The sequence below is a fragment of the Oncorhynchus tshawytscha genome, unplaced genomic scaffold, assembly GCF_018296145.1.
Source record: "Oncorhynchus tshawytscha isolate Ot180627B unplaced genomic scaffold, Otsh_v2.0 Un_contig_3683_pilon_pilon, whole genome shotgun sequence".
NCBI lineage: Eukaryota > Metazoa > Chordata > Actinopteri > Salmoniformes > Salmonidae > Oncorhynchus > Oncorhynchus tshawytscha.
This window is the reverse complement of record NW_024608932.1, coordinates 18,570-90,658: the sequence shown is the minus strand read 5'-3', so window position 1 is coordinate 90,658 and position 72,089 is coordinate 18,570. Positions and strand designations below refer to the sequence as shown.

Sequence of the window (72,089 nt, the reverse complement as noted above, 5' to 3'; positions counted from 1 at the left end):
TAATAACACTACTAGTTACTACAGGTTAGTAACACTACTACAGGGTAATAACACTACTACAGGGTAATAACACTACTACAGGTTAGTAACACTACTACTGGGTAATAACACTACTACTGGGTAATAACACTACTACAGGTTAGTAACACTACTACTGGGTAATAACACTACTACAGGGTAATAACACTACTACTGGGTAATAACACTACTACAGGTTAGTAACACTACTACAGGGTAATAACACTACTAGCAGGTTAGTAACACTACTACAGGGTAATAACACTACTAGCTACTACAGGTTAGTAACACTACTACAGGGTAATAACACTACTACAGGGTAATAACACTACTACAGGGTTAGTAACACTACTACAGGGTAATAACACTACTAGGGTAATAACACTACTAGTTACTACAGGTTAGTAACACTACTACAGGGTAATAACACTACTACAGGGTAATAACACTACTAGTTACTACAGGTTAGTAACACTACTACAGGGTAATAACACTACTACTGGGTAATAACACTACTACAGGTTAGTAACACTACTACAGGTAATAGCACTACACTACTACAGGTAATAACACTACTACAGGTTAGTAACACTACTGCTGGGTAATAACACTACTAGGTACTACAGGTTAGTAACACTACTACAGGTTAGTAACACTACTACAGGTAATAACACTACTACAGGGTAATAACACTACTAGTTACTACAGGTTAGTAACACTACTACAGGGTAATAGCACTACTACAGGGTAATAACACTACTAGTTACTACAGGTTAGTAACACTACTACAGGGTAATACACTACTAGGGTTACTACAGGTTAGTAACACTACTACAGGGTAATAACACTACTACAGGTTAGTAACACTACTACTGGGTAATAACACTACTAGCTACTACAGGTTAGTAACACTACTACAGGGTAATAACACTACTACAGGGTAATAACACTACTACTACTACAGGTTAGTAACACTACTACAGGGTAATAACACTGCTAGTAACACACTACTAGTTACTACAGGTTAGTAACACTACTACAGGGTAATAACACTACTACAGGTTAGTAACACTACTACTGGGTAATAGCACTACTAGCTACTACAGGTTAGTAACACTACTACAGGGTAATAACACTACTACAGGGTAATAACACTACTAGCTACTACAGGTTAGTAACACTACTACAGGGTAATAACACTACTACAGGGTAATAACACTACTAGTTTAGTAACTACAGGGTAATAACACTACTAGTTACTACAGGTTAGTAACACTACTACAGGGTAATAACACTACTACAGGTTAAACACTAACACTACTTAGTAACACTACTACTGGTTAACACTAACACTACTACAGGTTAATAACACTACTACAGGGTAATAACACTACTACAGGTTAGTAACACTACTACAGGGTAATAACACTACTAGGTACTACAGGTTAGTAACACTACAGGTAGTAACACTACTACATAGGTTAGTAACACTACTACAGGGTAATAACACTACTACAGGGTAATAACACTACTACAGGTAGTACACAACTACAGGTTAGTAACACTACTACAGGTTAGTAACACTACTACAGGTAATAACACTACTACAGGGTAATAACACTACTACAGGGTAATAACACTACTACAGGGTAATAACACTACTACAGGTTAGTAACACTACTACTGGGTAATAACACTACTAGTTACTACAGGTTAGTAACACTACTACTGGGTAATAACACTACTAGTTACTACAGGTTAGTAACACTACTACTGGTTAGTAACACTACTACAGGTTAGTAACACTACTACTGGGTAATAACACTACTAGCTACTACAGGTTAGTAACACTACTACAGGTTAGTAACACTACTACAGGTTAGTAACACTACTACAGGTTAGTAACACTACTACAGGGCAGTAACACTACTACAGGGTAGTAACACTACTACAGGGTAGTAACAACACTACTACAGGTTAGTAACACTACTACAGGTTAGTAACACTACTACAGGTTAATAACACTACTAGCTACTACAGGTTAGTAACACTACTACAGGGTAATAACACTACTACAGGGTAATAACACTACTACAGGTTAGTAACACTACTACAGGGTAATAACACTACTAGTTACTACAGGTTAGTAACACTACTACAGGGTAGTAACACTACTAGGTTAGTAACACTACAGGTTAGTAACACTACTAGTAACTACTACAGGTAATAACACTACTAGGTTACTACTAGGTTAGTAACACTACTACAGGTTATAACACTACTACAGGGTAATAACACTACTACAGGTTAGTAACACTACTACAGGTTAGTAACACTACTACAGGGTAATAGTACTACAGGTTAGTAACACTACTACAGGTTAATAACACTACTACAGGTTAGTAACACTACTACAGGTTAGTAACACTACTACAGGGTAATAACACTACTACAGGTTAGTAACACTACTACTGGGTAATAACACTACTACAGGTTAACACTACTACAGGTTAGTAACACTACTACAGGTAATAACACTACTACAGGGTGATAACACCACTAGCTACTACAGGTTAGTAACACTACTACAGGTTAGTAACACTACTACAGGGTAATGACACTACTACAGGGTAATGACACTACTACAGGGTAATGACACTACTACAGGGTAATGACATTACCACAGGGTAATGACACTACTACAGGTTAGTAACACTACTACAGGGTAATAACACTACTACAGGTTAGGAACACTACTACTGGGTAATAACACTACTACAGGTTAGTAACACTACTACAGGTTAGTAACACTACTACAATGTAATAACACTACTACAGGTTAGTAACACTACTACAGGTTAGTAACACTACTACAGGGTAATAACACTACTAGCTACTACAGGTTAGTAACACTACTACAGGTAATAACACTAACTACTTACTACTAGGGTAATAACACTACTAGCTACTACAGGTTAGTAACACTACTACAGGGTAATAACACTACTACCGGTTAGTAACTACAGGTTAGTAACACTACTACAGGGTAATAACACTACTACAGGTTAGTAACACTACTACTGGGTAATAACACTACTACAGGTTAGTAACACTACTACAGGGTAATAACACTACTAGTTACTACAGGTTAGTAACACTACTACAGGTTAGTAACACTACTACAGGTTAGTAACACTACTACAGGTTAATAACACTACTACACTACTACAGGGTAATAACACTACTAGCTACTACAGGTTAGTAACACTACTACAGGGTAATAACACTACTAGTTACTACAGGTTAGTAACACTACTACTGGGTAATAACACTACTACAGGGTAATAACACTACTACTGGGTAATACACTACAGGTTAGTAACACTACTACTGGGTAATAACACTACTAGTTACTACAGGTTAGTAACACTACTACAGGGTAATAACACTACTAGGGTACTACTAGGTTAGTAACACTACTACAGGTTAGTAACACTACTACAGGTTAGTAACACTACTAGTAACACTACAGGTTAGTAACACTACTACAGGGTAATAACACTACTAGCTACTACAGGTTAGTAACACTACTACAGGGTAATAACACTACTACAGGGTAATAACACTACTACAGGTTAGTAACACTACTACACTACTACAGGTTACTACAGGGTAATAACACTACTAGTTACTACAGGTTAGTAACACTACTACAGGGTAATAACACTACTACAGGTTAGTAACACTACTACAGGTTACACTACTAGGTTAGTAACACTACTACAGGGTAATAACACTACTACAGGTTAGTAACACTACTACTGGGTAATAACACTACTACAGGTTAGTAACACTACTACTGGGTAATAACACTACTAGTACTACAGGTTAGTAACACTACTACAGGGTAATAACACTACTACAGGGTAACACTACTACAGGGTAATAACACTACTACTACTACTAGGTTAGTAACACTACTACAGGTTAGTAACACTACTACAGGTTGTAATAACACTACTACAGGTTAGTAACACTACTACAGGGTAGTAACACTACTACAGGTTAGTAACACTACTAGTTACTACAGGTTAGTAACACTACTACTACAGGTTAATAACACTACTACAGGGTAATAACACTACTACTACTACAGGTTAGTAACACTACTACAGGGTAATAACACTACAGGGTAATAACACTACTAGTTACAGGTTAGTAACACTACTACAGGGTAATAACACTACTACAGGTTAGTAACACTACTACTGGGTAATAGCACTACTAGCTACTACAGGTTAGTAACACTACTACAGGGTAATAACACTACTAGCTACTACAGGTTAGTAACACTACTACAGGGTAATAACACTACTACAGGGTAATAACACTACTAGCTACTACAGGTTAGTAACACTACTAAGGTTAATAACACTACTACAGGGTAATAACACTACTAGTTACTACAGGGTAATAACACTACTAGTTACTACAGGTTAGTAACACTACTACAGGGTAATAACACTACTACAGGTTAATAACACTACTACAGGTTAGTAACACTACTACAGGGTAATAACACTACTACAGGGTAATAACACTACTACTTAGTACACTACTACTGGGTAATAACACTACTAGTTACTACAGGTTAGTAACACTACTACTGGGTAATAACACTACTAGCTACTACAGGTTAGTAACACTACTACAGGGGTAATAACACTACTAGGTTTACTACAGGTTAGTAACACTACTACAGGTTAGTAACACTACTACAGGGTAATAACACTACTACTACTACAGGTTAGTAACACTACTACAGGTTAGTAACACTACTACAGGTAGTAACACTACTACAGGGTAAACACTACTACAGGTTAGTAACTACTACACTACTACAGGTTAGTAACACTACTACAGGTTAGTAACACTACTACAGGTTAGTAACACTACTACAGGGTAATAACACTACTACAGGTTAGTAACACTACTACAGGGTAATAACACTACTACAGGTAATAACACTACTACTTAGGGTTAGTAACACTACTACTGGGTAATAACACTACTACAGGTTAGTTACTACAGGTTAGTAACACTACTACAGGTTAATAACACTACTACAGGTTAGTAACACTACTACTAACACTAGCTACTACAGGTTAGTAACACTACTACAGGTTAGTAACACTACTACTACTACAGGTTAGTAACACTACTACAGGTAATAACACTACTACAGGGTAATAACACTACTAGCTACTACAGGTTAGTAACACTACTACAGGGTAATAACACTACTACAGGTTAGTAACACTACTACAGGGTAATAACACTACTAGTTACTACAGGTTAGTAACACTACTACAGGGTAATAACACTACTACAGGTAGTAACACTACTACTGGGTAATAACACTACTACAGGGTAATAACACTACTACAGGTTAGTAACACTACTACTGGGTAATAACACTACTAGTTACTACAGGTTAGTAACACTACTACTGGGTAATAACACTACTAGTTACTACAGGTTAGTAACACTACTACTGGGTAATAACACTACTAGTTACTACAGGTTAGTAACACTACTACAGGGTAATAACACTACTACAGGTTAGTAACACTACTACTGGGTAATAACACTACTAGCTACTACAGGTTAGTAACACTACTACAGGTTAGTAACACTACTACAGGTTAGTAACACTACTACAGGGTAATAACACTACTAGCTACTACAGGTTAGTAACACTACTACAGGGTAATAACACTACTACTACAGGTTAGTAACACTACTACTACAGGGTAATAACACTACTAGCTACTACAGGTTAGTAACACTACTACAGGGTAATAACACTACTACAGGGTAATAACACTACTACAGGTTAGTAACACTACTACAGGGTAATAACACTACTAGGGTTAGTAACACTACTACAGGTTAGTAACACTACTACAGGTTAATAACACTACTACAGGTTAGTAACACTACTACAGGTTAATAACACTACTACAGGTTAGTAACACTACTACAGGTTAGTAACACTACTAGCTACTACAGGTTAGTAACACTACTACAGGGTAATAACACTACTACAGGTTAATAACACTACTACTAGTAATAACACTACTACAGGTTAGTAACACTACTACAGGTTAATAACACTACTAGCTACTACAGGTTAGTAACACTACTACAGGTAATAACACTACTACAGGTTAGTAACACTACTACAGGTAATAACTACTACAGGTTAGTAACACTACTACAGGTTAGTAACACTACTACAGGGTAGTAACACTACAGTTAGTACAGGTTAGTAACACTACTACAGGTTAATAACACTACTACAGGTTAGTAACACTACTACACTACTACAGGTAATAACACTACTACAGGTTAGTAACACTACTAGGTTAGTAACACTACTACAGGTTAATAACACTACTACAGGGTAGTAACACTACTACTAGGGTAGTAACACTACTACAGGTTAGTAACACTACTACAGGTAATAACACTACTACTAGGTTACTACAGGTTACTACAGTAAACACTACTACAGGGTAATAACACTACTAGCTACTACAGGTTAGTAACACTACTACAGGGTAATAACACTACTACTACTACAGGTTAGTAACACTACTACTGGGTAACACTACTACAGGTTAGGGTAACACTACTACAGGTTAGTAACACTACTACAGGGTAATAACACTACTAGCTACTACAGGTTAGTAACACTACTACAGGTTAGTAACACTACTACAGGTTAGTAACAACACTACTACAGGGTAATAACACTACTAGCTACTACAGGTAAACACTACTACAGGGTAATAACACTACTAGTTACTACAGGTTAGTAACACTACTACAGGGTAATAACACTACTAGTTAGTAACTACTACAGGGTAATAACACTACTACAGGTTAGTAACACTACTACAGGGTAATAACACTACTAGTTACTACAGGGTAGTAACACTACTACAGGTTAGTAACACTACTACAGGGTAATAACACTACTACAGGTTAGTAACACTACTACAGGGTAATAACACTACTACAGGGTAATAACACTACTACAGGTTAGTAACACTACTACAGGTTAGTAACACTACTACAGGGTAATAACACTACTAGTTACTACAGGTTAGTAACACTACTACTGGGTAATAACACTACTACAGGTAATAACACTACTAGCTACTAGGGTAATAACACTACTACAGGTTAGTAACACTACTACTGGGTAATAACACTACTAGCTACTACAGGTTAGTAACACTACTACAGGGTAATAACACTACTACACTACAGGTTAGTAACACTACTACAGGGTAATAACACTACTACAGGTTAGTAACACTACTACAGGGTAATAACACTACTAGGGTAATAACACTACTACAGGTTAGTAACACTACTACAGGGTAATAACACTACTACAGGGTAATAACACTACTACAGGTTAGTAACACTACTACAGGTTAGTAACACTACTACTGGGTAATAACACTACTACAGGTTAGTAACACACTACTACAGGTTAGTAACACTACTACAGGTTAGTAACACTACTACAGGTTAGTAACACTACTACAGGTTAGTAACACTACTACAGGTTAGTAACACTACTACTGGGTACACTACTACAGGTTAGTAACACTACTACAGGTTAATAACACTACTACTGGGTTAATAACACTACTACAGGTTAGTAACACTACTACAGGTTAGTAACACTACTACAGGTTAGTAACACTACTAATAGGGTTAGTAACACTACTACAGGTTAGTAACACTACTACAGGGTAATACTACAGGTTAGTAACACTACTACAGGTTAGTAACTACTACAGGTTAGTAACACTACTACAGGTTAGTAACACTACTACAGGGTAATAACACTACTAGCTACTACAGGTTAGTAACACTACTACAGGTTAGTAACACTACTACTACAGGTTAGTAACACTACTACAGGTAATAACACTACTACAGGTTAGTAACACTACTACTGGGTAATAACACTACTACAGGTTAGTAACACTACTACAGGTTAGTAACACTACTACAGGTTAGTAACACTACTACAGGGTAACACTACTACAGGGTAATAACACTACTAGCTACTACAGGTTAGTAACACTACTACAGGTTAATAACACTACTACAGGGTAATAACACTACTAGTTACTAGGTTAGTAACACTACTACAGGTTAGTAACACTACTACAGGGTAATAACACTACTACAGGTTAATAACACTACTACAGGTTAGTAACACTACTACTGGGTAATAACACTACTACAGGGTAACACTACTACAGGTTAGTAACACTACTACTGGGTAATAACACTACTAGTTACTACAGGTTAGTAACACTACTACTGGGTAATAACACTACTAGTTACTACAGGTTAGTAACACTACTACAGGGTAATAACACTACTACTACTACAGGTTAGTAACACTACTACAGGGTAATAACACTACTACAGGTTAGTAACACTACTACTGGGTAATAACACTAGTTACTAGGGTTAGTAACACTACTACAGGTTAGTAACACTACTACAGGTTAGTAACACTACTACAGGTTAGTAACACTACTACAGGTTAGTAACACTACTACAGGTTAGTAACACTACTACAGGGTAGTAACACTACTAGCTACTACAGGTTAGTAACACTACTACAGGGTAATAACACTACTAGTTACTACAGGTTAGTAACACTACTACAGGGTAATAACACTACTAGTTACTACAGGGTAATAACACTACTACTAGGTAATAACACTACTAGGGCTACTACAGGTTAGTAACACTACTACAGGGTAATAACACTACTACTACTACAGGGTAATAACACTACTACTAGGTTAGTAACACTACTACAGGTTAACACTACTACTACTACAGGTTAGTAACACTACTACAGGTTAATAACACTACTACAGGGTAATAACACTACTAGCTACTACAGGTTATAACACTACTACAGGGTAATAACACTACTACAGGGTAATAACACTACTAGTTACTACAGGGTAATAACACTACTAGTTACTACAGGTTAGTAACACTACTACAGGGTAATAACACTACTACAGGTTAGTAAACACTACTACAGGTTAGTAACACTACTACTGGTTAATAACACTACTACTGGGTAATAACACTACTACAGGTTAACACTACTACAGGTTAGTAACACTACTACTGGGTAATAACACTACTACTAGGTTAGTAACACTACTACTGGGTAATAACACTACTAGTTACTACAGGTTAGTAACACTACTACTGGGTAATAACACTACTAGTTACTACAGGTTAGTAACACTACTACAGGGTAATAACACTACTACAGGTTAGTAACACTACTACTAATAACTACTACAGGTTAGTAACACTACTACAGGGTAATAACACTACTAGCTACTACAGGTTAGTAACACTACTACAGGTTAATAACACTACTACAGGGTAATAACACTACTACAGGTTAATAACAACTACTACAGGTTAGTAACACTACTACAGGTTAGTAACACTCTACTACAGGTTAGTAACACTACTACAGGTTAGTAACACTACTACAGGTTAGTAACACTACTACTGGGTAATAACACTACTACAGGTTAGTAACACTACTACTGGGTAATAACACTACAGGTTAGTAACACTACTACAGGTTATAACACTACTACAGGTTAGTAACACTAACACACTACTACAGGTTAGTAACACTACAGGGTTAGTAACACTACTACAGGGTAGGAACACTAGTAACACTACTACAGGGTAATAACACTACTACAGGTTAGTAACACTACTAGGTTAGTAACACTACTACAGGGTAATAACACTACTACTACAGGTTAGTAACACTACTACAGGGTAATAACACTACTAGGTTAGTAACACTACTACAGGTTAGTAACACTACTACAGGTTAGTAACACTACTACAGGGTAATAACACTACTACAGGTTATAACACTAGTAACACTACTACAGGTTAGTAACACTACTACAGGGTATAACACTACTAGCTACTACAGGTTAGTAACACTACTACAGGTTAGTAACACTACTACTGGGTAATAACACTACTACAGGTTAGTAACACTACTACAGGGTAATAGTAACACTACTACTGGGTAATAACACTACTACAGGTAATAACACTACTACAGGTTAGTAACACTACTACAGGTTAGTAACACTACTACACACTACTGCTACTACAGGTTAGTAACACTACTACAGGATAATAACACTACTAGTACTACAGGTTAGTAACACTACTACTGGGTAATAACACTACTACAGGGTAATAACACTACTACAGGTTAGTAACACTACTACAGGGTAATAACACTACTAGTTACTACAGGTTAGTAACACTACTACTGGGTAATAACACTACTACAGGGTAATAACACTCTACTACTGGGTAATAACACTACTAGGTTAGTAACACTACTACAGGGTAATAACACTACTAGTTACTAGGTTAGTAACACTACTACAGGTTAATAACACTACTACAGGGTAGTAGTACTACAGGTTAGTAACACTACTACAGGTTAGTAACACTACTACAGGTTAGTAACACTACTACAGGGTAGTAACACTACTACAGGTTAGTAACACTACTACAGGGTAATAACACTACTACAGGTTAGTAACACTACTACTAGTAACACTACTACAGGTTAGTAACACTACTACTGGGTAATAACACTACTAGTTACTACAGGTTAGTAACACTACTACAGGTTAATAACACTACTAGTTACTACAGGTTAGTAACACTACTACTGGGTAATAACACTACTAGGTTACTACAGGTTAGTAACACTACTACAGGTTAATAACACTACTACAGGTTAGTAACACTACTAGTACTCAGGGTAATAACACTACTAGTTACTACAGGTTAGTAACACTACTACAGGGTAATAACACTACACTACTACAGGGTAATAACAACACTACTACAGGTTAGTAACACTACTACAGGGTAATAACACTACTACTAGGTTAATAACACTACTACAGGGTAATAACACTACTAGCTACTACAGGTTAGTAACACTACTACAGGGTAATAACACTACTACAGGGTAATAACACTACTACAGGGTAATAACATAGGGTAATAACACTACTACAGGTTAGTAACACTACTACAGGGTAATAACACTACTAGTTACTAGGGTTAGTAACACTACTACAGGTTAGTAACACTACTACAGGGTAGTAACACTACTACAGGTTAGTAACACTACTACAGGTTAGTAACACTACTACAGGTTAGGGTAGTAACACTACTACAGGTTAGTAACACTACTAGGGGTAGTAACACTACTACAGGGTAGTAACACTACTACAGGGTAATAACACTACTAGCTACTACAGGTTAGTAACACTACTACAGGGTAATAACACTACTAGTTACTACAGGTTAGTAACACTACTACAATAACACTACTACAGGTTAGTAACACTACTACTGGGTAATAACACTACTAGCTACTACAGGTTAGTAACACTACTACTACAGGTAATAACACTACTAGTTACTACAGGTTAGTAACACTACTACTGGGTAATAACACTACTAGTTACTACAGGTTAGTAACACTACTACTGGGTAATAACACTACTACAGTAACTACTACTGGTAATAACACTACTAGTTACTACAGGTTAGTAACACTACTACAGGTTAGTAACACTACTACAGGTTAGTAACACTACTACAGGGTAATAACTACTACAGGTTAGTAACACTACTACAGGTTAATAACACTACTACAGGGTAATAACACTACTACAGGTTAGTAACACTACTACAGGGTAAGTAACACTACTACAGGTTAATAACACTACTAGGGTTAACACTACTACACTACTACAGGTTAGTAATACTACACTACTAGTTACTACTACAGGTTAGTAACACTACTACAGGTTAGTAACACTACTAGCTACTACAGGTTAGTAACACTACTACAGGTTAATAACACTACTACAGGGTAGTAACACTACTACAGGTTAGTAACACTACTACTACTACTACAGGTTATAACACTACTACTAGTAACACTACTACAGGTTAGTAACACTACTACAGGTTAATAACACTACTACAGGGTAATAACACTACTAGTTACAGGTAACACTACTACAGGTTAGTAACACTACTACAGGGTAATAACACTACTAGCTACTACAGGTTAGTAACACTACTACAGGGTAATAACACTACTAGCTACTACAGGTTAGTAACACTACTACAGGGTAATAACACTACTACAGGGTAATAACACTACTACTGGGTAATAACACTACTACAGGTTAGTAACACTACTACAGGGTAATAACACTACTAGTTACTACAGGTTAGTAACACTACTACAGGGTAATAACACTACTACAGGGTAATAACACTACTACAGGTTAGTAACACTACTACAGGTAATAACACTACTAGGGTAATACTACTACAGGTTAGTAACACTACTACAGGGTAATAACACTACTAGCTACTACAGGTTAGTAACACTACTACAGGGTAATGACACTACTACAGGGTAATGACACTACTAGGGTAATGACACTACTACAGGGTAATGACACTACTACAGGGTAATGACACTACTACAGGGTAATGACACTACTACAGGGTAATGACATTACTACAGGGTAATGACACTACTACAGGTTAGTAACACTACTACAGGGTAATAACACTACTACAGGTTAGTAACACTACTACAGGGTAATAACACTACTACAGGGTAATAACACTACTAGTTACTACAGGGTAATAACACTACTACAGGTTAGTAACACTACTACTGGGTAATAACACTACTACAGGTTAGTAACACTACTACAGGGTAATAACACTACTAGCTACTACAGGTTAGTAACACTACTACAGGGTAATAACACTACTACTGGGTAATAACACTACTACTGGGTAATAACACTACTACAGGTTAGTAACACTACTACTGGGTAATAACACTACTAGTTACTACAGGTTAGTAACACTACTACAGGTTAGTAACACTACTACAGGTTAGTAACACTACTACATAGTAGTAACACTACTACAGGGTAATAACACTACTAGCTACTACAGGTTAGTAACACTACTACAGGGTAATAACACTACTAGTTACTACAGGTTAGTAACACTACTACAGGGTAATAACACTACTACTACAGGGTAATAACACTACTAGCTACTACAGGTTAGTAACACTACTACACGGTAATAACACTACTACAGGGTAGTAACACTACTACAGGTTAGTAACACTACTACAGGGTAATAACACTACTAGTTACTACAGGTTAGTAACACTACTACAGGGTAATAACACTACTACAGGGTAATAACACTACTACAGGGTAGTAACACTACTACAGGTTAGTAACACTACTACAGGGTAATAACACTACTAGTTACTACAGGTTAGTAACACTACTACAGGGTAATAACACTACTAGTTACTACAGGGTAATAACACTACTACAGGTTAGTAACACTACTACTGGGTAATAACACTACTAGCTACTACAGGTTAGTAACACTACTACAGGGTAATAACACTACTAGCTACTACAGGTTAGTAACACTACTACAGGGTAGTAACACTACTAGCTACTACAGGTTAGTAACACTACTACAGGGTAGTAACACTACTAGTTACTACAGGGTAATAACACTACTAGTTACTACAGGTTAGTAACACTACTACAGGGTAATAACACTACTACAGGGTAATAACACTACTACAGGTTAGTAACACTACTACAGGTTAGTAACACTACTACTGGGTAATAACACTACTACAGGGTAATTTCACTACTACAGGGTAGTAACACTACTACAGGTTAGTAGCACTACTACAGGTTAGTAGCACTACTACAGGTTAGTAGCACTACTACAGGTTAGTAACACTACTGCTGGGTAATAACACTACTACAGGGTAATTTCACTACTACAGGGTAGTAGCACTACTACAGGGTAGTAGCACTACTACAGGTTAGTAGCACTACTACAGGTTAGTAGCACTACTACAGGTTAGTAGCACTACTACAGGTTAGTAGCACTACTACAGGTTAGTAACACTACTACAGGTTAGTAACACTACTACAGGTTAGTAACACTACTACAGGGTAGTAACACTACTACAGGTTAGTAACACTACTAGTTACTACAGGTTAGTAACACTACTACAGGGTAATAGCACTACTACAGGGTAATAACACTACTAGTTACTACAGGTTAGTAACACTACTACAGGGTAATAGCACTACTACAGGGTAATAACACTACTAGTTACTACAGGTTAGTAACACTACTACAGGGTAATAACACTACTACAGGTTAGTAACACTACTACTGGGTAATAGCACTACTAGCTACTACAGGTTAGTAACACTACTACAGGGTAATAACACTACTAGCTACTACAGGTTAGTAACACTACTACAGGGTAATAACACTACTACAGGGTAATAACACTACTAGCTACTACAGGTTAGTAACACTACTACAGGGTAATAGCACTACTACAGGGTAATAACACTACTAGTTACTACAGGGTAGTAACACTACTAGTTACTACAGGTTAGTAACACTACTACAGGGTAATAACACTACTACAGGTTAGTAACACTACTACAGGTTAGTAACACTACTACTGGGTAATAACAGTACTACAGGGTAATAACACTACTACAGGTTAGTAACACTACTACTGGGTAATAACACTACTTGTTACTACAGGTTAGTAACACTACTACTGGGTAATAACACTACTAGTTACTACAGGTTAGTAACACTACTACTGGGTAATAACACTACTAGTTACTACAGGTTAGTAACACTACTACTGGGTAATAACGCTACTACAGGTTAGTAACACTACTACTGGGTAATAACACTACTAGCTACTACAGGTTAGTAACACTACTACAGGTTAGTAACACTACTACAGGTTAGTAACACTACTATAGGTTAGTAACACTACTACAGGTTAGTAACACTACTACAGGGTAGTAACACTACTACAGGGTATTAACACTACTAGCTACTACAGGTTAGTAACACTACTACAGGGTAATAACACTACTAGTTACTACAGGTTAGTAACACTACTACAGGGTAATAACACTACTAGTTACTACAGGGTAATAACACTACTAGCTACTACAGTGTAATAACACTACTAGCTACTACAGGTTAGTAACACTACTACAGGGTAATAACACTACTAGCTACTACAGGGTAATAACACTACTAGCTACTACAGGTTAGTAACACTACTACAGGGTAATAACACTACTAGCTACTACAGGTTAGTAACACTACTACAGGGTAATAACACTACTTCAGGGTAATAACACTACTAGCTACTACAGGTTAGTAACACTACTACAGGGTAATAGCACTACTACAGGGTAATAACACTACTAGTTACTACAGGGTAATAACACTACTAGTTACTACAGGTTAGTAACACTACTACAGGGTAATAACACTACTACAGGTTAGTAACACTACTACAGGTTAGTAACACTACTACTGGGTAATAACACTACTACTGGGTAATAACACTACTACAGGGTAATAACACTACTACAGGTTAGTAACACTACTACTGGGTAATAACACTACTAGTTACTACAGGTTAGTAACACTACTACTGGGTAATAACACTACTAGTTACTACAGGTTAGTAACACTACTACTGGGTAATAACACTACTAGTTACTACAGGTTAGTAACACTACTACTGGGTAATAACACTACTAGTTAGTACAGGTTAGTAACACTACTACTGGGTAATAACGCTACTAAAGGTTAGTAACACTACTACAGGGTAATAACACTACTAGCTACTACAGGTTAGTAACACTACTACAGGGTAATAACACTACTACAGGGTAATGACACCACCACAGGGTAATGAAACTACTACAGGTTAGTGACACTACTACAGGTTAGTAACACTACTACAGGTTAGTAACACTACTACAGGTTAGTAACACTACTACAGGTTAGTAACACTACTACTGGGTAATAACGCTACTACAGGTTAGTAACACTACTACTGGGTAATAACACTACTAGCTACTACAGGTTAGTAACACTACTACAGGTTAGTAACACTACTACAGGTTAGTAACACTACTACAGGTTAGTAACACTACTACAGGTTAGTAACACAACTACAGGTTAGTAACACAACTACAGGTTAGTAACACTACTACAGGGTAATAACACTACTACAGGTTAGGAACACTACTACTGGGTAATAACACTACTACAGGTTAGTAACACTACTACAGGTTAGTAACACTACTACAATGTAATAACACTACCAGCTACTACAGGTTAGTAACACTACTACTGGGTAATAACACTACTACAGGTTAGTAACACTACTACAGGGTAATAACACTACTACAGGTTAGTAACACTACTACTGGGTAATAACACTACTACAGGTTAGTAACACTACTACAGGGTAATAACACTACTACAGGGTGATAACACCACTAGCTACTACAGGTTAGTAACACTACTACAGGTTAGTAACACTACTACTGGGTAATAACACTACTACAGGTTGGTAACACTACTACAGGGTAATAACACAACTAGCTACTACAGGTTAGTAACACTACTACTGGGTGATAACACTACTACAGGTTAGTAACAATACTACAGGTTAGTAACACTACTACAAGTTAGTAACACTACTACTGGGTAATAACACTACCTGCTACTACAGGTTAGTGATGCTACTACAGGATAATAACACTACTAGTTACTACAGGTTAGTAACACTACTACTGGGTAATAACACTACTACAGGGTAATAACACTACTACTGGGTAATAACACTACTACAGGTTAGTAACACTACTACAGGGTAATAACACTACTAGTTACTACAGGTTAGTAACACTACTACTGGGTAATAACACTACTACAGGGTAATAACACTACTACTGGGTAATAACACTACTACAGGTTAGTAACACTACTACTGGGTAATAACACTACTAGTTACTACAGGTTAGTAACACTACTACAGGGTAATAACACTACTACAGGGTAGTAGCACTACTACAGGTTAGTAACACTACTACAGGTTAGTAACACTACTACAGGTTAGTAACACTACTACAGGGTAATAACACTACTACAGGTTAGTAACACTACTACTGGGTAATAACACTACTACAGGTTAGTAACACTACTACTGGGTAATAACACTACTACAGGGTAATAACACTACTACAGGTTAGTAACACTACTACTGGGTAATAACACTACTAGTTACTACAGGTTAGTAACACTACTACTGGGTAATAACACTACTAGTTACTACAGGTTAGTAACACTACTACTGGGTAATAACACTACTACAGGTTAGTAACACTACTACAGGTTAGTAACACTACTACAGGTTAGTAACACTACTACAGGTTAGTAACACTACTACAGGTTAGTAACACTACTAGTTACTACAGGTTAGTAACACTACTACAGGGTAGTAACACTACTAGCTACTACAGGGTAATAACACTACTAACTACTACAGGGTAGTAACACTACTACATGGTAATAACACTACTACAGGGTATAACACTACTACAGGTTAGTAACACTACTAGCTACTACAGGTTAGTAACACTACTACAGGGTAATGACATTACCACAGGGTAATGACACTACTACAGGTTAGTAACACTACTACAGGGTAATAACACTACTACAGGTTAGGAACACTACTACTGGGTAATAACACTACTACAGGTTAGTAACACTACTACAGGTTAGTAACACTACTACAATGTAATAACACTACCAGCTACTACAGGTTAGTAACACTACTACTGGGTAATAACACTACTACAGGTTAGTAACACTACTACAGGTTAGTAACACTACTACAGGGTAATAACACTACTACAGGTTAGTAACACTACTACAGGGTAGTAACACTACTACAGGGTAGTAACACTACTACAGGGTAATAACACTACTAGCTACTACAGGTTAGTAACACTACTACTGGGTAATAACACTACTAGTTACTACAGGTTAGTAACACTACTACTGGGTAATAACGCTACTACAGGTTAGTAACACTACTACTGGGTAATAACACTACTAGTTACTACAGGTTAGTAACACTACTACTGGGTAATAACACTACTAGTTACTACAGGTTAGTAACACTACTACTGGGTAATAACACTACTAGTTACTACAGGTTAGTAACACTACTACTGGGTAATAACGCTACTACAGGTTAGTAACACTACTACTGGGTAATAACACTACTAGCTACTACAGGTTAGTAACACTACTACAGGTTAGTAACACTACTACAGGTTAGTAACACTACTACAGGTTAGTAACACTACTACAGGTTAGTAACACTACTACAGGTTAGTAACACTACTGCTGGGTAATAACACTACTACAGGTTAGTAACACTACTACAGGGTAATAACACTACTACAGGTTAGTAACACTACTACTGGGTAATAACACTACTACAGGTTAGTAATACTACTACAGGTTAGTAACACTACTACAGCTAAGTAACACTACTACAGGTTAGTAACACTACTACAGGTTAGTAACACTACTACTGGGTAATAACACTACTACAGGTTAGTAACACTACTACAGGTTGGTAACACTACTACAGGGTAATAACACAACTAGCTACTACAGGTTAGTAACACTACTACTGGGTGATAACACTACTACAGGTTAGTAACAATACTACAGGTTAGTAACAATACTACAGGTTAGTAACACTACTACAGGTTAGTAACACTACTACAGGTAAGTAACACTACTACTGGGTAATAACACTACCTGCTACTACAGGTTAGTGACGCTACTACAGGATAATAACACTACTATAGGGTAATAACACTACTACAGGGTAATAACACTACTAGCTACTACAGGTTAGTAACACTACTACAGGGTAATAACACTACTACTGGGTAATAACACTACTACTGGGTAATAACACTACTAGTTACTACAGGTTACTAACACTACTACTGGGTAATAACACTACTACAGGTTAGTAACACTACTACTGGGTAATAACACTACTAGTTACTACAGGTTAGTAACACTACTACAGGGTAATAACACTACTACAGGGTAGTAGCACTACTACAGGTTAGTAACACTACTACAGGTTAGTAACACTACTACAGGTTAGTAACACTACTACAGGTTAGTAACACTACTACAGGTTAGTAACACTACTACAGGTTAGTAACACTACTACAGGGTAGTAACACTACTACAGGTTAGTAACACTACTACTGGGTAATAACACTACTACTGGGTAATAACACTACTAGTTACTACAGGTTAGTAACACTACTACTGGCTAATAATGCTACTACAGGTTAGTAACACTACTACAGGTTAGTAACACTACTACAGGTTAGTAACACTACTACAGGGTAATAACACTACTACAGGTTAGTAACACTACTACTGGGTAATAACGCTACTACAGGTTAGTAACACTACTACTGGGTAATAACACTACTACAGGGTAATAACACTACTACAGGTTAGTAACACTACTACAGGCTAGTAACACTACTACAGGTTAGTAACACTACTACATGTTAGTAACACTACTACAGGGTAGTAACACTACTACTCCTCTCTCCCTTGCCACCTCCCACTCCCCCCACTCTCGTCTCTCCCTCACCACCTCCCACTCCCCCCCATTCTCCTCTCTCCCTCGCCACCTCCCACTCTCCCCCACTCTCCTCTCTCCCTCGCCACCTCCCACTCTACCCCCCACTCTCCTCTCTCCTCGCCACCTCCCACTCTACCCCCACTCTCCTCTCTCCCTCGCCACCTCCCACTCTCCCCCCACTCTCCTCAATCCCTCACCTCCCCCACTCTCCTCAATCCCTCGCCTCCCCCACTCTCCTCTCTCCCTCGCCTCCCCCACTCTCCTCTCCCTCGCCTCCCCCACTCTCCTCTCTCCCTCGCCTCCCCCACTCTCCTCTCTCCCCTCGCCTCCCCCACTCTCCTCTCTCCCTCGCCAACCTCCCACTCTCCTCTCTCCCTCGCCTCCCCCACTCTCCTCTCTCCCTCGCCTCCCCCACTCTCCTCTCTCCCTCGCCAACCTCCCACTCTCCTCTCTCCCTCGCCACCTCCCACTCTCCCCCCACTCTCCTCTCTCCTTCGCCACCTCCCACTCTCCTCTCTCCCTCGCCACCTCCCACTCTCCCCCCCTCTCTCCTCTCTCCTCGCCACCTCCCACTCTCCCCCACTCTCCTCTCTCCCTCGCCACCTCCCACTCTCCCCCCCACTCTCCTCTCTCCCTCCCACTCTCCCCCCACTCTCCTCTCTCCCTCGCCACCTCCCACTCTCCCCCCACCCTCCTCTCTCCCTCGCCACCTCCCACTCTCCCCCACTCTCCTCTCTCCCTCGCCACCTCCCACTCTCCCCCACTCTCCTCTCTCCCTCGCCACCTCCCACTCTCCCCCCACTCTCCTCTCTCCCTCGCCACCTCCCCTCCCCCCCCACTCTCCTCTCTCCCTCCCACTCTCCCCCCACTCTCCTCTCTCCCTCCCCTCTACCCCCCACTCTCCTCTCTCCCTCGCCTCCCCCACTCTCCTCTCTCCCTCGCCTCCCCCACTCTCCTCTCTCCCTCGCCTCCCCCCACTCTCCTCTCCCTCGCCTCCCCCCACTCTCCTCTCTCCCTCGCCTCCTCCCACTCTCCTCTCTCCCTCACCACCTCCCACTCTCCCCCCCTCACCTCCTCCCACTCTCCTCTCTCCCTCCCACCTCCCCCACTCTCCTCTCTCCTGTAGGTGTTTTACATGGCGTCTGCCCACGGGTCTGTGTACAGAGGTGTTTGACTTCATGCAGGCCTTGAGTGAGAACGGGACTGGAGACAACCACCCTTCCACGGTCTTCATACACGAAGGAAAGGAGAAGGAGAAGAGGGAGAGCATGGAGAGAGGGGGCGGAGGGCATGGAGATGGAGGGGGGGTGGGCATGGAGAGAGGGGCGGTGGGCATGGAGAGAGGGGGCGGTGGGCATGGAGAGAGGGGCGGTGGGCATGGAGAGAGGGGCGGTGGGCATGGAGAGAGGGGGTGGGCAGGAGGGCATGGAGGATGGGAGGTGGGCATGGAGAGAGGGGAGGTGGGCATGGAGAGAGGGGGCGGTGGGCATGGAGAGAGGGGAGGTGGGCATGGAGAGAGGGGAGGTGGGCATGGAGAGAGAAAAAAAGATGAAGATATGGAGACAGAAGACAGAGGGAAGAACACAGAGAACGAGCACTTGGAGGAGAACGAGGACAACGCGGCCCACAACCAAGCGGAAGAACAGGTCTCGTCTTTTACCGTCCATGGAGTTGAGTCTACCTCCGGGGACCCTGCCTCCTGTCCTCTCACCCACACGGAGGAGCCGGAGTTGGGCCTTGACCCCTCTCTCCCTCTAGATCTCACGGAGGTGTGTTTAGTTCCTTTGTGGTTTGTAGTATTTGAGAGTGAAATGTTTCCTCAACAAAGCTGAAATGCCAGTGCCACTTCCTAAACATAGCAGCAACAGTCTTCATATGTACTTTGTTCTAGCTCTGATGCTGATTCCTCTGTTCAGTTCACACACTGTTTAATTGGGTTTCATGAGATCACCTGTATAAGATAACGTAGATCATAAATGTTCCGTTAATTGAATCACGCGTTCTCCAGATGTTGCAGTTCTCCCTGGAGTCCCCGGGGGGCGCCACACTGGCCTGTCTCAGTCTGATGACTCTGGGTCTGCTGTCAGTCCACGTCTCCATACCTGAACACATAGTGGTGTTGGACAGCACCATGGTGGACAATGAGGTGGTTAAGAGGTACACACACACCTACCTACACACACCTACCTACACACACCTATACACACACCTACCTACACACACCTATACACACACACCCACACATACCTACACACACACACCTCCCCTCTCGTCTCCATACCTGAACACATAGTGTTGTTGGACAGGCACCATGGTGGACAATGAGGTGGTTTAGAGGTAGACACACACCTATATACACACACACCCACACACACCTACACACACCTCCCCTCTCGTCTCCATACCTGAACACATAGTGGTGTTGGACAGCACCATGGTGGACAATGAGGTGGTTAAGAGGTACACACACACACACCTACCTACACACACCTATACACACACACACCTAAACACACACACACCAAAACACAGGGCTACACGCGCACACCCAACCCTTTCTCTGGCACTCCTTCTTTCTCTCTGTCTAAAATGAAAAGTTGTTTCTCCAAATTCATTTTTCTCATGTAGCCCCAGATCCATAATATTATACAGTCCCCTATAGCCCCAGATCCATAATATTATACAGTCCCCTATAGCCCCAGTCCCCTATAGCCCCAGATCCATAATATTATACAGTCCCCTATAGCCCCCTATAGCCCCAGATCCATAATATTATACAGTCCCCTATAGCCCCAGATCCATAATATTATACAGTCCCCTATAGCCCCCTATAGCCCCAGATCCATAATATATACAGTCCCCTATAGCCCCCTATAGCCCCAGATCCATAATATTATACAGTCCCCTATAGCCCCAGATCCATAATATTATACAGTCCCCTATAGCCCCCTAGCCCCAGATCCATAATATTATACAGTCCCCTATAGCCCCCTATAGCCCCAGATCCATAATATTATACAGTCCCCTATAGCCCCCCATAATATAATACAGTCCCCTATAGCCCCAGATCCATAATATTATACAGTCCCCTATAGCCCCAGATCCATATATTATACAGTCCCCTATAGCCCCAGATCCATAATATTATACAGTCCCCTATAGCCCCAGATCCATAATATTATAGTCCCCTATAGCCCCAGATCCATAATATTATACAGTCCCCTATAGCCCCAGATCCATAATATTATACAGTCCCCTATAGCCCCCTATAGCCCCAGATCCATATTATTATACAGTCCCCTATAGCCCCAGATCCATATTATTATCCAGTCCCCTATAGTCCCCTATAGCCCCAGATCCATGGAGTTATTATACGGTCCCCTATAGCCCCAGATCCATATTATTATACAGTCCCCTATAGCCCCAGATCCATATTATTATACAGTCCCCTATAGCCCCCTATAGCCCCAGATCCATATTATTATACAGTCCCCTATAGCCCCAGATCCATATTATTATCCAGTCCCCTATAGCCCCAGATCCATATTATTATCCAGTCCCCTATAGCCCCAGTCCCCTATAGCCCCAGATCCATATTATTATACAGTCCCCTATAGCCCCAGATCCATATTATTATCCAGTCCCCTATAGCCCCAGATCCATATTATTATACAGTCCCCTATAGCCCCCCTATAGCCCCAGATCCATATTATTATACAGTCCCCTATAGCCCCAGATCCATATTATAATACAGTCCCCTATAGCCCCAGATCCATATTATTATACAGTCCCCTATAGCCCCAGATCCATATTATTATACAGTCCCCTATAGCCCCAGTCCCCTATAGCCCCAGATCCATATTATTATACAGTCCCCTATAGCCCCAGATCCATATTATTATACAGTCCCCTATAGCCCCAGATCCATAGTATTGCTGGAGTGTAGAGACGCCGTGCTGGAGTGTAGAGACGCCGTGCTGGAGTGTAGAGACGCCGTGCTGGAGTGCAGAGACACATCCAAGTTTCATCTTCCCAGTCCAAATAAATAAGTAGGGGAGGTCCATATTGTATTGTTCCATATTCTCATATTTACTGACGCCCTGTCTGTCTCTCTGCCCCTGTCTGTCTCTCTGCCCCTGTCTGTCTCTCTGCCCCTGTCTGTCTCTCTGCCCCTGTCTGTCTCTCTGCCCCTGTCTGTCTCTCTGCCCCTGTCTGTCTCTCTGCCCCTGTCTGTCTCTCTGCCCCTGTCTGTCTCTGCCCCTGTCTGTCTCTGCCCCTGTCTGTCTCTGCCTCCTCTCTGCCCCTGTCTGTCTCTCTGCCCCTGTCTGTCTCTCTGCCCCTGTCTGTCTCTCTGCCCTGTCTGTCTCTGTCTGTGTCTCTCTGTCTGTCTGTCTCTCTCTCTGCCCCCGTCTGTCTGTCTCTCTCTCTCTGCCCCCGTCTGTCTGTCTCTCTCTCTCTGCCCCCGTCTGTCTTTCTCTCTCTCTCTGCGCCCGTCTGTCTCTCTCTCTTTGTCTCTTCTCTCAGTATCTCAGTGCTGGCTGAGGATGATGATGATGAAGAGGAGAACGAGGGACGGAGGGGGATCGAGGTGAGGGCTCACAAGGCGTCCCACACCAAGTACCTGATGATGCGTGGATACTGCGTTCCCGGGATCGTCAACCTCCGAAACCTCAACACCAACGATAGTATTGTGGTGGAATCGTGCACCATGAGACTACATCTACGTCACACACCTGTACATACACTGTTTACTACCCAGGGTAGGTACACACACCTGTACACACACTGTTTATGACCCAGGGTAGGTACACACACCTGTACACACACTGTTTACTACCCAGGGTCTAGTTACACACACCTGTACACACACTGTTTACTACCCAGGGTAGGTACACACACCTGTACACACACTGTTTATTATCCACACCTAAACACACACACAACACATAAGAATTCTCTCTCTCTCGCCTTCCTCTCTCCCTCATCTCTCTCTTCCCTCCCTCGCCCTCCTCTCTCCCTCATCTCTCTCTTCCCTCCCCTCGCCCTCCTCCCCCTCATCTCTCTCTCCCCCCCTCGCCCTCCCCTCTGCCCTCATCTCTCTCTTCCCTCCCCTCGCCCTCATCCCTCTCGCCCTCCCTCTCTCTCCCTCCCCCTCGCCCTCATCTCTCTCTCCCCCCCTCGCCCTCATCTCTCTCTGCCCTCCCCTCGCCCTCATCTCTCTCTTCCCCATCCCTCTTCCCCTCCCTCGCCCTCATCTCTCTCTTCCCCTCCCCTCGCCCTCATCTCTCTCTTCCCCTCCCTCGCCCTCATCTCTCTCTTCCCTCCCTCGCCCTCATCTCTCTCTTCCCCTCCCTCGCCCTCATCTCTCTCTTCCCCTCCCTCGCCCTCATCTCTCTCTCCCCTCCCCTCGCCCTCATCTCTCTCTGCCCTCCCCTCGCCCTCATCTCTCTCTCCCCTCCCCTCGCCCTCATCTCTCTCTGCCCTCCCCTCTCGCCCTCATCTCTCTCTTCCCCTCCCCTCGCCCTCATCTCTCTCTTCCCCTCCCCCTCATCTCTCTCTTCCCCTCCCCTCTCTCTCCCCCTCCCTCGCCCTCATCTCTCTCTTCCCCTCCCTCGCCCTCATCTCTCTTCCCCTCCCTCGCCCTCATCTCTCTCTTCCCCTCGCCCTCATCTCTCTCTTCCCCTCCCTCGCCCTCATCTCTCTCTTCCCCTCCCTCGCCCTCATCTCTCTCTTCCCCTCCCTCGCCCTCATCTCTCTCTTCCCCTCCCTCGCCCTCATCTCTCTCTTCCCCTCCCTCGCCCTCATCTCTCTCTTCCCCTCCCTCGCCCTCATCTCTCTCTTCCCCTCCCTCGCCCTCATCTCTCTCTTCCCCTCCCTCGCCCTCATCTCTCTCTTCCCCTCCCTCGCCCTCATCTCTCTCTTCCCCTCCCTCGCCCTCATCTCTCTCTTCCCCTCCCTCGCCCTCATCTCTCTCTTCCCCTCCCTCGCCCTCATCTCTCTCTTCCCCTCCCTCGCCCTCATCTCTCTCTTCCCCTCCCCTCGCCCTCATCTCTCTCTTCCCCTCCCCTCGCCCTCATCTCTCTCTTCCCTCCCTCCTCTCCCCTCCTCCCTCACCCTCCTCTCTCCCCCTCCCTCATCTCCTCCTCCCTCCTCCCTCATCTCTCTCTTCCCCTCCCTCCTCTCTTCCTCATCTCTCCCTCCCCTCATCTCTCTCTTCTCCCTCTCTCCCTCATCTCTTTCCCACTCCCTCCTCTCTCCCTCATTTCTCTTCCCCTCCCTCGCCCTCTCTCCCTCATCTCTCCCTCATCTCTCTTCCCCCTCCCTCGCCCTCTCTCCCTCATCTCTCCCTCATCTCTCTCTCCTCCTCTCAGACTCTCCTCCCATAGACTTCTCCAGACACGGTCCCTCTCTCCTCCCCTCTTTACTCTCCCATTCCCTCAGAGCCCATCCCTCCTCCTCCTCCTCTCCCTCGTCCTCCCCCCTCCCCTTCTCCCCCTCCTCCTCCGTAGAGGTGTGTGAGGGGCGTCTGGTGACTCAGAGAGGGTATAGCCCAGAGGACATTGGTGCTGTGGCAGAGCTCAGAGCAACACTGGAGAGACACGGAGCCTTCGGATTGGACAGGCGGGACCTGGTGACATCACACACACACCTGGCCGACCCGAGAGACGGACGTACCAGAGGTCTGCAGCGGTACATACAGGTAGAGACACACTGAAACAGAACATACAGGTGGAGACACACTGAAACACACTGAAACAGAACATACAGGTAGAGACACACTGAAACACACTGAAACAGAACATACAGGTAGAGACACACTGAAACAGAACATACAGGTAGAGACACACTGAAACAGAACATACAGGTAGAGACACACTGAAACAGAACATACAGGTAGAGACACACTGAAACACACTGAAACAGAACATACAGGTGGAGACACACTGAAACACACTGAAACAGAACATACAGGTAGAGACACACTGAAACACACTGAAACACACTGAAACACACTGAAACACACTGAAACAGAACATACAGGTAGAGACACACACATGGTAGAGACACACTGAAACACACTGAAACAGAACATACAGGTAGAGACACACTGAAACAGAACATACAGGTGGAGACACACTGAGACACACTGAAACACACTGAAACACACTGAAACAGAACATACAGGTAGAGACACACTGAAACAGAACATACAGGTAGAGACACACTGAAACAGAACATACAGGTAGAGACACACTGAGACAGAACATACAGGTAGAGACACACAGACACACTGAGACAGAACATACAGGTAGAGACACACTGAAACACACTGAAACAGAACATACAGGTAGAGACACACTGAAACACACTGAAACAGAACATACAGGTAGAGACACACTGAAACAGAACATACAGGTAGAGACACTGAAACAGAACATACAGGTAGAGACACACTGAAACAGAACATACAGGTAGAGACACACTGAAACAGAACATACAGGTGGAAACACACTGAAACAGAACATACAGGTAGAGACACACTGAAACAGAACATACAGGTAGAGACACACTGAAACACACTGAAACAGAACATACAGGTAGAGACACACTGAAACACACTGAAACAGAACATACAGGTAGAGACACACTGAAACAGAAACAGAACATACAGGTAGAGACACACTGAAACAGAACATACAGGTAGAGACACACTGAAACACACTGAAACAGAACATACAGGTAGAGACACACTGAAACACACTGAAACAGAACATACAGGTAGACACACTGAAACACACTGAAACAGAACATACAGGTAGAGACACACTGAAACACACTGAAACAGAACATACAGGTAGACACACTGAAACACACTGAAACAGAAACACACAGAAACAGAACATACAGGTAGAGACACACTGAAACACACTGAAACAGAACATACAGGTAGAGACACACTGAAACACACTGAAACAGAACATACAGGTAGAGACACACTGAAACAGAACATACAGGTAGAGACACACTGAAACAGAACATACAGGTGGAGACACACTGAAACAGAACATACAGGTGGAGACACACTGAAACAGAACATACAGGTAGAGACACACTGAAACACACTGAAACAGAACATACAGGTGGAGACACACTGACTGAAACAGAACATACAGGTAGAGACACACTGAAACACACTGAAACAGAACACACAGGTAGAGACACACTGAAACACACTGAAACAGAACATACAGGTGGAGACACACTGAAACACACTGAAACAGAACATACAGGTAGAGACACACTGAAACAGAACACATACAGGTGGAGACACACTGAAACAGAACATACAGGTGGAGACACACTGAAACAGAACATACAGGTAGAGACACACTGAAACAGGACATACAGGTGGAGACACACTGAAACAGAACACACAGGTAGAGACACAAACACACTGAAACAGAACACAGGTACAGAACACACAGGTGGAGACACACTGAAACAGAACATACAGGTAGAGACACACTGAAACACACTGAAACAGAACATACAGGTAGAGACACACTGAAACAGAACATACATGTAGAGACACACTGAAACAGAACATACAGGTAGAGACACACTGAAACACACTGAAACAGAACATACAGGTAGAGACACACTGAAACAGAACATACAGGTAGAGACACACTGAAACAGAACATACAGGTAGAGACACACTGAAACACACTGAAACAGAACATACAGGTGGAGACACACTGAAACACACTGAAACAGAACATACAGGTGGAGACACACTGAAACACACTGAAACACACTGAAACAGAACATACAGGTGGAGACACACTGAAACAGAACATACAGGTGGAGACACACTGAAACAGAACATACAGGTAGAGACACACTGAAACACACTGAAACAGAACATACAGGTAGAGACACACTGAAACACACTGAAACAGAACATACAGGTAGAGACACACTGAAACACACTGAAACAGAACATACAGGTAGAGACACACTGAAACAGAACAGACAGGTGGAGACACAGCTGAAACAGAACATACAGGTAGAGACACACTGAAACAGAACATACAGGTAGAGACACACTGAAACAGAACATACAGGTGGAGACACACTGAGACACACTGAAACAGAACATACAGGTAGAGACACACTGAAACACACTGAAACAGAACATACAGGTGGAGACACACTGAAACACACTGAAACAGAACATACAGGTGGAGACACACTGAAACACACTGAAACAGAACATACAGGTGAGACACACTGAAACAGAACATACAGGTAGAGACACACTGAAACAGAACATACAGGTGAGACACACTGAAACACACTGAAACAGAACATGACAGGTAGAGACACACTGAAACAGAACATACAGGTACCTCTGCTCTGTGATTGGTTGATGTGTCAATTTTCTCCTCTGTGATTGGCTATAGGACTTGCTGGAGGAAGAGCTGGTGTTGGAGGTGGGAGGGAGCTCAGTGCGTCTGGTGTTACTGAGTCACGCTGAGCCCTGGCTACTGACCTCCACAGAGAGGCAGAGAGACCGGCCACACCAAGCCCAGCGAGGAGCCTCTGCCTTTGGGGACAGAAAGCACCACAACCCCCTCCTCCGCAAGAGAAGAATGGTGGCCCCCAGAGAGCAGGAACCACGTAGTAAGAGAGGCAGAAGAGAAACGCTGATGGAGGAAGAGGAGGTTGAGAAGAGGGAGGAGACACCGGAGGAGGAGGAGGTTGAGAAGAGGGAGGAGACACCGGAGGAGGAGAGAAGATGCAGCCTGAAGAGAAAGACAGGAACGAGACTGCAGAGGAGAGATGGATGAAGAGGAGAGAGGAGGAGGAAGAGAAAGAAGAAGAGAGGGTACAAGAGGAACCATCATCTACCATTGAGACAGACAGAGCACAGGTGAGACTACAGCTGACCCCGTTAACCAGACTACAGCTGACCCCGTTAACCAGACTACAGCTGACCCCGTTAACCAGACTACAGCTGACCCCGTTAACCAGACTACAGCTGACCCCTACAGCTGGCCCCGTTAACCAGACTACAGCTGACCCCGTTAACCAGACTACAGCTGACCCCGTTAACCAGACTACAGCTGACCCCGTTAACCAGACTACAGCTGACCCCGTTAACCAGACTACAGCTGACCCCCGTTAACCAGACTACAGCTGACCCCGTTAACCAGACTACAGCTGACCCCGTTAACCAGACTACAGCTGACCCCGTTAACCAGACTACAGCTGACCCCGTTAACCAGACTACAGCTGACCCCGTTAACCAGACTACAGCTGACCCCGTTAACCAGACTACAGCTGACCCCGTTAACCAGACTACAGCTGACCCCCCCGTTAACCAGACTACAGCTGACCCCCGTTAACCAGACTACAGCTGACCCCGTTAACCAGACTACAGCTGACCCCGTTAACCAGACTACAGCTGACCCCGTTAACCAGACTACAGCTGACCCCGTTAACCAGACTACAGCTGACCCCGTTAACCAGACTACAGCTGACCCCGTTAACCAGACTACAGCTGACCCCGTTAACCAGACTACAGCTGACCCCGTTAACCAGACTACAGCTGACCCCGTTAACCAGACTACAGCTGACCCCGTTAACCAGACTACAGCTGACCCCGTTAACCAGACTACAGCTGACCCCGTTAACCAGACTACAGCTGACCCCCGTTAACCAGACTACAGCTGACCCCCAGACGTTAACCAGACTACAGCTGACCCCGTTAACCAGACTACAGCTGGCCCCGTTAACCAGACTACAGCTGGCCCCGTTAACCAGACTACAGCTGGCCCCGTTAACCAGACTACAGCTGGCCCCCGTTAACCAGACTACAGCTGACCCCGTTAACCAGACTACAGCTGACCCCGTTAACCAGACTACAGCTGACCCCCATTAACCAGACTACAGCTGACAGCTGACCCCGTTAAGACCAGACCCCGTTAACCAGACAGCTGACCCCGTTAACCAGACTACAGCTGACCCCCGTTAACCAGACTACAGCTGACCCCGTTAACCAGACTACAGCTGGCCCCGTTAACCAGACTACAGCTGACCCCGTTAACCAGACTACAGCTGACCCCGTTAACTAGACCACAGCTGACCCCGTTAACCAGACCACTGAGACTACAGCTGACCCCGTTAACTAGACCACAGCTGACCCCGTTAACCAGACCACTGAGACTACAGCTGACCCCCGTTAACTAGACCACAGCTGACCCCGTTAACCAGACCACTGAGACTACAGCTGACCCCCGTTAACTAGACCACAGCTGACCCCGTTAACCAGACCACTGAGACTACAGCTGACCCCGTTAACTAGACCACAGCTGACCACGTTAACCAGACCACTGAGACTACAGCTGACCCCCGTTAACTAGACCACAGCTGACCCCGTTAACCAGACCACTGAGACTACAGCTGACCCCCCCCGTTAACTAGACCACAGCTGACCCCGTTAACCAGACCACTGAGACTACAGCTGACCCCGTTAACTAGACCACAGCTGACCCCGTTAACCAGACCACTGAGACTACAGCTGACCCCGTTAACTAGACCACAGCTGACCCCGTTAACCAGACCACTGAGACTACAGCTGACCCCGTTAACTAGACCACAGCTGACCCCGTTAACCAGACCACTGAGACTACAGCTGACCCCGTTAACTAGACCACAGCTGACCCCGTTAACCAGACCACTGAGACTACAGCTGACCCCGTTAACTAGACCACAGCTGACCCCGTTAACCAGACCACTGAGACTACAGCTGACCCCGTTACTGAGACTACAGCTGACCCCGTTAACCAGACCACTGAGACTACAGCTGACCCCGTTAACCAGACCACCACTGAGACTACAGCTGACCCCGTTAACCAGACCACTGAGACTACAGCTGACCCCGTTAACCCAGCTGACCCCGTTAACCAGACCACTGAGACTACAGCTGACCCCGTTAACCAGACCACTGAGACTACAGCTGACCCCGTTAACCAGACCACTGAGACTACAGCTGACCCCGTTAACCAGACCACTGAGACTACAGCTGACCCCGTTAACTAGACCACAGCTGACCCCGTTACCAGACCACTGAGACTACAGTTAACCCACAGCTGACCACTGAGACTACAGCTGACCCCGTTAACCAGACCACTGAGACTACAGCTGACCCCGTTAACCAGACCACTGAGACTACAGCTGACCCCGTTAACCAGACCACTGAGACTACAGCTGACCCCGTTAACCAGACCACTGAGACTACAGCTGACCCCGTTAACCAGACCACTGAGACTACAGCTGACCCCGTTAACCAGACCACTGAGACTACAGCTGACCCCGTTAACCAGACCACTGAGACTACAGCTGACCCCGTTAACCAGACCACAGCTGACCCCGTTAAGCTGACCAGACTACAGCTGACCCAGCTGACCCCGTTAACCAGACACAGCTGACCCCGACTACAGCTGAACCAGACCACTACTAGCTGACCCCGTTAACCAGACTACAGCTGACCCCGTTAACCAGACTGACAGCTGACCCCGTTAACCAGACCACAGCTGACCCCGTTAACCAGACCACTGAGACACAGCTGACCCCGTTAACCAGACTACAGCTGACCCCTGTTAACCAGACTACAGCTGACCCCGTTAACCAGACTACAGCTGACCCCGTTAACCAGACCACTGACAGCTGACCCCGTTAACCAGACCACAGCTGACCCCCCCGTTAACCAGACTGACAGCTGACCCCGTTAACCAGACCAGACTACAGCTGACCCCGTTAACCAGACCACTGAGACAGCTGACCCCGTTAACCAGACTACAGCTGACCCCGTTAACCAGACCACTGAGACACAGCTGACCCCGTTAACCAGACTACAGCTGACCCCGTTAACCAGACCACAGACTGACCCCCGTTAACCAGACTACAGCTGACCCCCGTTAACCAGACCACTGAGACACAGCTGACCCCCGTTAACCAGACTACAGCTGACCCCCGTTAACCAGACTACAGCTGACCCCGTTAACCAGACTACAGCTGACCCCCGTTAACCAGACCACAGCTGACCCCCCGTTAACCAGACCACTGAGACTACAGCTGACCCCCGTTAACCAGACCACAGCTGACCCCGTTAACCAGACCACTGAGACTACAGCTGACCCCCGTTAACTAGACCACAGCTGACCCCGTTAACCAGACCACTGAGACTACAGCTGACCCCGTTAACTAGACCACAGCTGACCCCGTTAACCAGACCACTGAGACTACAGCTGACCCCCGTTAACTAGACCACTGAGACAGCTGACCACGTTAACCAGACCACTGAGACTACAGCTGACCCCGTTAACCAGACCACAGCTGACCCCGTTAACCAGACCACTGAGACTACAGCTGACCCCGTTAACTGAGACCACAGCTGACCCCGTTAACCAGACCACTGAGACTACAGCTGACCCCCCAGACCACTGAGACCACAGCTGACCCCGTTAACCAGACCACTGAGACTACAGCTGACCCCGTTAACCAGACCACTGAGACTGACCACGTTAACCAGACCACTGAGACTACAGCTGACCCCGTTAACCAGCTGAGACCACTGAGACTACAGCTGACCCCGTTAACCAGACCACTGAGACTACAGCTGACCCCGTTAACCAGACCACTGAGACTACAGCTGACCCCGTTAACCAGACCACTGAGACTACAGCTGACCCCCGTTAACCAGACCACTGAGAGCTGACCCCGTTAACCAGACCACTGAGACTACAGCTGACCCCGTTAGACCAGTTACCACTGAGACCACAGCTGACCCCGTTAACCAGACCACTGAGACTACAGCTGACCCCGTTAACCAGACCACTGAGACTGAGCCCCCGTTAACCAGACCACTGAGACTACAGCTGACCCCGTTAACCAGACCACTGAGACTACAGCTGACCCCGTTAACCAGACCACTGAGACTACAGCTGACCCCGTTAACCAGACCACTGAGACTACAGCTGACCCCGTTAACCAGACCACTGAGACTACAGCTGACCCCGTTAACCAGACCACTGACCACTGAGACTACAGCCACTGAGACCCCCGTTAACCAGACCACTGAGACTACAGCTGACCCCGTTAACCAGACCACTGAGACTACAGCTGACCCCGTTAACCAGACCACTGAGACTACAGCTGACCCCGTTAACCAGACCACTGAGACTACAGCTGACCCCGTTAACCAGACCACTGAGACTACAGCTGACCCCGTTAACCAGACCACTGAGACTACAGCTGACCCCGTTAACCAGACCACTGAGACTACAGCTGACCCCGTTAACCAGACCACTGAGACTACAGCTGACCCCGTTAACCAGACTACAGCTGACCCCCCGTTACCCAGACTACAGCTGACCCCGTTACCCAGACTACAGCTGACCCCCGTTACCCAGACTACAGCTGACCCCCGTTACCCAGACTACAGCTGAGACCCAGACTACAGCTGACCCCGTTACCCAGACTACAGCTGACCCCGTTACCCAGACTACAGCTGACCCCGTTACCCAGACTACAGCTGACCCCGTTACCCAGACTACAGCTGACCCCGTTACCCAGACTACAGCTGACCCCGTTAACCAGACTACAGCTGACCCCGTTACCCAGACTACAGCTGACCCCGTTACCCAGACTACAGCTGACCCCGTTACCCAGACTACAGCTGACCCCGTTACCCAGACTACAGCTGACCCCGATACCCAGACTACAGCTGACCCCGTTACCCAGACTACAGCTGACCCCGTTAACCAGACTACAGCTGACCCCCCCGTTACCCAGACTACAGCTGACCCCGTTACCCAGACTACAGCTGACCCCCGTTACCCAGACTACAGCTGACCCCGTTACCCAGACTACAGCTGACCCCGTTACCCAGACTACAGCTGACCCCGTTACCCAGACTACAGCTGACCCCGTTACCCAGACTACAGCTGACCCCGTTACCCAGACTACAGCTGACCCCGTTACCCAGACTACAGCTGACCCCCAGACTACAGCTGACCCCGTTACCAGACTACAGCTGACCCCGTTACCCAGACTACAGCTGACCCCGTTACCCAGACTACAGCTGGCCCCCGTTAACCAGACTACAGCTGACCCCGTTACCCAGACTACAGCTGACCCCGTTAACCAGACTACAGCTGACCCCGTTACCCAGACTACAGCTGACCCCGTTACCCAGACTTGACCCCCGTTACAGACTACAGCTGACCCCGTTACCCAGACTACAGCTGACCCCGTTACCCAGACTACAGCTGACCCCGTTACCCAGACTACAGCTGACCCCGTTACCCAGACTACAGCTGACCCCGTTACCCAGACTACAGCTGACCCCGTTAACCAGACTACAGCTGACCCCGTTTAACCCAGACTACAGCTGACCCCGTTACCCAGACTACAGCTGACCCCGTTACCCAGACTACAGCTGACCCCGTTACCCAGACTACAGCTGACCCCGTTAGACCCAGACTACAGCTGACCCCGTTACCCAGACTACAGCTGACCCCGTTACCCAGACTACAGCTGACCCCGACTACCCAGACTACAGCTGACCCCCCGTTACCCAGACTACAGCTGACCCCGTTACCCAGACTACAGCTGACCCCGTTAACCCAGACTACAGCTGACCCCGTTACCCAGACTACAGCTGACCCCGTTACCCAGACTACAGCTGACCCCGTTACCCAGACTACAGCTGACCCCGTTACCCAGACTACCCCGTTACCCAGCTGACCCCCCGTTACCCAGACTACAGCTGACCCCGTTACCCAGACTACAGCTGACCCCGTTACCCAGACTACAGCTGACCCCGTTACCCAGACTACAGCTGACCCCGTTACCCAGACTACAGCTGACCCCGTTACCCAGACTACAGCTGACCCCGTTACCCAGACTACAGCTGACCCCGTTACCCAGACTACAGCTGACCCCGTTACCCAGACTACAGCTGACCCCGTTACCCAGACTACAGCTGACCCCGTTACCCAGACTACAGCTGACCCCGTTACCCAGACTACAGCTGACCCCCGTTACCCAGACTACAGCTGGCCCCGTTACCCAGACTACAGCTGACCCCGTTACCCAGACTACAGCTGACCCCGTTACCCAGACTACAGCTGACCCCCGATCTGTTCACCGGTGTGTTTCATCGTGTTTTTTATTTTCCTCAGAGGGCGACGGCGAGAAGCCATTTTCATCTCTAGCTGAGGAAGAGGATGGTGAAGCTAGCGGTCTGCCCGAGGAAGAGGATGGTGAAGCTAGCGGACTGCGCGAGGAAGAGGACAACAGCGGCGGCGTGTGTGACGTGTCGTTCGTCAGTCGTCCGTGGCGTATCGTGGACGGCAGTCTGAACAGGCCGGTGTGCAAAGGCATGCTGGACGCTGTCCTTTACCACATCATGACCCGGCCCGGTTTACCAGAACACGTCTTACTGGAACACTACAGAGGGGTCTTGCAGCCAGTGGTGGTACTGGACCTCGTGCAGGTAGGAACGACAACCACACCAGGGCCGTGCACAGACCTTTGGTGGGGCAGCTGCTAAATATATATATATAAATATTTTACCGTCATTCCATTCAACAGCATTCCCAAAAATTAAACCTCATTCCATTCAACAGCATTCCCAAAAATTAAACCTCATTTCATTCAACAGCATTTTAAAATGTAGCCATTCCATTCAACAGCATTCCCAAAATGTGGAACCTCATTCCATTCAACAGCATTCCCCAAAATTAAACCTCATTCCATTCAACAGCATTCCCAAAAATTAAACCTCATTCCATTCAACAGCATTCCCAAAAATTAAACCTCATTCCATTTCTACTCCTTCTATAGCCAAATTCACATTTTTTTATTTTTTTTATTTTTAATATAGCCATTTTCTTGTGATGTGGACTAGATCAGCTGATCATCGGGGGATGTAGACTAGATCAGCTGATCATCGGGGATGTAGACTAGATCAGCTGATCATCGGGGATGTAGACTAGATCAGCTGATCATCGGGGATGTAGGTTAGATCAGCTGGGATGTAGGCTAGATCAGCTGATCATCTGGGATGTAGGTTAGATCCGCTGGGATGTAGACTAGATCCGCTGGGATGTAGACTAGATCCGCTGGGATGTAGACTAGATCCGCTGGGATGTAGACTAGATCCGCTGGGATGTAGACTAGATCCGCTGGGATGTAGACTAGATCCGCTGGGATGTAGACTAGATCCGCTGGGATGTAGACTAGATCCGCTGGGATGTAGACTAGATCAGCTGATCAGCAGGGATGTAGTGTAGATCAGCTGATCATCGGGGATGTAGACTAGATCAGCTGATCATCGGGGATGTAGACTAGATCATCGGGGATGTAGACTAGATCAGCTGATCATCGGGATGTAGGCTAGATCAGCTGATCATCGGGATGTAGGCTAGATCAGCTGATCATCGGGATGTAGGCTAGATCAGCTGATCATCGGGATGTAGGCTAGATCAGCTTCATCGGGATGTAGGCTAGATCAGCTGATCATCTGGGATGTAGGTTAGATCAGCTGGGATGTAGACTAGATCAGCTGGGATGTAGGCTAGATCAGCTGATCAGCAGGGTGTAGGCTAGATCAGCTGATCATCGGGGATGTAGACTAGATCATCGGGGATGTAGACTAGATCAGCTGATCATCGGGATGTAGGCTAGATCAGCTGATCATCGGGATGTAGGCTAGATCAGCTGATCATCGGGATGTAGGCTAGATCAGCTGATCATCGGGATGTAGGCTAGATCAGCTGATCATCGGGATGTAGGCTAGATCAGCTGATCATCGGGATGTAGGCTAGATCAGCTGATCATCGGGGATGTAGGTTAGATCAGTTGGGATGTAGGCTAGATCAGCTGATCATCTGGGATGTAGGTTAGATCAGCTTGGATGTAGACTAGATCAGCTGATCAGCGGGGATGTAGGCTAGATCAGCTGATCATCGGGGATGTAGGCTAGATCAGCTGATCATCGGGGATGTAGGCTAGATCAGCTGATCATCGGGGATGTAGGCTAGATCAGCTGATCATCGGGGATGTAGACTAGATCAGCTGATCATCGGGGATGTAGACTAGATCAGCTGATCATCGGGGATGTAGACTAGATCAGCTGATCATCGGGGATGTAGACTAGATCAGCTGATCATCGGGGATGTAGACTAGATCAGCTGGGATGTAGGCTAGATCAGCTGATCATCGGGATGTAGACTAGATCAGCTGATCATCGGGGATGTAGACTAGATCAGCTGGGATGTAGACTAGATCAGCTGATCATTGACTTCAAGGTTGAGTTCATTAGAAAATAGTTATTGTTTGAATGGCAATTTATTGCATTTAAAATGACAAAAGATAATTGTATACAACAGAGGAAAGGTAAGTAAGCACCTGCTCCTTCACAGCTGCTGACATCACCAGTACTGGTCAGGTTCACTCATGTTCATCTCTCCCCTCCTCCTCCTCTCCTGCTCCTTCACAGCTGCTGACATCCCCAGTACTGGTCAGGTTCACTCACGTTCATCTCTCCCCTCCTCCTCCTCTCCTGCTCCTTCACAGCTGCTGACATCACCAGTACTGGTCAGGTTCACTCACGTTCATCTCTCCCCTCCTCCTCCTCTCCTGCTCCTTCACAGCTGCTGACATCACCAGTACTGGTCAGGTTCACTCTTCATCTCTCCCCTCCTCCTCCTCTCCTGCTCCTTCACAGCTGCTGACATCACCAGTACTGGTCAGGTTCACTCATGTTAATCTCTCCCTGTCCCTCCTGTTCCTCCCCTCCTCCTGGTCCTTCTTTCTCCCGTCCCTCCTCTTCTGCTCCTGTCCCTCCTTCTGTTCCTCCCCTCCTCCTCTGGTCCTTCTCTCTCCCCGTCCCTCCTCTCCTGCTCCTCTCCCCTGTCCCTCCTCTCCTGCTCCTCTCCCCGTCCCTCCTCTCCTGCTCCTCTCCCCGTCCCTCCTCTCCTGCTCCTCTCCCCGTCCCTCCTCTCCTGCTCCTCTCCCCGTCCCTCCTCTCCTGCTCCTCTCCCCGTCCCTCCTCTCCTGCTCCTCTCCCCGTCCCTCCTCTCCTGCTCCTCTCCCCGTCCCTCCTCTCCTGCTCCTCTCCCCGTCCCTCCTCTCCTGCTCCTCTCCCCGTCCCTCCTCTCCTGCTCCTCCCCCGTCCCTCCTCTCCTGCTCCTCTCCCCGTCCCTCCTCTCCTGCTCCTCTCCCCGTCCCTCCTCTCCTGCTCCTCTCCCCGTCCCTCCTCTCCCCCTGTCCCTCCTCTCCTGCTCCTCTCCCCGTCCCTCCTCTCCTGCTCCTCTCCCCGTCCTCCTCTCCTGCTCCTCTCCCCTGTCCCTCCTCTCCTGCTCCTCTCCCCGTCCCTCCTCTCCTGCTCCTCTCCCCGTCCCTCCTCTCCTGCTCCTCTCCCCGTCCCTCCTCTCCTGCTCCTCTTCCCGTCCCTCTCTCCTGCTCCTCTTCCCGTCCCTCCTCTCCTGCTCCTCTCCCCGTTCCTCCTCTCCTGCTCCTCTCCCCGTCCCTCCTCTCCTGCTCCTCTCCCCGTCCCTCCTCTCCTGCTCCTCTCCCGTCCCTCCTCTCCTGCTCCTCTCCCTGTCCCTCCTCTCCTGCTCCTCTCCCCCCCCTCCTCTCCTGCTCCTCTCCCGTCCCTCCTCTCCTGCTCCTCTCCCGTCCCTCCTCTCCTGCTCCTCTCCCCGTCCCTCCTCTCCTGCTCCTCTCCCCGTCCCTCCTCTCCTGCTCCTCTCCTGCTCCTCTCCCTGTCCCTCCTCTCCTGCTCCTCTCCCGTCCCTCGTCTCCTGCTCCTCTCTCCCCGCCCCTCCTCTCCTGCTCCTCTCCCCGTCCCTTCCTCTCCTGCTCCTCTCCCGTCCCTCCTCTCCTGTTCCTCTCCCCGTCCCTCCTCTCCTGTTCCTCTCCTTGTCCCTCCCTCCCCCCTCTCCTGCTCCTCTCCCCCATCCCTCCTCTCCTGCCCTCTCCCCCCCTCCCTCCTCTCCCTCCCTCCCTCCTCTGCTCCTCTCCCCCTCCTGCCCTCTCCCCGTCCCTCCTCTGCTCCTCTCCCCCTCCCTCCTCTGCTCCTCTCTCCCCCTCCCTGCTCCTCTCCCCCTCTCCTGCTCCTCTCCCCGTCCCTCCTCTGCTCCTCCTCTCTCCTCCCCTCAGGCCCTCGTTGAGTTGGGCTGTATCAAGAAGAAGTACGTGACCAGACGTCCCAAACCCTCCCTCTTCTCCCGCCCAGCCGCCGTCCTCATGGTGGGGGAGGAGAGAGAGGGAGAGACGGGGGTGAGGCTGGAGGAGACGGGGGTAAGGCTGGAGGAGACGGGGGTAAGACCGGCTGAGACGACCACTGTGTTCTATGAGCCGACCATCGACTGCTGTCTGCGTCTAGGACAGGTTTTACCCCATGAAAACAACTGGAACCAGTGGGTCCAGTTCGCACAACATGAGAACAAACAGTAAGGACTGGAGTTAAAACTGATTCTAATTCTTTAGTACCACGCTGTAGTGAAACGTTTTTAGACCATAGACATAACGTTGTGCAACTGAAAATGTTTTGCAACAAAAAAATGAAAGTTTTTGAAAGTATTGTGAAAAATGAAAGTTAGTCCCTGTCCGTTTCGTTCCCTATGATTCTGTTTGGTTCCATTGAGTTGTTAGTGGATACACACCAGGACTGCTAGGGGACGGGAGTTTTACTTGATCAGGATTAATAGGCCCAGGAGTTAAAACAACAAGTTTCTTCAGTGGTTAACCCAAAGGTCTTTCGTTCTGACTCTTATCGGACAGCAAGATTAGATTTTAGCTTAAAAAAAATTTTTGTTTCAGTTGTAGTGACACAGATCTCTGGGAATTAGTTTCACATCTTAGACGTCCTTTCGTCGGGGAAAACCTGTTGTGGTTTCATTTCAGTTTCGTGATTCTTTTCTTGAAAGTGTGATGTAATAAAAATTCTAATTGTGAAATGAGACTCGTGATGCTTTTTTATAATCTAAGATGAAACAAGTGATTTAGTTTATTTTTAAAGAGACAACAGAACACTTTTTATGGTTTGTCAACATGGACACCTGTAAAAGCACAGCACTGTTCAGTACATTTACTATACATAACTATACATACAATACAGCACTGCTCAATACATTTACTATACATAACTATACATGTTCACATATACATTTACTATACATAACTACACATACAATACAGCTACTGTTCAATACATTTACTATACATACAATACAGCACTGTTCAATACATTTACTATACATAACTATACATACAATACATTTACTATACATAACTACACATACAATACAGCACTGTTCAATACATTTACTATACATACAATACAGCACTGTTCAATACATTTACTATACATACAATACAGCACTGTTCAATACATTTACTATACATAACTATACATACAATACATTTACTATACATAACTACACATACAATACAGCACTGTTCAATACATTTGAATAACTTCATCATGATTTCAGTTTATTCAGCATGAAAAGTATATTGTTGCTGGTGAGTAACCAGCCCTGTTGCTGGTGAGTAACCAGCCCTGTTGCTGGGTGAGTAACCAGCCCTGTTGCTGGTTGAGTAACCAGCCCTGTTGCTGGTTGAGTAACCAGCCCTGTTGCTGGTTGAGTAACCAGCCCTGTTGCTGGTTGAGTAACCAGCCCTGTTGCTGGTTGAGTAACCAGCCCTGTTGCTGGTTGAGTAACCAGCCCTGTTGCTGGGTGAGTAACCAGCCCTGTTGCTGTTGGGTGAGTAACCAGCCCTGTTGCTGGGTGAGTAACCAGCCCTGTTGCTGGGTGAGTAACCAGCCCTGTTGCTGGTTGAGTAACCAGCCCTGTTGCTGGTTGAGTAACCAGCCCTGTTGCTGGTTGAGTAACCAGCCCTGTTGCTGGTTGAGTAACCAGCCCTGTTGCTGGTTGAGTAACCAGCCCTGTTGCTGGTTGAGTAACCAGCCCTGTTGCTGTTGAGTAACCAGCCCTGTTGCTGGTTGAGTAACCAGCCCTGTTGCTGGTTGAGTAACCAGCCCTGTTGCTGGTTGAGTAACCAGCCCTGTTGCTGGTTGAGTAACCAGCCCTGTTGCTGGTTGAGTAACCAGCCCTGTTGCTGGTTGAGTAACCAGCCCTGTTGCTGGTTGAGTAACCAGCCCTGTTGCTGGTTGAGTAACCAGCCCTGTTGCTGGTTGAGTAACCAGCCCTGTTGCTGGTTGAGTAACCAGCCCTGTTCCCTGTTGCTGGTTCAGTAACCAGCCCTGTTGCTGGTTCCTATTTCGCAACAAAGCCTCCTTCACTCACGCCGCCAAACTTACCTTAGTAAAACTGACTATCCTACCGATCCTCTACTTCGGTGATGTCATCTACAAAATAGCTTCCAATACTCTACTCAGCAAACTGGATGCAGTTTATCACAGTGCCATCCGTTTTGTTACCAAATCACCTTATGCCACCCGTCTCCTGCGACCTGAATGCTCTAGTCGGCTGGCCCTCGCTACATATTCATCGCCAGACCCACTGGCTCCAGGTTATCTACAAGTCCATGCTAGGTAAAGCTCCGTCTTATCTCAGTTCACTGGTCACGATAACAACACCCACCCGTAGCATGCGCTCCAGCAGTTGTATCTCACTGATCATCCCCAAAGCCAATACCTCATTTGGCCGCCTTTCCTTCCAGTTCTCTGCTGCCAGTGACTGGAACGAATTGCAAAAATTGCTGAAGTTGGAGACTTTTATCTCCCTCACCAACTTCAAACATCTACTATCTGAGCAGCTAACCGATCGCTGCAGCTGTACATAGTCCATCTGTAAATAGCCCACCCAATCTACCTACCTCATCCCCATACTGTTTTTATTTTATTTACTTTTCTGCTCTTTTGCACACCAGTATCTCTACTTGCACATCATCATCTGCTCATTTATCACTCCAGTGTTAATCTGCTAAATTGTAAATATTCTCTCCTATTGCCTATTTCATGCCTTTTGCACACACTGTATATAGACTTTCTTTTTTTCTACTGCGTCATTGACTTGTTTATTGTGTTATTGGCTTGTTTATTGTTTATTCCATGTGTGACTCTGTGTTGTTGTATGTGTCGCACTGCTTTGCTTTATCTTGGCCAGGTCGCAATTGTAAATGAGAACTTGCTCCTCAACTAGCCTACCTGGTTAAATAAAGGTGAAATAAAAAAATTAAATCAACAAGTATTTGAACCGTGTCACATCAGCTTTTCCAAATCAGTTCTCCATGTTGATTAAATTTCATCACGTAGATTTCCGTTGTTGAAATGACGTGGAAACAGCGTGGATTCAACCAGTCTGTCCCCAGCGGAGTGTCAGCGTTACCTTGTCAGGTGTCCCCAGCGGAGTGTCAGCGTTACCTTGTCAGGTGTCCCCAGCGGAGTGTCAGCGTTACCTTGTCAGGTGTCCCCAGCGGAGGGTCACCGTTACCTTGTCAGGTGTCCCCAGCGGAGGGTCACCGTTACCTTGTCAGGTGTCCCCAGCGGAGTGTCAGCGTTACCTTGTCAGGTGTCCCCAGCGGAGTGTCAGCGTTACCTTGTCAGGTGTCCCCTCTCCAGACTCCAGCTACGGGAGAGGGAGACCAGGCCAGGGGTTCAGGTCTTTATTCACAGCCTGCTATACTAGCTAGTAGTTTACTGTCTTATAATGTCAAGATCCTGTCAAATAAACAGTTCAATTGGATTGTGTAGATCAGTGTGTTGGAGGGTTAGTATGTGTGTTGGTGTGCCTTTGTGTGTGTCCTGTAACCAGGTTCATAGCTGATGGTGTGTGTGTGTGTGTGTGTTGGTGTACCTTTGTGTGTGTCCTGTAACCAGGTTCATAGCTGATGGTGTGTGTGTGTGTGTGTGTGTGTGTGTGTGTGTGTGTGTGTGTGTGTGATGTGTGTGTGTACCTTGTCTTTGTGTGTCCTTGTCTTTGTGTGTGTCCTGTATTTGTTACTTTTATTTCTTATTGTTGGTAAACCATTAAACCACATGGTTGGTTAAGGGCTTGTCAGTCAGCATTTCACTGGAAGGTTGTTAGAGGAATTAAATTCCTATATATTTATTAACCAATTCAATTAATACTCAGCCCATTTCTAAGGATTTGTAAGATACTTATTTGCATAAAATGGGCAGAGACCAGTCTCAAACTAAGGCAATAGAGTTTATTCTCGAGAGTGCTGAACATGATACAATTTACAACAGGTTATAAACTGAAAATGAAGTCATTATAGTTCACAAGCCTTCCTACATCGTTCCCTCGCCGGTTTAGATCATTTACGACCAGGCCAAGGACTCCCTGTGTAGATAAGCATTCTAGCCGGTCTGACGATAAGTTCATTCGTTTCTACCAAGGAACAGACTGTCTTTGTTCTAATTCTTGATTATAATTACACACATTATATTCAGTACTAGGATTAAAATAAAATTCATACATCTATACAGTAACATAATAGTGTTCTGATTAGTACGTATACAGTAACATAATAGTATTCTGATTAGTACATATACAGTAACATAATAGTATTCTGATTAGTACGTATACAGTAACATAATAGTATTCTGATTAGTACATATACAGTAACATAATAGTATTCTGATTAGTACATATACAGTAACATAATATTATTCGGATTAGTACATATACAGTAACATAATAGTATTCGGATTAGTACATATTGTCGTGGAAATTTCCCCTATTTACCTAATCATGAGCGCAAACCACACACAAGTCAGAGTTAGTTATCAACGTCCATTTTTAATTATATGTGCTTTATCACAACCCTGTGACTCTCAGATCAATTCAGTGTCTATCAATGAATTCTCAGAGAGCCCCCCTCTGCATTGCAACTGAGATCCTTTAATAGCAAAGAACACACATAGTCAGACAGCATAGACATAATAAATCGTTCAGCTTTGTCTCCTTACTCAAACCCCGAACCATAAACCCAATCCTCCATATCAACAGGCATTTATCAAATTGACATTTAGATACAACCCACTCTAAATACAACCAATCCTGGACAAACTCACGGAGAGGATAGAATGATTCCAGACACTGCCATCCTCCTCTCCCCGATGGGAAAAGTAGGGAGTGACTGGCACAGACACAGTGGAGCAAAAGATATGTTTACACATGATGACACTTTGACCTCTCCCCTCTCTGCGGCCCACACATTGACCTCTCCCCTCTCTGCGGCCCACACCTTGACCTCTCCCCTCTCTGCGGCCCACACATTGACCTCTCCCCTCTCTGCGGCCCACACATTGACCTCTCCCCTCTCTGCGGCCCACACATTGACCTCTCCCCTCTCTGCGGCCCACACCTTGACCTCTCTCCTCTCTGCGGCCCACACATTGACCTCTCCCCCTCTCTGCGGCCCATGCAACTTAGTCTTGACATAGAACAGATAACTGCAACCCCGCCACAGTATTATACAAAAATAACATTCTGATGAGAAGTAACTTACAAACATATGATGAATATAAAACATCTTACCTATGTTACCAACAAATTCTGATTATTCCACAACAATATACAGTAACATAGTATTATTCTGATTAGTACATATACAGTAACATAATAGTATTCTGATTAGTACATATACAGTAACATAATAGTATTCTGATTAGTACATATACAGTAACATAATAGTATTCTGATTAGTACATATACAGTAACATAATAGTATTCTGATTAGTACATATACAGTAACATAATAGTATTCTGATTAGTACATATACAGTAACATAATAGTATTCTGATTAGTACATATACAGTAACATAGTAGTATTCTGATTAGTACATATACAGTAACATAATAGTATTCTGATTAGTACATATACAGTAACATAATAGTATTCTGATTAGTATGTATACAGTAACAGAATAGTATTCTGATTAGTACGTATACAGTAACATAATAGTATTCTGATTAGTACGTATACAGTAACATAATAGTATTCTGATTAGTACATATACAGTAACATAGTAGTATTCTGATTAGTACATATACAGTAACATAATAGTATTCTGATTAGTACATATACAGTAACATAATAGTATTCTGATTAGTACATATACAGTAACATAATAGTATTCTGATTAGTACATATACAGTAACATAATAGTATTCTGATTAGTACATATACAGTAACATAATAGTATTCTGATTAGTACATATACAGTAACATAATAGTATTCTGATTAGTACATATACAGTAACATAATAGTATTCTGATTAGTACATATACAGTAACATAATAGTATTCTGATTAGTACATATACAGTAACATAGTAGTATTCTGATTAGTACATATACAGTAACATAATAGTATTCTGATTAGTACATATACAGTAACATAATAGTATTCTGATTAGTACATATACAGTAACAGAATAGTATTCTGATGATTAGTACATATACAGTAACAGAATAGTATTCTGATTAGTACGTATACAGTAACATAATAGTATTCTGATTAGTACGTATACAGTAACATAATAGTATTCTGATTAGTACATATACAGTAACATAATAGTATTCTGATTAGTACATATACAGTAACATAATAGTATTCTGATTAGTACATATACAGTAACATAATAGTATTCTGATTAGTACATATACAGTAACATAATAGTATTCTGATTAGTACATATACAGTAACATAATAGTATTCTGATTAGTACATATACAGTAACATAATAGTATTCTGATTAGTACATATACAGTAACATAATAGTATTCTGATTAGTACATATACAGTAACATAATAGTATTCTGATTAGTACATATACAGTAACATAGTAGTATTCTGATTAGTACATATACAGTAACATAGTATTCTGATGAGTCAGTCCTGATTGAAATGTATACATAATTAGTGTTCTGATGAGTCGGTCCTGATTGAAATGTATACATAATTAGTATTCTGATGAGTCGGTCCTGATTGAAATGTATACATAATTATTAATCTGATGAGTCGGTCCTGATTGAAATGTATACATAATTATTAATCTGATGAGTCGGTCCTGATTGAAATGTATACATAATGAGTATTCTGATGAGTCGGTCCTGATTGAAATGTATACATAATTAGTGTTCTGATGAGTCGGTCCTGATTGAAATGTATACATAATTAGTCATTATTGATAACCAATCCCTTAACAAAGGTCTACACCTGTTGTATTTGGTACATGTGACAATTACGGTTTGATTTGTAACCAGGTGCATAGCTGAAGGTGTGTGTGATGTAGCCAGCTACGTATCTGAAGCTGTGTGTGTGAAGTAGCCAGCTATGTATCTGAAGGTGTGTGTGTGTGTGTGAAGTAGCCAGCTACGTAGCTGAAGGTGTGTGTGTGAAGTAGCCAGCTACGTAGCTGAAGGTGTGTGTGTGAAGTAGCCAGCTACGTAGCTGAAGGTGTGTGTGTTAGTGTACCTTGCCTTTTGTGTGTGTTCTTTAGCCAGCTACGTAGCTGAAGGTGTGTGTTCTGTAGCCAGCTATGTAGCTGAAGGTGTGTGTTCTGTAGCCAGTTACGTAGCTGAACGTGTGTGTTCTGTAGCCAGCTATGTAGCTGAACGTGTGTGTTCTGTAGCCAGCTATGTAGCTGAACGTGTGTGTTCTGTAGCCAGCTATGTAGCTGAAGGTGTGTGTTCTGTAGCCAGCTATGTAGCTGAAGGTGTGTGTTCTGTAGCCAGCTATGTAGCTGAAGGTGTGTGTTCTGTAGCCAGCTACGTAGCTGAACGTGTGTGTTCTGTAGCCAGCTATGTAGCTGAAGGTGTGTGTTCTGTAGCCAGCTATGTAGCTGAAGGTGTGTGTTCTGTAGCCAGCTACGTTACTGAAGGTGTGTGTTCTGTAGCCAGCTACGTTGCTGAAGGTGTGTGTTCTGTAGCCAGCTACGTTGCTGAAGGTCTGTGTTCTGTAGCCAGCTACGTAGCTGAAGGTGTGTTCGTGATGTAGCCAGCTACATAGCTGAAGGTCTGTGTTCTGTAGCCAGCTACGTAGCTGAAGGTGTGTGTTGATGTAGCCAGCTACATAGCTGGAGGTGTGTGTTCTGTAGCCAGCTATGTAGCTGGCTGTTCACGCCACTACCTTCAGCTGAAGGTGTGTGTTCTGAAGCCAGCTACGTTGCTGAAGGTGCTGGCTCTGTAGCCAGCTACCTTCAGCTGAAGGTCTGTGTTCTGTAGCCAGCTACGTAGCTGAAGGTGTGCTGGCTGATGAACACAGCTACCTTCTGTAGCTGAAGGTCACTGAAGTGGTTCTGTAGCCAGCTACATTAGCTGAAGGTGTGTGTTCTGAGAACCAGCTACCTTCAGCTGAAGGTGTGTGTTCTGAACCAGCTATGTAGCTGAAGGTGTGTGTTCTGTACCAGCTACCTTAGCTGAACGTGCTGTGTTCTGTAGCCAGCTACGTAGCTGAAGGTGTGTGCTGATGTGAAGCCACTGACCTGTCAGCTGAAGCTGGCCAGCTGCTGCTGTAGCCACACACTTCAGCTGAAGGTGTGTGTTCAGAACACAGCTACGTAGCTGAAGGTGTGTGTTCTGTAGCCAGCTACAGCTGAAGGTGTGTGTTCTGTAGCCAGCTACCTAGCTGAAGGTGTGTGTTCTGTAGCCAGCTACGTTCTGAGCTGAAGGTGTAGCTGTGTTCTGAAGCCAGCTACGTTCAGCTGAAGGTGTGTGTTCTGAACCAGCTACACTTCAGCTGAAGGTGGCTGTGTTCTGTACCTTCAGCTACATAGCTGAAGGTGTGTGTTCTGTAGCCAGCTACGTAGCTGAACGTGTGTGTTCTGTAGCCAGCTATGTAGCTGAAGGTGTGTGTTCTGTAGCCAGCTATGTAGCTGAAGGTGTGTGTTCTGTAGCCAGCTACGTTACTGAAGGTGTGTGTTCTGTAGCCAGCTACGTTGCTGAAGGTGTGTGTTCTGTAGCCAGCTATGTTGCTGAAGGTGTGTGTTCTGTAGCCAGCTACGTAGCTGAAGGTGTGTTCTGTAGCCAGCTACGTTGCTGAAGGTGTGTGTTCTGTAGCCAGCTACGTTGCTGAAGGTCTGTGTTCTGTAGCCAGCTACGTAGCTGAAGGTGTGTTCGTGATGTAGCCAGCTACATAGCTGAAGGTCTGTGTTCTGTAGCCAGCTACGTAGCTGAAGGTGTGTGCGTGATGTAGCCAGCTACATAGCTGGAGGTGTGTGTTCTGTAGCCAGCTATGTAGCTGAAGGTGTGTGTTCTGTAGCCAGCTATGTAGCTGAAGGTGTGTGTTCTGTAGCCAGCTACGTAGCTGAAGGTGTTTGTTCTGTAGCCAGCTACGTAGCTGAAGGTGTGTGTTCTGTAGCCAGCTACGTAGCTGAAAGTGTGTGTTCTGTAGCCAGCTACGTAGCTGAAGGTGTGTGTTCTGTAGCCAGCTACGTAGCTGAAGGTGTGTGTTCTGTAGCCAGCTATGTAGCTGAAGGTGTGTGTTCTGTAGCTGAACGTGTGTGTTCTGTAGCCAGCTACATTGCTGAAGGTGTGTGTTCTGTAGCCAGCTACGTAGCTGAAGGTGTGTGCTCTGTAGCCAGCTACGTAGCTGAATGAGACCGCTCTCCTGTATAGGAGTCCGATGTCGTGGAATTACTCTACCCAATGAGGAGAGACTTTTATTTATTCAAAATAATTCTACTTTATTCATCAGTTAATTATTGCAATAACGTAGCTGGTCAGGCGTATGCACTTCCGAGGTGTACGGCCGAGGGCTTAATGAAACCAGGAGTACAACAGCCCTTTATAGTCAAACTACCTCATGCAAGCATATACAAGACATGTGATCTTGTTTTATGAAGGATGAGACGAGACTGGGGGAGAAGTACCGAATTGGGTCGACTCGCTCTGTAACAACAGGGGGTTGTTCTAGTAAAACAACAGGAACCTCTCTAGACGGTCGTTAGAAGGAAAATAGAGCAACGGTTCCTTAAATTGAGTCGAGCAACCCACTCTCACTCACCCACACACACACATACACACCCACCCACACATACACACACACATACACACCCACCCACACATACCCACCCACCCACATACCCACACACCCACCCACCCACACACACACACCCACCCACACACACACACCCACAAACATACGTACACCTGCAAGAAGCTATATAGCCTTTAAAAAAAACTTCACACATTAGAAGTCCTATAAACAAAAAATTGTTCCAAACATTTAATTGCTTCGAGGTTTTAGCGATTTGTCCCCTAACGCTCCCCTTCACCAATCAGAAACCCTACTACAGCATTATTAGCATAAACGTTATTAGCATAAACGTTATTAGCATAAACGTTATTAGCATAAATTCAACTACAACAATGTGATTAGAACCTTCTAGCGCTCGGCACAGACTCACACGGTAAGTAACCTCCCTTTTGGGTTACCGAGTTTAAGACCCTCTAGTTTCAGCACATCCTTCCCAGATATAAATGACACACTAGATTCATTACAGCAAAGCGCTTGCTTCCAGAGTGCGTCTGCTTCTCAGTAGAGATCACCGAGAAAGACCAGGGACCTTGAGGGATCACAGAGTCTCCGGGTCTTCAACCAATATTAACCATTTGTCCCCTACACAGATCCCTCAGGTAACACGATGTACTCTGCTTCTAACTCATCACCTACATGTCAGACGACACCATGGTTCTTTGAGGGAGAAGAGGCCAATCAAGAGTTACGGCTGTTGCATCTATCCTCCCCCTCCCCCCCCCTCTCCTTTCATCCCTCCCCCCCTCTCCTTCCATCCCTCCCTTCCTCTCTCCTTTCATCACATACTCTCTCTCTCCTTCCATCCCTCCCTTCCTCTCCCTTTCATCACATCCTCTCCCTTCCATCCCTCCCTCCCTCTCTCCTTCCATCCATCCCTCCCTCCCTCTCTCCTTCCATCCCTCCCTCCATCTCTCCTTCCATCCATCCCTCCCTCCCTCTCTCCTTCCATCCCTCCCTCCCTCCCTCTCTCCTTCCATCCCTCCCTCTCTCTCTCCTTCCCTCCCTCCCTCCTCCTTCCCTCCCTCCCTCTCTCCTTCCATCCCTCCCTCCCTCTCTCCTTCCCTCCTCCTTCCATCCCTCCCTCCCTCTCTCCTTCCATCCATCCCTCCCTTCCTCTCTCCTTTCATCCCTCCCTCCCCTTCCTCTCTCCTTTCATCCCCCTCCCTCCCTCTCTCCTTCCATCCCTCCCTCCCTCTCTCCTTCCATCCCTCCCTCTCTCCTTCCATCCCTCCCTCCCTCTCTCTCCTTCCATCCCTCCCTTCCTCTCTCCTTCCATCCCTCCCTTCCTCTCTCCTTCCATCCCTCCCTCCCTCTCTCCTTCCATCCCTCCCTCCCTCCATCTCCTTCCCTCCCTTCCTCTCTCCTTCCATCCCTCCCTTCCTCTCTCCTTCCATCCCTCCCTTCCTCTCTCCTTCCATCCCTCCCTCCCTCTCTCCTTCCATTCCTCTCCTTCCATCCCTCCCTCCTATCTTTCCATCCCTCCCTCCTCTCTCCTTCCATCCCTCCCTCCCTCTCTCCTTCCATCCCTCCCTCCCTCTCTCCTTCCATCCCCCTCCCTCTCTCCTTCCATCCCCCCTCCCTCTCTCCTTCCCTCCCTCCCTCTCTCCTTCCATCCCTCCCCTCTCTCCTTCCATCCCTCCCTCCCTCTCTCCTTCCATCCCTCCCTTCCTCTCTCCTTCCATCCCTCCCTCCCTCTCTCCTTCCATCCCTCCCTCCTCTCTCTTCCATCCCTCCTCCCTCTCTCCTTCCATCCCTCCCTCCCTCTCTCCTTCCATCCCTCTCTCCCTCTCTCCCTCCCTTCCTCTCTCCTTCCATTCCTCCCTCTCTCCTTCCATCCCTCCCTCCCTCTCTCCTTCCATCCCTCCCTTCCTCTCTCCTTCCATCCCTCCCTCCCTCTATCCTTCCATCCCTCCCTCCCTCTCTCCTTCCATCCCTCCCTCCCTCTATCCTTCCATCCCTCCCTCCCCCTCTCCTTCCATCCCTCCCTCCCTCTCTCCTTCCATCCCTCTCTCCTTCCATCCCTCCCTCTTCTTCCATCCCTCCCTCCCTCTCTCTTCCATCCCTCCCTCCCTCTCTCCTTCCATCCCTCCCTCCCTCTCCTTCCATCCCTCCCTCCCTCTCCTTCCATCCCTCCAGCCCTCCTTCCATCCCTCCCTTCCTCTCTTCTTCCATCCCTCCCTTCCTCTCTCCTTCCATCCCTCCCTTCCTCTCTCCTTCCATCCCTCCCTTCCTCTCTCCTTCCATCCTTCCATCCCTCCCTCCCTTCCATCCCTCCCTCCTCCCTCCCTCCATCCCTGCTCTTCTTCCATCCCTCCCTCCTCTCTCCTTCCATCCCTCCCTCCCTCTCTCCTTCCATCCCTCCCTCCCTCTCTCCTTCCATCCCTCCCTCCCTCTCTCCTTCCATCCCTCCCTCCCTCTCTCCCTCTCTCCTTCCATCCCTCCCTCCCTCTCTCCTTCCATCCCTCCCTCCCTCTCTCCTTCCATCCCTCCCTCCCTCTCTCCTTCCATCCCTCCCTCCCTCTCTCCTTCCATCCCTCCCTTCCCCTCCTTCCATCCCTCCCTCCCTCTCTCCTTCCATCCCTCCCTCCCTCTCTCCTTCCATCCCTCCCTTCCTCTCTCCTTCCATCCCTCCCTTCCTCTCTCCTTCCATCCCTCCCTTCCTCTCTCCTTCCATTCCTCCCTCCTCTCTCCTTCCATCCCTCCCTCCCTCTCTCCTTCCATCCCTCCCTCCCTCTCTCCTTCCATCCCTCCCTCCCTCTCTCCTTCCATCCCTCCCTCCCTCTCTCCTTCCATCCCTCCCTCCCTCTCTCCTTCCATCCCTCCTTCCCTTCTCCTTCCATCCCTCCCTTCCTCTCTCCTTCCATCCCTCCCTTCCTCTCTCCTTCCATCCCTCCCTTCCTCTCTCCTTCCATCCCTCCCTTCCTCTCTCCTTCCATCCCTCCCTTCCTCTCTCCTTCCATCCCTCCCTCTCCTTCCATCCCTCCCTCCATCCCTCCCTCTTCTTCCATCCCTCCCTCCCTCTCTCCATCCCTCCCTCCCTCTCTCCTTCCTTCCATCCCTCCCTCTCTCCTTCCATCCCTCCCTCTCCTTCCATCCCTCCCTCCCTCCCTCTCTCCTTCCCTCCCTCCCTCCCTCTCTCCTTCCATCCCTCCCTCCCTTCCTCTCTCCTTCCATCCCTCCCTTCCTCTCTCCTTCCATCCCTCCCCCCTCTCCTTCCATCCCTCCCTCCTCTCCTTCCATCCCTCCCTCCCTCTCTCCTTCCATCCCTCCCTCCCTCCCTCTCTCCTTCCATCCCTCCCTCCTCTCCTTCCATCCCTCCCTCCCTCTCTCCTTCCATCCCTCCCTCCCTCCCTCTCTCCTTCCATCCCTCCCTCCCTCCCTCTCTCCTTCCATCCCTCCCTCCCTCTCTTCCTTCCATCCCTCCCTCCCTCCCTCTCTCCTTCCATCCCTCCCTCCCTCTCTCCTTCCATCCCTCCCTCCCTCCCTCTCTCCTTCCATCCCTCCCTCCCTCCCTCTCTCCTTCCATCCCTCCCTCCCTCTCTCCTTCCATCCCTCCCTTCCTCTCTCCTTCCATCCCTCCCTTCCTCTCTCCTTCCATCCCTCCCTTCCTCTCTCCTTCCATCCCTCCCTTCCTCTCTCCTTCCATCCCTCCCTTCCTCTCTCCTTCCATCCCTCCCTCCCTCTCTCCTTCCATCCTCCCTCCCTCTCTCCTTCCATCCCTCCCTTCCTCTCTCCTTCCATCCCTCCCTCCCTCTCTCCTTCCATCCCTCCCTCCCTCTCTCCTTCCATCCCTCCCTCCCTCTCTCCTTCCATCCCTCCCTTCCTCTCTCCTTCCATTCCTCCCTTCCTCTCTCCTTCCATCCCTCCCTCCCTCTCTCCTTCCATCCCTCCCTCCCTCTCTCCTTCCATCCCTCCCTCCCTCTCTCCTTCCATCCCTCCCTCCCTCTCTCTCCATCCCTCCCTCCCCCTCTCTCCTCCCTCCCTCTCTCCTTCCATCCCTCCCTCCCTCTCTCCTTCCATCCCTCCCTCCCTCTCTCCTTCCATCCCTCCCTCCCTCTCCCTTCCATCCCTCCCTCTCCTTCCATCCCTCCCTCTCCTTCCATCCCTCCCTTCCTCTCTCCTTCCATCCCTCTCTCCTTCCATCCCTCCCTCCCTCTCTCCTTCCATCCCTCCCTTCCTCTCTCCTTCCATCCCTCCCTTCCTCTCTCCTTCCATCCCTCCCTCCCTCTCTCCTTCCATCCCTCCCTCCCTCTCTCCTTCCATCCCTCCCTCCCTCTCCTTCCATCCATCCCTCCCTCTCTCCTTCCATCCCTCCCTCCCTCTCTCCTTCCATCCCTCCCTCCCTCTCTCCTTCCATCCCTCCCTTCCTCTCTCCTTCCATCCCTCCCTCCCTCTCTCCTTCCATCCCTCCCTCCCTCTCTCCTTCCATCCATCCCTCCCTCTCTCCTTCCATCCCTCCCTTCCTCTCTCCTTCCATCCCTCCCTTCCTCTCTCCTTCCATCCCCATCCCTCCCTCTCTTCCATCCCTCCCTCCCTCCATCCCTCCCTCTCCTTCCATCCCTCCCTCTCCTTCCATCCCTCCCTCCCTCTCTCCTTCCATCCCTCCCTCCCTCTCTCCTTCCATCCCTCCCTTCCTCTCTCCTTCCATCCCCATCCCTCCCTCTCTCCTTCCATCCCTCCCTCCCTCTCTCCTTCCATCCCTCCCTCCCCATCCCTCTCCTTCCATCCCTCCCTTCCTCTCTCCTTCCATCCCTCCCTTCCTCTCTCCTTCCATCCCTCCATCCCTCCCTCTCCTTCCATCCCTCCCTCCCTCCATCCCTCCCTCCCTTCCATCCCTCCCTCTCCTTCCATCCCTCCCTCCCTCCCTCTTCTTCCATCCATCCTCCCTCTCTCCTTCCATCCCTCCCTCCCTCTCTCCTTCCATCCATCCCTCCCTCCCTCTCTCCTTCCATCCCTCCCTTCCCTCTCTCCTTCCATCCCTCCCTTCCCTCTCTCCTTCCATCCCTCTCTCTCTCCTTCCATCCATCCCTCCCTCCCTCTCTCCCTCTCTCCTTCCATCCCTCCCTCCCTCCCTCTCTCCTTCCATCCCTCCTCCCTCCCTCTCTCCTTCCATCCCTCCCTCCCTCCCTCTCTCCTTCCATCCCTCCCTCCCTCCCTCTCTCCTTCCATCCCTCCCTCCCTCCCTCTCTCCTTCCATCCCTCCCTCTCTCCTTCCATCCCTCCCTCTCTCCTTCCATCCCTCCCTTCCTCTCTCCTTCCATCCCTCCATCCCTCCCTCTCCTTCCATCCCTCCCTCCCTCCATCCCTCCCTCTCCTTCCATCCCTCCCTCTCTCCTTCCATCCCTCCCTCCCTCCCTCTTCTTCCATCCATCATCCCTCTCTCCTTCCATCCCTCCCTCCCTCTCTCCTTCCATCCATCCATCCCTCCCTCCCTCCCTCTCCTTCCATCCCTCCCTCCCTCTCTCCTTCCATCCCTCCCTCCCTCTCTCCTTCCATCCCTCCCTCTCTCCTTCCTTCCATCCCTCCCTCCCCCTCTCTCCTTCCATCCCTCCCTTCCCCTCTCCTTCCATCCCTCCCTTCCCCTCTCCTTCCATCCCTCCTCCCTCCTCTCCATCCATCCCTCCCTCCCTCCCTCTCCTTCCATCCCTCCCTCCCTCCTCCTTCCATCCCTCCCTTCCCCTCTCCTTCCATCTCTCTCTCCTTCCATCCCTTCCTCTCTCCCTCCCTTCCTCCCTCTCCTCCTCCATCCCTCCCTCCCTCTCTCCTTCCATCCCTCCCTCCCTCTCTCCTTCCATCCCTCCCTCCCTCTCTCCATCCCTCCCTCCCTCTCTCCTTCCATCCATCCCTCCCTCCCTCTCTCCTTCCATCCCTCCCTCCCTCTCTCCTTCCATCCCTCCCTCCCTCTCTCCTTCCATCCCTCCCTCCCTCCCTCTCTCCTTCCATCCCTCCCTCCCTCCCTCTCTCCTTCCATCCCTCCCTCCCTCCCTCTCTCCTTCCATCCCTCCCTCTCTCCTTCCATCCCTCCCTCCCTCTCTCCTTCCATCCCTCCCTTCCCTCTCCTTCCATCCCTCCCTTCCCCTCTCCTTCCATCCCTCCCTCTCTCCATCCCTCCCTCTCACCCTCAGGTGTCCCTGTGTGTCTGCTGCTGATTTTCTCTGAGACCTGAGGGTTCTGATTGGCCAGTGGAACCCAGGGGCGGGAGCTTTGCGGGGCCGGGGTAGTTCAGGCTAAAGGTTGGGGGTAGAGGTTATCCAGCGAGGGAACGAGGTCACGCCCTCTGACATCAGCTCTTTCAGGTAGAACTCTATTACCTCCTCCTGATGGTACATGACATCAATCAAAACATTCATTCATCAATGCATCCATCAATACGTCAATAAATAATAAGTCCATCAATTAATACATTAACACAACAATCAGCTCTCTCAGGTCCCTCCCCCTTCCTCACCCTAAAGAGCAATACATTCATCCATAAATTCATCAATCGTGAAACAATGTATCAATAAATCAGTCTAACTACTCTCCCTCAGTCTCTCTCTCTCTGGACCCCCGTCCCCCATCCCCGTCCCCTGCCCGCCGTCCCCTCCTCACCGGCTGGATGTTAGCGATGTTTTGTTTCATGCCAATGTCCTCGGCTATCGTCTCGAAGCCAAAGGGAGACGTGACATTGACAGAGGCAGACTGCTCAAAACAGGTCCAGGACTCATTCTCTGGGTGGACCTGGAGACAAGAGAGAACAGGGTTCACACACACACACTCAATACACACACACCCAACGCATACACACACGTGTACACACTCGCACTGTAACAACATGTTTCCGTGACGATGAGTGTTGTTGTAGGTTTCGTTCTCTCCAACTCAGTTCGTTCTTCTGAATGAAGTAGGCATTGTCCAACCCCACAACCTACAACACACACACACACACACACACACACACACACACACACACACACAGTTACAACCCCTCAGTATTATTTATCCACAACGCCACACATTGAAAACTATTGAAGAACTTAATCCCAATACAAAATAAGTGTGTGTGTGAATAAGAGATGACCCCTGACCTTCTTGAGGAATTGGGGTGCGTCCACTCTGACTCTGCATCTCCGCTCTACGACACGGGTCATCACTGTCATCACCGGTGACGTCACTCAGCACCTCTCTGCCGAGGAACAAGGGGATCATGGGACAGGTGGGAGACCGTCTCTCGTACGCCTGGATGACACACACAGTTCCATTAGGAACAAGGGGCTCATGGGACAGGTGAGGAACCGTCTCTCGTACGCCTGGAGGACACACAGTTCCATTAGGAACAAGGGGATCATGGGACAGGTGAGGAACCGTCTCTCGTACGCCTGGAGGACACACAGTTCCATTAGGAACAAGGGGATCATGGGACAGGTGAGGAACCGTCTCTCGTACGCCTGGAGGACACACACAGTTCCATTAGGAACAAGGGGATCATGGGAGGAACCGTCTCTCGTACGCCTGGAGGACACACACATACAGTGGATTCAGAAAGATTACAGCCTCGACTATTCTTGGTTATGACACTATAAGCTTGGCACACCTGTATTTGGGGAGTTTCTCCCATTCTTCTCTGCCGATCCTCTCAAGCTCTGTCAGGTTGGATGGGGAGCATCGCTGCACAGCTATTTTCAGGTCTCTCCAGAGATGTTTGATCGGGTTCAAGTCCGGGCTCTGGCTGGGCCACTCAAGGACATTCAGAGACTTGTCCCAAAACCAATCCTGCGTTGTCTTGGCTGTGTGCTTAGGGTCGTTGTTCTGTTGGAAGGTGAACCTTCAACCCAGTCTGGGGTTCTGAGCGCTCTGGAGTAGGTTTTCATCAAATACCTCTCTGTACTTTGCTCCGTTCATCTTTTCCTTAATCCTGACTAGTCTCCCAGTCTCTGCCGCTGAAAAACATCCCCACAGCATGATGTTGCCACCACCATGCTTCACCGTAGGGATGGTGCCAGGTTTCCTCCAGACGTGACGCTTGGCATTGAGGCCAAAGAGTTCAATCTTGGTTTCATCAGACCAGAGAATCTTGTTTCTCATGGTCAGAGTCCTTTCGGTGCCTTTTGGCAAACTCCAAGCGGGCTGTCATGAGCCTTTTACTGAGGAGTGGCTTCTGTCTGGCCACTCTACCATTAAGGCTTGATTGGTGGAGTGCTGCAGTGATGGTTGTCCTTCTGGAAGGTTCTCCCATCTCCACAGAGGAACTCTGGAGCTCTGTCAGAGTGAACATCGGATTCTTGGTCACCTCCCTGACCAACGCCCTTCTCCCCCGATTGCTCAATTTGGCCGGGCGGCCACCTCTAGGAAGAGTCTTGGTGGTTCCAAACTTCTTCCATTTAAGAATGATGGAGGCCACTGTGTTTTTGGGGACCTTCAATGCTGCAGAAATGTTTTGGTATCCTACCCCAGATCTGTGCCTCGACACAATCCTGTCTCCAAGGGTCTGAATGGGTCTGAATACTTATGTAAATAAGGTATTTCTGTTTTTTTATTTGTAATAAATTGGCAAACATTTCTAAAAAACAGTTTTTGCTTTGTCATTATGGGGTATTGTGTGCAGATTGAGGGAAAATAATTAATGTAATCAATTTTAGAATAAGGCTGTAATGTAACAAAATGTGGAAAATGTCAAGAGGTCTGAATACTTCCTGAATGCACCATAACACCACTGCCACCATGGGGCACTCTGTTCACAACGTTGTCACTATCGGTGACACACTGGGTCAGTCTCTGTTGTGAGTTCTTACTGCTCTACTGTGTCAGAGGGAGGCAGCAGTCGTATTATTGAGGAGTAACATGGAGTAGTAACACGGAGTAGTAATATGTAATATAGAGTAGTAACATGCAGTAGTAACATGTAATATGCAGTAGTAACATGTCATATGGAGTAGTAATATGTCATATGGAGTAGTAATATGGAGTAGTAATATAGAGTAGCAATATGGAGTAGTAATATGTAATATGGAGTAGTAATATGGAGTAGTAATATAGAGTAGCAATATGGAGTAGTAATATGTAATATGGAGTAGTAATATGGAGTAGTAATATGTCATATGGAGTAGTCATATGGAGTAGTAATATGTCATATGGAGTAGTAATATGTCATATGGAGTAGTAATATGTCATATAGAGTAGTAATATGGAGTAGTAATATGTAATATAGAGTAGCAATATGGAGTAGTAATATGTAATATAGAGTAGTAATATGAGTAGTAATATCAATATAGAGTAGCAATATGGAGTAGTAATATGTAATATAGAGTAGTAATATGTAATATGGAGTAGTAATATGTACTAACATGTAATATGGAGCAGTAATATGGAGCAGTAATATGGAGCAGTAATATGGAGTAGTAATATGTAATATGGAGTAGTAATATGTAATATAGAGTAGTAATATGCAATATGGAGTAGTAATATGGAGTAGTAATGTAATATGGAGTAGTAATATGGAGTAGTAACATGCAATATGGAGTAGTAATATGCAGTAGTAATATGCAGTAGTAATATGGAGTAGTAATATGTCATATGGAGTAGTAATATGTCATATGGAGTAGTAATATGTCATATGGAGTAGTAATATGGAGTAGTAATATGGAGTAATATGTAATATGGAGTAGTAATATGTAATATAGAGTAGTAATATGGAGTAGTAATATGTAATATTGAGTAGCAATATGGAGTAGTAATATGTCATATGCAGTAATAATGAGTACTAACATGTAATATGGAGTAGTAATATGTAATATAGAGTAGCAATATGGAGTAGTAATATGTCATATGCAGTAGTAATAAGGAGTACTAACATGTAATATGGAGTAGTAATATGGAGTAGTAATATGTAATATAGAGTAGCAATATGGAGTAGTAATATGTAATATAGAGTAGTAATATGTAATATAGAGTAGTAATATGGAGTACTAACATGTAATATGGAGCAGTAATATGGAGTAGTAATATGTAATATGGAGTAGTAATATGTAATATAGAGTAGTAATATGGAGTAGTAATATGTAATATAGAGTAGCAATATGGAGTAGTAATATGTCATATGCAGTAGTAATAAGGAGTACTAACATGTAATATGGAGTAGTAATATGTAATATAGAGTAGTAATATGTCATATGGAGTAGTAATATGGAGTAGTAATATAGAGTAGCAATATGGAGTAGTAATATGTAATATGGAGTAGTAATATGGAGTAGTAATATAGAGTAGCAATATGGAGTAGTAATATGTAATATGGAGGAGTAATATGGAGTAGTAATATGTCATATGGAGTAGTCATATGGAGTAGTAATATGTCATATGGAGTAGTAATATGTCATATGGAGTAGTAATATGTCATATGGAGTAGTAATATGTAATATAGAGTAGTAATATGGAGTAGTAATATGTAATATAGAGTAGCAATATAGAGTAGTAATATGTAATATAGAGTAGCAATATGGAGTAGTAATATGTAATATAGAGTAGTAATATGTAATATGGAGTAGTAATATGGAGTACTAACATGTAATATGGAGGAGCAGTAATATGGAGCAGTAATATGCAGTAGTAACATGCAGTAGTAACATGTCATATGGAGTAGTAATATGTCATATGGAGTAGTAATATGTCATATGGAGTAGTAATATGGAGTAGTAATATAGAGTAGCAATATGGAGTAGTAATATGTAATATGGAGTAGTAATATGGAGTAGTAATATAGAGTAGAATATGGAGTAGTAATATGTAATATGGAGGAGTAATATGGAGTAGTAATATGTCATATGGAGTAGTCATATGGAGTAGTAATATGTCATATGGAGTAGTAATATTATGGAGTAGTAATATGTCATATGGAGTAGTAATATGTAATATAGAGTAGTAATATGGAGTAGTAATATGTAATATAGAGTAGCAATATAGAGTAGTAATATGTAATATAGAGTAGCAATATGGAGTAGTAATATGTAATATAGAGTAGTAATATGTAATATGGAGTAGTAATATGGAGTACTAACATGTAATATGGAGCAGTAATATGGAGCAGTAATATGGAGCAGTAATATGCAGTAGTAACATGCAGTAGTAACATGTCATATGGAGTAGTAATATGTCATATGGAGTAGTAATATGTCATATGGAGTAGTAATATGGAGTAGTAATATAGAGTAGCAATATGGAGTAGTAATATGTAATATGGAGTAGTAATATGGAGTAGTAATATAGAGTAGCAATATGGAGTAGTAATATGTAATATGGAGTAGTAATATGGAGTAGTAATATGTCATATGGAGTAGTCATATGGAGTAGTAACATGTCATATGGAGTAGTAATATGTCATATGGAGTAGTAATATGTAATATAGAGTAGTAATATGGAGTAGTAATATGTAATATAGAGTAGCAATATAGAGTAGTAATATGTAATATAGAGTAGCAATATAGAGTAGTAATATGTAATATAGAGTAGCAATATGGAGTAGTAATATGTAATATAGAGTAGTAATATGTAATATGGAGTAGTAATATGTAATATAGAGTAGCAATATGGAGTAGTAATATGTAATATAGAGTCAGTAATATGTAATATAGAGTAATATGGAGTACTAACATGTAATATGGAGCAGTAATATGGAGTAGTAATATGTAATATGGAGTAGTAATGTAATATAGAGTAGTAATATGGAGTAGTAATATGTAATATAGAGTAGCAATATGGAGTAGTAATATGTCATATGCAGTAGTAATAAGGAGTACTAACATGTAATATGGAGTAGTAATATGTAATATAGAGTAGTAATATGTCATATGGAGTAGTAATATGGAGTAGTAATATAGAGTAGCAATATGGAGTAGTAATATGTAATATGGAGTAGTAATATGGAGTAGTAATATAGAGTAGCAATATGGAGTAGTAATATGTAATATGGAGGAGTAATATGGAGTAGTAATATGTCATATGGAGTAGTCATATGGAGTAAATATGTCATATGGAGTAGTAATATGTCATATGGAGTAGTAATATGTCATATGGAGTAGTAATATGTAATATAGAGTAGTAATATGGAGTAGTAATATGTAATATAGAGTAGCAATATAGAGTAGTAATATGTAATATAGAGTAGCAATATGGAGTAGTAATATGTAATATAGAGTAGTAATATGTAATATGGAGTAGTAATATGGAGTACTAACATGTAATATGGAGCAGTAATATGGAGCAGTAATATGGAACAGTAATATGCAGTAGTAACATGCAGTAGTAACATGTCATATGGAGTAGTAATATGTCATATGGAGTAGTAATATGTCATATGGAGTAGTAATATGGAGTAGTAATATAGAGTAGCAATATGGAGTAGTAATATGTAATATGGAGTAGTAATATGAGTAGTAATAAGAGTAGCAATATGGAGTAGTAATATGTAATATGGAGGAGTAATATGGAGTAGTAATATGTCATATGGAGTAGTCATATGGAGTAGTAATGTCATATGGAGTAGTAATATGTCATATGGAGTAGTAATATGTCATATGGAGTAGTAATATGTAATATAGAGTAGTAATATGGAGTAGTAATATGTAATATAGAGTAGCAATATAGAGTAGTAATATGTAATATAGAGTAGCAATATGGAGTAGTAATATGTAATATAGAGTAGTAATATGTAATATGGAGTAGTAATATGGAGTAGTAATATGGAGCAGTAATATGGAGCAGTAATATGGAGCAGTAATATGCAGTAGTAACATGCAGTAGTAACATGTCATATGGAGTAGTAATATGTCATATGGAGTAGTAATATGTCATATGGAGTAGTAATATGGAGTAGTAATATAGAGTAGCAATATGGAGTAGTAATATGTAATATGGAGTAGTAATATGGAGTAGTAATATAGAGTAGCAATATGGAGTAGTAATATGTAATATGGATAGTAATATGGAGTAGTAATATGTCATATGGAGTAGTCATATGGAGTAGTAATATGTCATATGGAGTAGTAATATGTCATATGGAGTAGTAATATGTAATATAGAGTAGTAATATGGAGTAGTAATATGTAATATAGAGTAGCAATATAGAGTAGTAATATGTAATATAGAGTAGCAATATAGAGTAGTAATATGTAATATGAGTAGCAATATGGAGTAGTAATATGTAATATAGAGTAGTAATATGTAATATGGAGTAGTAATATGGAGTACTAACATGTAATATGGAGCAGTAATATGGAGCAGTAATATGGAGCAGTAATATGGAGCAGTAATATGTAATATGGAGTAGTAATATGTAATATGGAGTAGTAATATGGAGTAGTAATATGGAGTAGTAATATGTAATATGGAGTAGTAATATGGAGTAGTAACATGCAATATGGAGTAGTAATATGCAGTAGTAATATGGAGTAGTAATATGGAGTAGTAATATGGAGTAGTAATATGGAGTAGTAATATGGAGTAGTAATATGTCATATGGAGTAGTAATATGGAGTAGTAATATGGAGTAGTAATATGGAGTAGTAATATGTAATATAGAGTAGTAATATGGAGTAGTAATATGTAATATAGGAGCAATATGGAGTAGTAATATGTCATATGCAGTAATAATAAGGAGTACTAACATGTAATATGGAGTAGTAATATGTAATATAGAGTAGCAATATGGAGTAGTAATATGTCATATGCAGTAGTAATAAGGAGTACTAACATGTAATATGGAGTAGTAATATGGAGTAGTAATATGTAATATAGAGTAGCAATATGGAGTAGTAATATGTAATATAGAGTAGTAATATGGAGTACTAACATGTAATATGGAGCAGTAATATGGAGTAGTAATATATAATATGGAGTAGTAATATGTAATATAGAGTAATATGGAGTAGTAATATGTAATATAGAGTAGTAATATGGAGTAGTAATATGTCATATGCAGTAGTAATATGGAGTACTAACATGTAATATGGAGTAGTAATATGTAATATAGAGTAGCAATATGGAGTAGTAATATGTCATATGCAGTAGTATTAAGGAGTACTAACGTAATATGGAGTAATATGGAGTAGTAATATGTAATATAGAGTAGCAATATGGAGTAGTAATATGTAATATAGAGTAGTAATATGGAGTACTAACATGTAATATGGAGCAGTAATATGGAGCAGTAATATGGAGTAGTAATATGGAGTAGTAATATGTAATATGGAGTAGTAATATGTAATATAGAGTAGTAATATGCAATATGGAGTAGTAACATGGAGTAGTAATATGGAGTAGTAATATGTAATATGGAGTAGTAATATGGAGTAGTAACATGCAATATGGAGTAGTAATATGGAGTAGTAATATGGAGTAGTAATATGTCATATGGAGTAGTAATATGTCATATGGAGTAGTAATATGTCATATGGAATAGTAATATGTCATATGGAATAGTAATATGTCATATGGAATAGTAATATGTCATATGGAGTAGTAATATGTAATATAGAGTAGTAATATGTAAATATAGAGTAGCAATATGGAGTAGTAATATGTCATATGCAGTAGTAATAAGGAGTACTAACATGTAATATGGAGTAGTAATATGTAATATGGAGTAGTAATATGGAGTACTAACATGTAATATGGAGTAGTAATATGGAGAAGTAACATGGAGTAGTAATATGGAGTAATATGTAATATGGAGTTGTAACATAATATGGAGTAGTAATATGGAGTAGTAATATGCAGTAGTAATATGCAGTAGTAATATGGAGTAGTAATATGTCATATGGAGTAGTAATATGTCATATGTAGTAATATGGAGTAGTAATATGTCATATGGAGTAACATAATATGTCATATGGAGTAGTAATATGTCATATGGAGTAGTAATATGTCATATGGAATAGTAATATGTCATATGGAGTAGTAATATGTAATATGGAGTAGTAATATGTAATATAGAGTAGTAATATGGAGTAGTAATATGTAATATAGTAAATATGGAGTAGTAATATGTCATATGGAGTAGTAATAAGGAGTACTAACATGTAATATGGAGTAGTAATATGTAATATGGAGTAGTAATATGGAGTACTAACATGTAATATGGAGTAGTAATATGGAGAAGTAACATGGAGTAGTAATATGGAGTAGTAATATGTAATATGGAGTTGTAACATGTAATATGGAGTAGTAATATGGAGTAGTAATATGCAGTAGTAATATGGAGTAGTAATATGTCATATGGAGTAGTAATATTTCATATGGAGTAGTAATATGTCATATGGAGTAGTAATATGGAGTAGTAACATGTAATATGGAGTAGTAACATGGAGTAGTAATATGGAGTAGTAATATGGAGTAGTAACATGCAATATGGAGTAGTAATATGGAGTAGTAACATGCAATATGCCGTAGTAATATGGAGTAGTAATATGCCGTAGTAATATGGAGTAGTAACATGCAATATGGAGTAGTAATATGGAGTAGTAATATAGAGTAGTAATATGGAGTAGTAACATGTAATATGGAGTAGTAACATGGAGTAGTAATATGGAGTAGTAACATGTAATATGGAGTAGTAACATGGAGTAGTAACATGTAATATGTAACATGGAGTAGTAACATGGAGTAGTAATATAGAGTAGTAATATGGAGTAGTAACATGTAATATGGAGTAGTAACATGGAGTAGTAATATGGAGTAGTAACATGTAATATGGAGTAGTAACATGGAGTAGTAACATGTAACATGGAGTAGTAACATGGAGTAGTAATATGGAGTAGTAACATGTAATATGGAGTAGTAATATGTAACATGGAGTAGTAACATGGAGTAGTAATATGCAGTAGTAATATGGAGTAGTAACATGTAATATGGAGTAGTAATATGGAGTAGTAACATGCAATATGGAGTAGTAATATGGAGTAGTAACATGCAATATGGAGTAGTAACATGGAGTAGTAACATGCAATATGGAGTAGTAACATGCAATATGGAGTAGTAAATGTGAGCTTTGTGTCTAGAGTTTTGGAAACATCGAGGTTCTGAAATTAGCGGCAAAGTGATTGTAAAAACCGGAAGGAGCCTCCTGTGATGTGGCGCTACCCGTCTCATCATCTCCCCTTTTCCAGCCTCATAAATATAAACATGTATCGGGGTAGAATAACCGGCGTTCTCTGGTGATGACAGGGAGCATCGCTGTGTTGTGTTTCTATGGTTTCACAATGGCAGAGGGTGGACTGTGTGTGTGTCTGTCTGTCTGTCTGTGTGTCTGTGTCTCTGTCTCTGTCTGTCTGTGTCTCTGTCTGTCTGTGTCTCTGTGTGTGAGATATCACCTCAGGGTAATTGTGAGGAGACTCGAGATAGCAATAAACTAGGGGGACCGAAGGCGCCTGTTTAATTAATTACCCCGCACGCTCTCTTAATTACAAACGAGGCTTGAGTGCCTGTCTGCCAGCACTCATTAATTTAACTCTTCTCTTCCTCTTAATTAGAGTTATTTACAGCCGGAATGACAGGACCATTTCCTTAATTAGTCTGAATTTAGAGTTCTGGAAAGATGATTGAAGGCCTACATTCACCTGTAAATTACCTGATTGAAGGCCTACATTCACCTGTAAATTACCTAATTGAAGGCCTACATTCACCTATAAATGACCTAATTGAAGGCCTACATTCACCTATAAATGACCTAATTGAAGGCCTACATTCACCTATAAATGACCTACTTGAAGGCCTACATTCACCTGTAAGTGACCTAATTGAAGGCCTACATTCACCTATAAATGACCTAATTGAAGGCCTACATTCACCTATAAATGACCTAATTGAAGGCCTACATTCACCTATAAATGACCTAATTGAAGGCTTACATTCACCTATAAATGACCTAATTGAAGGCCAACATTCACCTGTAAATTACCTAATTGAAGGCCTACATTCACCTATAAATGACATAACTGAAGGCCTACGTTCTAGGACTACGACTAGTCCATTACAAGACAAAAATGTTTCCCCTTAAACCACTTGAGTGTTGCTTTAACAGAATGCTTAGGGTCATTGCCCTGCTGGAAGGTGAACCTCTGTCCCAGTCTCAAATCTTTGGAAGACTGAAACAGGTTTCCCTCAAGAATTTCCTTATATTTAACGTTATCCATCATTCCTTCCATTCTGACCAGTTTCGCAGTCCCTGATGCTGCCACCACCATGCTTCACTGTGGGGATGGTATTCTCGGGTGATGAGAGGTGTTGGGTTTGTGCCAGACATAGCGTTTTCCTTGATGCTCAAAAAGCTAAATGTTTGTCTCATCTGACCAGAGTACCTTCTTCCATATGTTTGGGGGAGTCTCCCACGTGCCTTTTGGCAAACACCAAACATGTTTGCTTATTTTTTTCTTTAAATGTTTGTTTTTCTGGTCACTCTTCCGAAAAGCCCAGCTCTGTGTAGTGTACGGCGTAAAGTGGTCCTATGGACAGATACTCTAATCTCCGCTGTGGAGCTTTTCGGCTCCTTCAGGGTTATCTTTGGTCTCTTTGTTGCCTCTCTGATTAATGCCCTCCTTGCCTGGTTCGTGAGTTTTGGTGGGCGGCCCTCTCTTCGCAGGTTTGTTGTGGTGCCATATTCTTTCCATTTTTTAATAATGGATTTAATGGTGCTCTGTGGGATGTTCAAAGTTTCTGATATTTTTTTATAACTCAACCCTGATCTGTACTTCTCCACAACTTTGTCCCTGACCTGTTTGGAGAGCTCCTTGGTCTTCATGGTGCCCCTTGCTTAGTGGTGTTGCAGACTCTGGGGCCTTTCAGAACAGGTGTGTATATATATACTGAGATCATGTGACAGATCATGTGACACTTACATTGCACACAGGTGGACTTGATTTAAATAATTATGTGACTTCTGAAGGTAATTGGTTGCACCAGATATTATTTAGGGGCTTCATAGCAAAGGAGGTGATTACATATGCAAAGAGGGTGATTACATATGCAAAGGAGGTGATTACATATGCAAAGAGGGTGATTACATATGCAAAGGAGGTGATTACATATGCAAAGGGGGTGAATATATATGGGGTGAATACATATGCAAAGAGGGTGATTACATATGCAAAGGGGGTGATTACATATGCAAAGGGGGTGATTACATATGCAAAGGGGTGATTACATATGCAAAGGGGGTGATTACATATGCAAAGGGGTGATTACATATGCAAAGGGGTGATTACATATGCAAAGGGGTGATTACATATGCAAAGGGGTGATTACATATGCAAAGGGGTGATTACATATGCAAAGGGGGTGATTACATATGCAAAGAGGGTGATTACATATGCAAAGGGGGTGATTACATATGCAAAGGGGGTGATTACATATGCAAAGGGGGTGATTACATATGCAAAGAGGGTGATTACATATGCAAAGAGGGTGATTACATATGCAAACACCACTTTTAAGTTTATTGTTTTTTTAGAATTTTTGGAAACATTTGATTTTTTTCATTTCACTTCACCAATTTGGACTATTTTGTATATGTCCATTACATGAAATCCAAATAAAAATCCATTTAAATTACAGTTTGCAATGCAACAAAATAGGATAAACGCCAAGGGGGATGAATACTTTTGCAAAGCACTCGTAATAAGGAATTTGTGGTGTCTTAAAATGGAGGCAAGCTTTCCTTACCTAGGATTTAAACAATGAATAACCATTTAGCTGTCCTTACCTAGGATTTAAACAATGAATAACCATTTAGCTGTCCTTACCTAGGATTTTAACAATGAATAACCATTTAGCTGTCCTTACCTAGGATTTTAACAATGAATAACCATTTAGCTGTCCTTACCTAGGATTTTAACAATGAATAACCATTTAGCTGTCCTTACCTAGGATTTAAACAATGAATAACCATTTAGCTGTCCTGTCCTCAAAGATTTTAACAATGAATAACCATTTAGCTTCTATTACAGAAAGGAGAAAGAATGAATAACCATTTAGCTGATCTACCTAGAGTTTAACAATGAGCAACCATTTTAGGCTGTAACTTCACTGTCCTCAAAGAGTTGCTTCATGTCCTGGGGAACTTCTATGTACAGAAAGGAGACAGAACAGAGACAATGTGAAAGAACTATAGACCCAAGAGGGAGAACAGATATTCATGTAGAGAAAGAATCAGAGACAACAGAGAACTTTAACAGAGACAAGGAGAAAGAACAGAGACAACAGAGAAAGAACAGAGACAATAGAGAAAGAACAGAGACAACAGAGAAAGAACAGAGACAATAGAGAGAAACAGAGACAACAGAGAAAGAACAGAGACAATAGAGAGAGAACAGAGACAATAGAGAAAGAACAGAGACAACAGAGAGAGAACAGAGACAATAGAGAAAGAACAGAGACGATAGAGAGAGAACAGAGACAATAGAGAGAGAACAGAGACAATAGAGAAAGCACAGAGACGATAGAGAGAGAACAGAGACAATAGAGAAAGCACAGAGACAATAGAGAAAGAACAGACAATAGACAATAGAGAGAGAACAGAGACGATAGACAATAGAGAGAGAACAGAGACGATAGAGAAAGAACAGAGACAATAGAGAAAGAACAGACAATAGAGAGAGAACAGAGACAATAGAGAAAGCACAGAGACGATAGAGAGAGAACAGAGACGATAGAGAGAGAACAGAGACGATAGAGAGAGAACAGAGACAATAGAGAAAGCACAGAGACGATAGAGAGAGAACAGAGACAATAGAGAAAGCACAGAGACAATAGAGAAAGCACAGAGACAATAGAGAGAGAACAGAGACGATAGAGAGAGAACAGAGACGATAGAGAGAGAACAGAGACGATAGAGAGAGAACAGAGACGATAGAGAGAGAACAGAGACGATAGAGAGAGAACAGAGACGATAGAGAGAGAACAGAGACAATAGAGAGAGAACAGAGACAATAGAGAAAGCACAGAGACGATAGAGAGAGAACAGAGACAATAGAGAAAGAACAGAGACAATAGACAATAGAGAGAGAACAGAGACGATAGAGAAAGAACAGAGACGATAGAGAAAGCACAGAGACAATAGAGAAAGAACAGAGACAATAGACAATAGAGAGAGAACAGAGACGATAGACGATAGAGAGAGAACAGAGACGATAGAGAAAGAACAGAGACGATAGAGAGAGAACAGAGACAATAGAGAGAGAACAGAGACAATAGAGAAAGAACAGAGACAATAGAGAGAGAACAGAGACGATAGAGAGAGAACAGAGACAATAGAGAAAGAACAGAGACAATAGAGAAAGAACAGAGACAATAGAGAGAGAACAGAGACAATAGAGAAAGAACAGAGACAATAGAGAGAGAACAGAGACAATAGAGAAAGAACAGACAATAGAGAAAGAACAGAGACAATAGAGAAAGAACAGAGACGATAGAGAAAGCACAGAGACGATAGAGAGAGAACAGAGACGATAGAGAGAGAACAGAGACAATAGAGAAAGAACAGAGACAATAGAGAAAGAACAGAGACAATAGAGAGAGAACAGAGACAATAGAGAAAGCACAGAGACAATAGAGAAAGCACAGAGACAATAGAGAAAGAACAGAGACAATAGAGAAAGAACAGAGACAATAGAGAAAGAACAGAGACAATAGAGAAAGAACAGAGACAATAGAGAAAGAACAGAGACAATAGAGAAAGAACAGAGACAATAGAGAAAGAACAGAGACGATAGAGAAAGAACAGAGACAATAGAAAGAAAGAGAAAGAAAAGAGATGATAGAGAAAGAACAGAGACAATAGGAAGACAGTGAGATGGAATATAGGCCTGCAAATCTGAGAGAAAATGAAATGAGAAGACTGATCTCCTGACTTTGTCTGGGTAATACTATCATAATATAATGTCTGATTGAACTATTTAAATGTCTTCAAACCTGTCAATGTTCATCATGTGTTGTTTATCTTACTGTCGTTTTGCTATTAACCTATTTGCTTTAAATGTGAACTAAACACACGAGGCCTAAACAGTTTTACCTCTGAGCTATACGAAAAGCATTTTCTTCTAATTAAACTAAATCAAAATGAAATTGTTTCTTACTTCCTGGGGAATTTGTTATTTGTCCAATGAATATAAATGACAGATGTCAGATGATGATTGCATCAGATGAAACTGCGGAATAAATCTGGGGAGAAACACTTCAGATTTCACTTTAATTGGAATGTTTATTCTAATCTACACCTCCAACTTTAAACGTCTTTTTTTTATTCCATTAGGTTACATAGTTAAATGTTAAGTGGTGAAAAATGTTTCAGTAATATAAAAAAAATATAAATGTTTTTCATAAAATAAAACATGAACATTATTACGTTGTACTACATTAGAAACTTTAGCCATAATAACTTTATTTGTTAATATAATATAATGACTCTTCTAAATTACAGCGCAATCCAACCGAGTTAATATGAGCAGGTATAATCTTTCACATAAAAACAACCCTCATTGTCGCTCGATCCACCATGAAAGAGAAGCAATTAACTAAGTTTAGACTTCCAGGCAGGTCGTCCCACTGCACAGCAGTAAGGAGTCTGAGGGGTTTAGACTTCCACAGGCAGGTCGTCCCACTGAACAGCAGTAAGGAGTCTGAGGGTTTAGACTTCCACAGGCAGGTCGTCCCACTGAACAGCAGTAATGAGTCTGAGGGGTTTAGACTTCCACAGGCAGGTCGTCCCACTGAACAGCAGTAATGAGTCTGAGGGGTTTAGACTTCCACAGGCAGGTCGTCCCACTGAACAGCAGTAAGGAGTCTGAGGGGTTTAGACTTCCACAGGCAGGTCGTCCCACTGAACAGCAGTAAGGAGTCTGAGGGTTTAGACTTCCACAGGCAGGTCGTCCCACTGAACAGCAGTAAGGAGTCTGAGGGTTTAGACTTCCACAGGCAGGTCGTCCCACTGAACAGCAGTAAGGAGTCTGAGGGTTTAGACTTCCACAGGCAGGTCGTCCCACTGAACAGCAGTAAGGAGTCTGAGGGGTTTAGACTTCCACAGGCAGGTGAACAGCACCCATCATCTGGCCCTAAACGTGTGATAAAAGGCTACCGCAACAGCACCAGAGCTGGAAGCTGGTGTATTTGCCAAACCAATTTTAACACTGCAAC

At 44.3% G+C, this 72,089-nt stretch overlaps 1 protein-coding gene across 1 annotated transcript; it reads left to right on the top strand.

Moving 5' to 3' along the window:
* Nucleotides 1–21,365: 21,365 nt before the first annotated feature.
* LOC112241484 (general transcription factor 3C polypeptide 1) lies at nucleotides 21,366–40,878 on the top strand. The gene is made up of 7 exons (XM_042313861.1): nucleotides 21,366–21,609; nucleotides 21,849–21,997; nucleotides 24,365–24,600; nucleotides 26,212–26,540; nucleotides 29,308–29,647; nucleotides 36,094–36,407; nucleotides 40,079–40,878. Exons 1-7 carry the CDS (start codon nucleotides 21,397–21,399, stop codon nucleotides 40,373–40,375), a joined length of 1,878 nt encoding a protein of 625 aa, XP_042169795.1. The 5' UTR covers nucleotides 21,366–21,396; the 3' UTR covers nucleotides 40,376–40,878.
* The last annotated feature ends 31,211 nt before the right edge of the window (nucleotides 40,879–72,089 follow it).

Coding starts and splice junctions, on each gene's coding strand:
- LOC112241484 (XM_042313861.1), top strand. CDS start 21,397: ATGGAGACAGAAGACAGAGGGAAGAACACAGAGAACGAGCACTTGGAG. Junction 26,541..29,307: donor GTCTGCAGCGGTACATACAG/GTAGAGACACAC, acceptor GATTGGCTATAG/GACTTGCTGGAGGAAGAGCT. Junction 29,648..36,093: donor GGAGGAGGAGAGAAGATGCA/GCCTGAAGAGAA, acceptor TATTTTCCTCAG/AGGGCGACGGCGAGAAGCCA.